Here is a 71,107-nt window from a genome sequence, read left to right as displayed (position 1 = left end):
CACACACACACACACACACACACCCACACACACACACACACACACACACACACACACACACACACACACACACACACACACACACTCACCACATACGCTGCTGCTACTGTCTATTATCTATTCTGTTGCCTAGTCAATTTACCTCTGCACACGTATCTGTACATAGCTACCTCAATTACCTCGTACCCTTGCACATCAACTCAGTACTAGTCCTCCCAGTATATAGCCATGTTACTTTACTCTTTATTGTTATCGGTTATTCACTGTGAATTTATTCTTCATGTAACTATACATTTTTTAATTTTTGTATCTTAACTCTGCGTTTTTGGAAAAGGACCCGTAAGTAAGCATTTCATCGTTAGTCGACACCTGTTGTTTCCGAAGCATGTGACAAAGTAAAATGTGCTTTGATTTGACCAACCTGTAACACACACCAAACATACAGGTAATGGACAAAATAAAGGAAACACTTGAGTAAATGAGAGATACAAAGTATATTGAAAGCAGGTCCTTCCACACAGGTGTGGTTCTTGATTTGATTAATAAGCAAATAAAACAGCCCATCAAGCTTAGGGTCATGTATAAAAATACCCAGTTGCCCATTACCTGGGCTACCATGGCTAGAAGAAGAGATCTCATTGAAAGATGGTTCTCAAAGGAGCATAGGGGTTTTAGGGTGTGTGTGATTGTGTGTGTCTCAGTCACAAGATCTCAACCCAACTGAACACTTATGGGAGATTCTGGAGTGGCGCCTGAGACAGCGTTTTCCACCACCATCAACAAACCACCAAATTATGGAATGTCTCGTGGAAGAATGGTGTCGCATCCCTCCAATAGAGTTCCAGAATCTATGCCAAGGTACATTGAAGCACCTGGCGGCGCTGGCGGCTTGCGGTGGCCCAACGCCCAATTCAGACACTTTATGCTAGTGTTTCCTTTATTTTGGCCGTTACCTGTACCACACCATCCACAGAGCCGCTCTGTTCCATACTCCGGCAAGCATACGGAACACACACACACACATCGTGACCACACTGAGTAGCAGTGATGTTAATGTGAACAGAGATTCCTACTGGTGTCTAAGTGTTCCCAACACCTGGCACATTCCAGCTGGACTAAAGAAGAGGATTAACAGACACACACACACACACACACACACACACACACACACACACACACACACACACACACACACACACACACACACACACACACACACACACACACACACACACACACACACACACACACACACAGTGTGTTGCTGTGAAGCAGAGAAACCTGAGATAGACTCACAGGAAGCATATGATGAGGCAGAGAGAGGGGTCATAAATTATGAGTGTCGGTTTGAAGACGTTTCGCCATGATGGAGTGTCATCATAATAATGAGTTAGGGCTAGTAAAACGTCACTATGTCTAAGTCTTTGTCTAAGTCTTTGTCTGGCTTCTGGAGAGCTTTTTTCAGGCTAATAACAGCTAGACCTAAATATAGCCATAAGATGATCCACAATGACTTGAAATGCCTTACTGCATCTAAACATTATCATTATTATTTTTAATAACTGAACACTGTTCCTCTCTCTCTCAATTTAAGGCACATTATTGGCATGGGAAACATATGTTTACATTGTCAAAGGAAGTGAAATAGATAATAAACAAAAGTGAAAGAAACAATAAAAAATGAGCAGTAAACATTACACTCACAAAATTTCCAAAAGAATAAAGACATTTTAAATGTCATATTATGTACATATTCAAATATTTCCTTAATTTTGGGTCAGTCACAGAGGTCAAGTATTCTGCCACTGTCACGTTCACTGTTTTCAAACTCCCTGTCATAAATGAGCCAAGGCGCAGAGTGCTTGTAATTCCACATCTTTAATGGAAGTGAAACCTTTCACAAAAACCAGGTAAACAGAAATCAAATGTGACGCAACTGTGGCGCACACAAACACTCACAGAAAATAATAATTACCCACAAACACAAGTGGGAAAACGGCTGCCTAAGTATGATCCCCAATCAGAGACAACGATAAACAGCTGCCTCTGATTGGGAACCATACTAGGCCAACAAAGAAATAGAAACATAGATATGTCCACCCAAGTCACACCCTGACCTAACCAAATAGAGAATAAAACAGACTCTCTAATGTCAGGGCGTGACAGACACTGTGTACTCTCTGTTTAGGGACAAATAGCATTCTAGTTTGCTCTGTTTTTTTGTAAATTCTTTCCAATGTGTCAAGTAATTATCTTTTTGTTTCCTCATGATTTGGTTGGGTCGAATTGTGTTTCTGTCCTGGGGCTCTGTGGGGTCTGTTTGTGTTTGTGAACAGAGCCCCAGGACCAGCTTGCTTAGGGGGCTCTTCTCCAGGTTCATTTTTCTGGTGATGGCTTTGTTATGGAAGGTTTGGGAATTGCTTCATTTTGGGTGGTTGTAGAATTTACTATTTTCTGGATTTTGATAATTAGCGGGTATCGTCCTAATTCTGCTCTGCATGCATTATTTGGAGTCTCAATTTGGTGTTTGTCCCATTTTGTGAGTTATTGGTTAGTGAGCGAACCCCAGACCTCACAACCATAAAGGGCAATTTGTTCTATAACTGATTCAAGTATTTTTTAGCCAGATCCTAATTGGTATGTCGAAATGTATGTTCCTAGGGCAGTGGTTCTCAATCTTGATCCTGGGGACCCAAAGGGGTGCACATTTTTGTTTTTGCCCTAGCACTACACACCTGATTCAAATCATCAAAGCCTTTCGATGAGTTGATCATTTGAATCAGCTGTGTAGTGCTAGGGCAAAAACGTGCACCCCTTTGGGTCCCCAGGACCAGGATTGAGAACCAGTGCTCTAGGGCAACGGTGTCTAGGTGGAATTTGTATTCTCTCTCTCGCTCTCTCTCTCTCTCTCCCCCGCGAAGCCCAAGGCTGACAGGGCGGGCGGGTCCCGCTCTCTCAGAGGCGGGTTTTCCGCAAAAGGGTTTGGTTGATTTGCTATCGATCTGAGGAAGAGAGGAGAGGGGAGGATTCTTAGGTGAGGCCTGGAGAGAAAGAGAGAGAGAGAGAGGGGGGGGCGAGAGAGAGAGAGAGAGAGAGAGAGAGAGAGAGAGAGAGAGAGAGAGAGAGCGGAGCCGAGATTTATTGCTACAACAAGACTAAACTCAACCAGGACGGAATAGCGCTGCTAGAGACAGGAAATCTGATGCAGGGGGCGAAGAAGGAGTGAAAGTGTTTGGTGGAAGGACTGCTATTTTTCAATCGCTACTGTTTTCCCCTTTTCCTCCTCCTCTCCTTTTCTTTCCATTCCTCCTCCCTGACCGATCGCATTCCGCGTAGAATCTGCACTTTAATGCCCTGCGCACCCTAGGAGTGGAAGGAGAGAAGAGCGAGGAAGGAGAAGAGAGCGAGGGAGAAGGAGAGCAGAGGCCTGACTTTAACGGAAACCCCGCCGCCGCACCTCACCCCTCTCCCCCGTGGCTGCCTGTCCCCTCTCCCCTCCTGGCCCTGCATGGACGGGGATGGGGAGAGCCGGATGTTGTTACCGCGGGGCTGAGCGCCTCGCATCCTCGCCTTCCCTGCGGCCGCTGGTGCTGCTGATCGTCGCTCTCTGTTACGGGGCGCACAGAGGTAGGCCAACTTGATAACTTCAAATGTTGTTAATTTTCCTCAGTAGCCTTATCGGAACCTAGTTCCTTGTCCGCAGAAAACTTCAGATCGAGCGCTGTGAATGTGACATAACAGTTTTAGGCTAATGATGAGTTAATAACCACTTAATAATGCCAAAACTAGGAGTTTCGGATTGGCCTTCCATGTGGTTAAGATTAGTCTATAGTGCATTTTATAGGCCTGTGTGTTGTAGCCTATTGGAGTGTATTCGAACCTGGACATCCCGTCGTCGTTGTGTTATTGTCTGATATTGCTTGTCTCTTTCTCTCTCCGGCGGACCGCGGTAGCGCAGCAGTCAGAAGGGAAAGTGTTTCCTCCCCCCATCGCTCTCTTGTTTCTCCGGAGTTTCTCCCGTGGCTCTGCCGCGGGTCGCTATGGCTGATAGAGAAAGGGAAGGGTGGCTCTACTGATGTCTTGGTGTCAGGTCCTTCACATCCAGCCAGACTAACAAAGGCTTGTTGACACAGTTTTAAAATAATGTTTGCTTATAATAATAATGGGAATGTAAATTATAATTTGGTATAATTATGTCACACATGTATACCTTTTAGCCTACTTTTACTTTTAATACACAAAAGAATATGAGTTCAGTGTAATAGGACCAAATGGAGACAATAGAATGAAAGGTAAATAACCTGAAAGAACAAAACCACATGGAAACAGTGGAATCAAGAATTTGTTCTTAATTGAATTAATATGTATCAATAAAGGTTAAATAGAAATAAAACACAGAATAGAATAGAACCATATCATCTGGAATATATTAGAAGGGAATAAAATCATACAGAAATTCTAGGATTGGTAAATAGAATAGACTAGAATACCAGAGGGTGGTAGTAGGCTAGGCTACTTGAAGTCATCCTATAGAGGCTGGGTTTGCCCTTGTGACCCGGAGGTAGCTGACTGCTGTGCCTACACAGAGAGGCCTGTTCTGGACTGGCACTGTGACAGCCCACCACCCCTCTCTGGATGTCCCCCAGCCATAACCCAGACCCCAGGCCCTGTCATTCAGCCCGCGCTCATTGACTCTGTGTGTATTGGTGTGTCTGTGCGCAGCAGTCACACCTCTGGTAATTCATTTAACACAGTCCCAGGCAGCTGGACAGGACACTGTCTGTGCACAGTTCTGTTCAGTAGGGGGATGGGGACGGTTTGAGAAGCATGAAAAGCACGTTGACGCTCCCTGCCAAAAAGACTTTACATTTGAAATCAGTTACATTTCAAATGGTCCTATTTCACTTTTCTAAGTTAGTTCAGGACACCATATAACACATTTTACAGTATAATTGCATTTAATTGATTGACACTTTTAATTTATCAGCATGTCCTGTCTCATTGTGAATGTCAGATGTTGCAACGAGGAGATATACACAACACAAACAACAACTATTTAGAGGACTTGGTGTGTGTGTGTGTGTGTGTGTGTGTGTGTGTGTGTGTGTGTGTGTGTGTGTGTGTGTGTGGTGTGTGTGTGTGTGTGTGTGTGTGTGTGTGTGTGTGGCTAGCTAGTAACAATACTTGGTGTGTGTTACTGTGTTGAGGGTGTGGTGTGTGTGTAGCTAGCTGGTCTGTGTGTTATTGTGTTGAGGGTGTGGTGTGTGTAGCTAGCTGGTCTGTGTGTTATTGTGTTGAGGGTGTGGTGTGTGTAGTTAGCTGGTCTGTGTGGTATTGTGTTGAGGGTGTGGTGTGTGTGTGTAGCTAGCTGGTCTGTGTGTTATTGTGTTGAGGGTGTGGTGTGTGTGTAGCTAGCTGGTCTGTGTGTTACTGTGTTGAGGGTGTGGTGTGTGTAGTTAGCTGGTCTGTGTGGTATTGTGTTGAGGGTGTGGTGTGTAGCTAGCTGGTCTGTGTGTTACTGTGTTGAGGGTGTGGTGTGTGTGTAGCTAGCTGGTCTGTGTGTTACTGTGTTGAGGGTGTGGTGTGTGTAGTTAGCTGGTCTGTGTGTTATTGTGTTGAGGGTGTGGTGTGTAGCTAGCTGGTCTGTGTGTTACTGTGTTGAGGGTGTGGTGTGTGTGTAGCTAGCTGGTCTGTGTGTTATTGTGTTGAGGGTGTGGTGTGTGTAGTTAGCTGGTCTGTGTGGTATTGTGTTGAGGGTGTGGTGTGTGTGTAGCTAGCTGGTCTGTGTGTTATTGTGTTGAGGGTGTGGTGTGTGTGTAGCTAGCTGGTCTGTGTGTTATTGTGTTGAGGGTGTGGTGTGTGTAGTTAGCTGGTCTGTGTGGTATTGTGTTGAGGGTGTGGTGTGTGTGTAGCTAGCTGGTCTGTGTGTTACTGTGTTGAGGGTGTGGTGTGTGTAGTTAGCTGGGCTGTGTGGTATTGTGTTGAGGGTGTGGTGTGTGTGTGTAGCTAGCTGGTCTGTGTGGTATTGTGTTGAGGGTGTGGTGTGTAGCTAGCTGGTCTGTGTGTTACTGTGTTGAGGGTGTGGTGTGTGTAGCTAGCTGGTCTGTGTGTTACTGTGTTGAGGGTGTGTGTGTAGCTAGCTGGTCTGTGTGTTATTGTGTTGAGGGTGTGGTGTGTGTGTAGCTAGCTGGTCTGTGTGTTATTGTGTTGAGGGTGTGGTGTGTGTGTAGTTAGCTGGTCTGTGTGGTATTGTGTTGAGGGTGTGGTGTGTGTGTGTAGCTAGCTGGTCTGTGTGTTATTGTGTTGAGGGTGTGGTGTGTGTGTAGCTAGCTGGTCTGTGTGTTATTGTGTTGAGGGTGTGGTGTGTGTAGTTAGCTGGTCTGTGTGGTATTGTGTTGAGGGTGTGGTGTGTGTGTAGCTAGCTGGTCTGTGTGTTACTGTGATGAGGGTGTGGTGTGTGTAGTTAGCTGGTCTGTGTGGTATTGTGTTGAGGGTGTGGTGTGTGTGTAGCTAGCTGGTCTGTGTGGTATTGTGTTGAGGGTGTGGTGTGTAGCTAGCTGGTCTATGTGTTACTGTGTTGAGGGTGTGGTGTGTGTAGCTAGCTGGTCTGTGTGTTACTGTGTTGAGGGTGTGTGTGTAGCTAGCTGGTCTGTGTGTTATTGTGTTGAGGGTGTGATGTGTGTGTAGTTAGCTGGTCTGTGTGGTATTGTGTTGAGGGTGTGGTGTGTGTGTAGCTAGCTGGTCTGTGTGTTATTGTGTTGAGGGTGTGATGTGTGTGTAGTTAGCTGGTCTGTGTGGTATTGTGTTGAGGGTGTGGTGTGTGTAGTTAGCTGGTCTGTGTGGTATTGTGTTGAGGGTGTGGTGTGTGTAGCTAGCTGGTCTGTGTGTTATTGTGTTGAGGGTATGGTGTGTGTAGCTAGCTGGTCTGTGTGGTATTGTGTTGAGGGTGTGGTGTGTGTAGCTAGCTGGTCTGTGTGGTATTGTGTTGAGGGTGTGGTGTGTGTGTAGTTAGGTGGTCTGTGTGGTATTGTGTTGAGGGTGTGGTGTGTGTAGCTAGCTGGTCTGTGTGGTATTGTGTTGAGGGTGTGGTGTGTGTGTAGCTAGCTGGTCTGTGTGGTATTGTGTTGAGGGTGTGGTGTGTGTGTAGCTAGCTGGTCTGTGTGGTATTGTGTTGAGGGTGTGGTGTGTGTAGTTAGCTGGTCTGTGTGGTATTGTGTTGAGGGTGTGGTGTGTAGCTAGCTGGTCTGTGTGGTATTGTGTTGAGGGTGTGGTGTGTAGCTAGCTGGTCTGTGTGGTATTGTGTTGAGGGTGTGGTGTGTGTAGCTAGCTGGTCTGTGTGGTATTGTGTTGAGGGTGTGGTGTGTGTGTAGTTAGCTGGTCTGTGTGGTATTGTGTTGAGGGTGTGGTGTGTGTAGCTAGCTGGTCTGTGTGGTATTGTGTTGAGGGTGTGGTGTGTGTAGTTAGCTGGTCTGTGTGTTATTGTGTTGAGGGTATGGTGTGTGTAGCTAGCTGGTCTGTGTGGTATTGTGTTGAGGGTGTGGTGTGTGTGTAGCTAGCTGGTCTGTGTGGTATTGTGTTGAGGGTGTGGTGTGTGTGTAGCTAGCTGGTCTGTGTGGTATTGTGTTGAGGGTGTGGTGTGTGTAGTTAGCTGGTCTGTGTGGTATTGTGTTGAGGGTGTGGTGTGTGTAGCTAGCTGGTCTGTGTGTTATTGTGTTGAGGGTGTGGTGTGTGTAGCTAGCTGGTCTGTGTGTTACTGTGTTGAGGGTGTGGTGTGTGTGTAGTTAGCTGGTCTGTGTGGTATTGTGTTGAGGGTGTGGTGTGTGTGTAGCTAGCTGGTCTGTGTGTTATTGTGTTGAGGGTGTGGTGTGTGTGTAGCTAGCTGGTCTGTGTGTTATTGTGTTGAGGGTGTGGTGTGTGTGTAGCTAGCTGGTCTGTGGGTTATTGTGTTGAGGGTGTGGTGTATGTGTAGTTAGCTGGTCTGTGTGGTATTGTGTTGAGGGTGTGGTGTGTGTGTAGTTAGCTGGTCTGTGTGGTATTGTGTTGAGGGTGTGGTGTGTAGCTAGCTGGTCTGTGTGGTATTGTGTTGAGGGTGTGGTGTGTGTGTAGTTAGCTGGTAACAAGGCTCCACAACTGTCTTCTCATAGTGCTCATCACCAGCGGACGCATCAGACCAGCTGGGGAATCATCAGCTATCACTCCTGATATTATATTGCAGTGTCATTACCGCCAGCCATCCCCACAATTTACCGTTATTCAGCCCTGTGTGTGTGTGTGTGTGTGTGTGCGTGCGTGCGTGCGTGCGTGCGTGTGTGTGTGCGTGCGTGCGTGCGTGTGTGTGTGTGTGTGGGACTGAAACAGAGGTGAGTGTGTCTGAAGCGGAGGCCAGAGCAGCTGTGTATTGTCCCACAGCCAGTCACAGTTATCAGTACATTCATACTAGACTCACTGCACAAAGACCAGTGTGATCAGTAAGACCTGGAGACGTACACGTTTGGTGTGGAGGTTTACTCTCAAGATTCAGCCTGAGAATATGTTTAGTTGTTCACTCATTGTAGCTGTGAGTAACTCTGTGTGTGTGTGTGTGTGTGTGTGTGTGTGTGTGTGTGTGTGTGTGTGTGTGTGTGTGTGTGTGTGTGTGTGTGTGTGTGTGTGTGTGTGTGTGTGAGAGAGAGAGAGAGCAGTGAGCTCTGGTTCCACGGTGTTTAAGTAAATACAACACTGATAAAAAAAAAAAATGTATACTTTAAAACTGGAAATCAACCAATCGTCCATCGTTAACACAATGGAAAGGCCAAATGCTTTATTATCTAAATGTTGAAAGTGTGTGGGCGACGGAGAGAAACAACATGGTGCATGTGGCCATGTGGCAGAGATTGATGTGGGTGCTGGAGATGGGGGTATGAGCAGGTGGGTCTGGGCAGGGTGAGGTCATTCATGTTTGTTTGTGTTTGTATGCTGTCATTTGTATGTGTATGTTTTGTATTGTTTAAAAAAAGATATACAACACAGATCATCGGCAGGGAGGAGAAGTGACTCCAGGACAGGGAGAGGGGTGGGCTATGTCTGGCCTCTGCCCACACACGGCTGACTGAGGCTGAGCCGGGATTTCTCACCAGGAGTCCAGTTTGAATGTGTCATTCTGTAAACACTGGGATGTAGAAAACTCATTTGTCCATGAGGGAAGCCTGGAAGGGTCAGACGATAATGTTTGCATTGTGTGGATGTGTGTGTGTGTGTGTGTGTGTGTGTGTGTGTGTGTGTGTGTGTGTGTGTGTGTGTGTGTGTGTGTGTGTGTGTGTGTGTGTGTGTGTGTGTGTGTGTGTGTGTGTGTGTGGCGTCCAGCTGTTATTAGATTTCCTTATTTCAGTAAAAATCCGTTTGAGATGGGAAAGGTGGAGATTGATCGACACAGAGATACCTACCAACTGTATGTAGACACAGTCCACATGGAGTACTAATTGAATCATCAGTCATACTGTAAAAATAGAGTTGGATCCAGTCACGATGAGGATTTGGGTTAGTTCTAAGGCTCTGGGTCTAGACTTTCAGAGGTGTGTGTGTTAGCTGAGGACTAGTGTCAGTATTTAACACACTGGAGGGACATTCTAACCCAGAGTGTGAGTGGGGTGTTATATTGTGTACCCTCCCTCTAATACCCACCACAATACTGCCCCCACCTGGTAGGATCAGGTACTGACACACACACGACCCTCTCACCACACAGCCCTGAGAGCGAGAGTGAGAGAGAGTTGGCTTTCTGCAAACATTCCTCTTCTCCTTTCTTATCCCTTCATCATATGGTTCAGTGCATTCACACCAAGAACACTATGGATGTGTTTGCTTTACCTCTGTATACACAAGGGGAACTAGGCCTATTGTTAGCATTAGTTCTGTGTGACCTGTGTGTGAATAGACCTATGCTGTGTGTGTGTTCATGTGGCTGTGTGGGTGCTGGTGTCTGTTAGTAAATCATGCCATAATCAGATGAGCTCTGACAGTGTGTGTTGTTGGCAGCGGAAGCAGAGCCAGGACCCTTTCAGAGATAGTTATTAGTGTGTGTGTAGTGTGTGTGTAGTGTGTGTGTAGTGTGTGTGTAGTGTGTGTGTGTTTGTTTCTGCATTAGAGAGCCTCTGGTCTAATCTAATAGGAGCTCACTGTGGCTGATACATTAGGCCTGCCTTCTCCTCCTCTTCTCTCCTCCTCTTCTCTCCTCCTCTTCTCTCCTTTTCTCTCCTCCTCTTCTCTCCTCCTCTTCTCTCCTTCTCTCCTTTTCTCTCCTCCTCTTCTCTCCTCCTCTTCTCTCCTCCTCTTCTCTCCTTCTCTCCTTTTCTCTCCTCCTCTTCTCTCCTCTTCTCTCCTCCTCTTCTCTCCTCCTCTTCTCTCCTCCTCTTCTCTCCTTCTCTCCTTTTCTCTCCTCCTCTTCTCTCCTCTTCTCTCCTCCTCTTCTCTCCTCCTCTTCTCTCCTTCTCTCCTTTTCTCTCCTCCTCTTCTCTCCTCCTCTTCTCTCCTTCTCTCCTTTTCTCTCCTCCTCTTCTCTCTCCTCTTCTCTCTCTCTCTTCTCTCGGTCGGGCTGACAACTGAGACCTCTGAAGAACTTCTAGATCTTTCCTCTTTTGTAGCTCAGACACACCAGGACAACCAACGGTTCAAAGCAGCGGGTGGCCGTCGTATCGCCCCTGACCAAGATATCAAACTTCTTTCAACAACAACAAGGAATGAGACCATACCATGAACACGGGGCCATGATAGTCTGGAGAAGGACAAGCTTCATCAGGCAGCGTAGAGGATCTAACAGTGTGCATGTGTGTGATCTGTTATTCTTCCACTCTGCGTCTCAGTCTTATCTCTGGCTCTGTGGGAATGTCTGCAAGTCTCTATTTGAGTCTCTCAGCACTGCTCTTTGTTCTGGTTTCTAAAAGTCATAAAGCAGTGTTACTGTACACACACACACACACACACGCACGCACGCACGCACGCGCACACACACACACACACACACACACACACACACACACACACACACACACACACACACACACACACACACACACACACACACACACACACACACACACACACACACACACACACACACACACACCAGCCTGTTCTTTCTCAGCTTTACTGGTTTAATATAAACAGGCCAGTAGCGTTGTGTTTATTTGGGCCATAGAGATCAAAGCTCCTAACCGACCTCTGTGTGTGTGTGTGTGTGTGTGTGTGTGTGTGTGTGTGTGTGTGTGTGTGTGTGTGTGTGTGTGTGTGTGACACGAATGAATGCGAGAGCTTTCCTAAAGATGTATGTCATGCCAAAGCCAAAACCACATGACTATGAGTTTCTATGATAGCCTTGGTCTGGCACACATTCCATCTGCACCACGTGTTCTCTATCGGTCTTTGGTACCATGAATGAACATTGATGTTCTATATGTATTGCGGCCCCGCCAGGGCCACTGTTACTGTATTAGTGCTGTAATAATAGAACTGTAATACTATTGTAGTTGTACCATAGTACTGACTGTTAGTATGTGTGTTTCTCCAGGTCATTGCCAGGTGGCCACCCCTCAGTGTCGTATCCAGAAGTGCACCACAGACTTTGTGTCCCTGACGTCTCACCTGACCCCAGCGCTGGATGGCTTTGACGTAGAGTTCTGTAAGGCTCTGAGGTCCTACAGCGCCTGCACCCAGAGGACAGCCAAGTCCTGCAGGGGCAACCTGGTCTTCCACTCTGCCGTCCTGGGCATCTCAGACCTCATGACCCAGAGAAACTGCTCCCGTGACGGGCCCACCTCCTCCACACACCCCGAGATACAATCCGAGCCCTGCAACTACCACAGCCGTACCCAGCACACTCACCCACACCCTCACGCTCATGCACACCCTCACTCTCACACGCACACTCCCTCCCGGCCGGGTTACCTGTTCTGCGGGCTGTTTGGGGATCCCCATCTGCGGACGTTTAAGGACAGCTTCCAGACCTGCAAGGTGGAAGGGGCGTGGCCGCTGATTGATAACGACTTCTTGTCTGTGCAGGTGACTAACGTTCCTGTGGTAACAGGATCCAGCGCCACAGCGACCAATAAGGTGAGAGGAAATCCTTACTGTATATTACTGTGTATTGAAATGAAAGCCTCGACACTTAACTAGTTAAAAAAATAAAGAATAATAACACCTTCCTACATGGTTCAGAAAAGGTGCAAGTCCACAAAGTAGAAATGTATACACTAATAAATACAGGAAGACTGTTTTGTTTCAATATAAAACAAAAATCTTTATTTGGAGCATGTTCCATCTTGTAGTGAATTAGTATATCGAGACGAGAACAGGCCCCAGTATAGAGCCCTGAGGTACTCCCTCTATAAGACGTCTGATAAATGGAGGTTCTTACCCAGCTCTCCACTGAAGCAGCAGTGTTGTAAAGATGCAGTAAACAGTACATTCTGGGATGGGAGAAAAGAGGTTGAGAGTGACGTACAGAATAAATAAGCCGTCTAGTATGAAGAGCTTTGCAGCTGCGGCCTGGCCCAGATAGCTTTTATAGCAACCCCCTTCTCTCTCTTTTTGAGACCTCTTTTTACGTGATGCGTTTTCACTTTGCAGACTGTTAGTCTTTTTTGTGTTCTAGTTTGAGTTTACTGAATGGCTGGTGTGTGTGTCTATATTCACCTCTGAGCTGCCGTGTCTCTTTGAAAGAGCTCTTATCGTCGAGAACACACACGCACGCACGCGCACACACACACACACACACACACACACACACACACACACACACACACACACACACACACACAGGTGCGAGGAGAGCGGAGCGAACAGCTGAGTCTTGTGACTAACACTTGTGACTAACACTTGTGACTAACACTTGTGACTAACACTTGTGACTAACGTGGTGTTGGAATCCTAACTTAGTTAATGGCTGCTTATAGCACGACCCCTAATACCCTGAAATGAGCAGCGCGTGAAAGGAGCCACTATGTGTGTGTCAGCTGAGGGCCCAAGACCTTTCACACACATATGGCTTTAAGCAGGTTACGGTCGAGAACGAGGGGCGCCATAGCATAAAAAGACAAAACACACACACACATGGACACACAACACAGACACAGGCTGAGAATGTCTTCAGACATCACTAAGTCAGTTCTGTGGTGGCCAAGCGGCCATGTTGCCCCCCAACCAGGGGACAGTTGTACAACTGGTGCTCTGACCCTGTGTCAGGGGTGGGGCTCGCTATTCGTTCTAATTATTAGCACACACACACCCGTGACTGTGCCTGTAGCTCCTGGCCTAATGGCTGCTCAGGCCTCATCCCTCATCGCTGACAACTGGACAAAGCAGTCATTCATGCTATCACTAATGCTAACCCTAAGACTGTGTGGCTATGGCCACAGCCTTGCAGATACAGTTGGAGGACCCGGCTAAGGCTAACACCATGCCACTGCTAGCCGTTAGCCTGGGTGTGTTTGCTTAGCTGTGTCTGCTAATCACGCCTTGTTAAAAAGTAATTGGGTCATTGCTAAAATGGATTCTGTGGCGAGTTAATGGCATGAGTGTGTGTGTGTGTGTGTGTGTGTGTGTGTGTGTGTGTGTGTGTGTGTGTGTGTGTGTGTGTGTGTGTGTGTGTGTGTGTGTGTGTGTGTGTAAGACAGAGTTGGGTTGAGCCCTCTGACAAATATGATTTCAGCTCATTTTCAGGGCGTGTATGTGTGTGTGTGTGTGTGTGTGTGTGTGTGTGTGTGTGTGTGTGTGTGTGTGTGTGTGTGTGTGTGTGTGTGTGTGTGTGTGTGTGTGTGTGTGTGTGTGTGTAACCAATAAATAACACAGTAAAAGTCATTTATAGTTTATATTGTAGTGTTGTATATTAGTTGTCAGTGTGCAGTCAGTCTTGTCTTTGCTGGAAAGAATTGGGGTTTGAACAAAACAAGTGAAGGTCAATATCCTTGCCATGTTTGTAATATAAGATATTATAAAGTGTCTGGAAAACCTGTTTTTAACCTGTTTTTAGCCTGTTTTACACAAAGATCAAAGTTATTGTGTGCCTGGTCATACGATTACCTTTTTGTGTGTCCATAGATCACCATCATATTCAAGCCCTTTGAGGAGTGTACAGACCAGCGTGTGTACCAGGCAGTAACAGACGACCTGCCCGCTGCCTTCGTAGACGGTACCGTGAGCAGCGGAGACCCCAACCATAACGTTAACGGAAATAACGGTGACTCTACCGGTAAGGTACGGGCGCTGTGGATCTCGGAGCGTAGCCCCGGTCACCATGTGGAGCTGCATGCCGGCTACATCGGCGTGACGGTTATCGTACGACAGCTGGGGCGCTACCTGACCCTGGCGGTGCGCATCCCGGAGGAGATGGCCCATGCCTACGACGCTACGCAGGACCTGCAGCTCTGCCTGAACGGATGTCCCACCTCAGAACGCATCGACCGGGGAGGTCACCTGCCACTGCCTCTCCCTCTACCACCTCCAGCCCTGGGCTTACATCTCCAGCAGCCACACGGCCAGGGCAAGCCCTCCCACACGGCTTCCTACAGCGCCCCCCAGAGGTTCAGTGTGGAGGGTGCACGGGCACGCTGCAGGGAGCAGCTGGAGTTACAGGATATTTATTTCCACTCATGTGTGTTTGACCTCCTGACCACCGGGGACGCTAACTTCACGGCAGCGGCGTTCAGTGCTCTGAAGGACATGGAGAGTCTCCACCCCCACCGTGAACGCTGGAGGATCTTCCCGCAAAGCTCCGCCGACACCTCCCAGCCTATCGCATGGCTCCTACGGCTCACTCTCTTCGCGCTCGGCTCTGCACTGGTATAGCGTTTGTGTGTGTGTGTGTGTGTGTGTGTGTGTGTGTGTGTGTGTGTGTGTGTGTGTGTGTGTGTGTGTGTGTGTGTGTGTGTGTGTGTGTGTGTGTGTGTGTGTGTGTGTGTGTGAGTATGTGTGAGTATGTGTGAGTATGTGTGAGTATGTGTGAGTATGTGTGAGTATGTGTGTGTGAGTATGTGTGTTGATATAGAGCCCTTAGCTGAGCTGTAGGATAAAGTTCCCTCTTGATGCAGATCTAAGGTCAGTTTTGTGTTTTCCCCTAATGGTTATGATTGAGGAGGGTAAACTAAGCTGACCCTGGATCTGTGTCTAAGAGAAACTTCTAACCAGAGCCCCTCTGGAGATTTCACTTCTTCTTCTTCTTGGTGAAAAGAGAATAGTTGACTGAACACCCTGAGGCATATTACTGCCAAAAAGGAGTCCACAGCTGGAATCTGAACAGATTCCATGACACTCCTGTGTTCTTCCCATCTCTGCTGTGTGGGACCTAGCAGGCTTCCTGGAGATTATGACCTGTCTATATTTGAGGATTACCAACCAACACTCCAACTTGTGTGTGTATATTGTAGAAACACACTCCAGACTGTAAATAGTGTGTGTGACGTATCCTGGAACGCTGGATGGCGTTGTTTTGGTTTTTATTTTAGCGTGATTTTGTTGTGATAGTTTTTTTTATACCTCATAGACAGAGGAAGTTGTTTTAAGAGAAGCACTTTATTTCGATTTTTTGCTAAATCCACACCAGTGTTCCTCCTCTCCCCTCTCAACCCCACCCCCTCACTCTCTTCCCCTTCCACCCCACCCCACCCCTCACTCTCTTCCCCTTCCACCCCACCCCTCACTCTCTGCCCCTTCCACCCCACCCCACCCCTCACTCTCTTCCCCTTCCACCCCACCCCACCCCCTCACTCTCTTCCCCTTCCACCCCACCCCACCCCCTCACTCTCTTCCCCTTCCACCCCACCCCTCACTCTCTTCCCCTTCCACCCCACCCCACCCCTCACTCTCTTCCCCTTCCACCCCACCCCACCCCCTCACTCTCTTCCCCTTCCACCCCACCCCACCCCTCACTCTCTTCCCCTTCCACCCCACCCCACCCCCTCACTCTCTTCCCCTTCCACCCCACCCCACCCCCTCACTCTCTTCCCCTTCCACCCCACCCCACCCCCTCACTCTAAGCTGTGGATTTCATCTGCAGTTTTGTCACTCACAGTGCAAATCTCAAATGACACCTGATTCCCTGCAGTATGCTACTTTTAGTGAACTAAACAGTGAACTATATAGGAAATAGGGAGCCATTTGAGACAGTTAACCAGCTCACTAACACAGTGAGATGGAACCTCTGTTTTAAAGCAGAGATTCCGAAGGCAGTTGAGTTGATTTAGCCTCTGTTCTATAATAACTTAATGTGAGCTATTTTCTGTTGAATGTATTCTGTATGGTACCATAGCAGCTGTTCAGAACAGTTTCAGACCCACCATTACCATTCAATGTTTGATTATCATTTACAGTATATCTGCAAATACTGTGTGTGTGTGTGTGTGTGTGTGGTGTGTGTGTGTGTGTGTGTGTGTGTGTGTGTGTGTGTGTGTGTGTGTGTGTGTGTGTGTTTTACCTGGCTTATTGTCTAAGGACCGAAAAAACAGTCCTCTTTTTATGAACGTATTCACTGTTCACTGCTCGTTCACACTGCTGTATTTAATGACATGCTCTTACTGAGTTTTTTTACTGGCGCTCAATTTCAGCTGGTGGTAACAGTTCAATCCATTTACTAAACAGCTTTGACTATGTTGTGTGTTTCTCTATGAGTGTTCAGTTTGCTTGCTGTTGCAACCAAAGACCACCACATACGGTGATTCACCATCGAAGCTCGCCTGTTTTCATATACGAACACGATGACCACACCCCCTCCGAACCCAAACCGTAACCTCTCTACCCACCTCTAAATCTTAGTAAACTTGCTACTGTAGATGGACTCTGTTTTGCTACTACTGCCAGAGCTGACGGGCTGCTCCCGGATTGGGATACACGGACCAGGCTTTAGTAAACTGTAGACCAGGGTTGCACAACTCCAGTCCTGGAGGGAAGTAGTATACGCAGGTTTTAGTTCCAGCCCAGCAGGAACACACCTGATTCAGCTAATCAAGATCTGGATGATTGGTTGATTAGTTGAACCAGAAGCCTGCATACACTGCAGACCTACATAAGTACCTGCTATAGACAGGGCACTGTTACTTCCACAGGCCGAGACGAAGTCACACGCGCTGATGGGATATATATGCCCTCATATAAAATTACAAAGCAGTGTCTGGTGGGAAATGTATGCTCAGTCTGCCTCTGGCATTGTGAACTCTTAACTTGTGTGTGAGTGTCCGTGTGGTGAAGAGTGACTGCTCAATGTTGAAATACGTAACTTATGTATAAACGTAGTGTCTGTTAGAGGAAGGTACGCTCCATATTCTGTCTGTTTCAGATGTGATTGTACTGCCACCTAGTGGCGCTCCATTGCTATGTCTGTTTTACTCTTATGGAGGCACTAATGAAAACTTGGGGAAAAAAATGTACATTTGTGCAAGTGTTTTATTTAAAAAACAATAAATGAAAAACGGACCCAATGTGACTTTTTCTGATGTATTTTGTCTTCGATTTGCCTTTTGTCGTTGTTTACAAGAAATACTTCTACACACCAAATAATATTGTTCTACAACAGATTAGCATTTTATTGACATATCTTACGTTATCTCACATTGTCTCTGGCCTTAGGGCTCGTTTCAATCCGTATTGTCGAAGTTCAGCGCTATAGCGTGATTAAAATTTAAAGGCAGTTGTTCAAGCATTCGTGGAGACTGCATTCACGGTTAACGCTGCATATATCGGCTCAATTGGAAATTACCTTTAAATTTCAAGCACGCTATAGAGCTGAACTTGGGCAAAACGGATTGAATCGAGCCCTTAGTGTTTCTAACTGACAGAGATTTAGGTCAGACTGGAAGCCAGTTGTCTCTGTATGTGCATCTGTCTGAGATGATCACATACCACAGGTTCGTGTACACACACACACACACACACACACACACACACACACACACACACACACACACACTGTATCACAGGGACACCTGCAATCTCCAACAATCTCCTCTGAGAAGCGCGCCTAAACTCATGAACACACAGCTACTCTAGGAGACGTCCTCGGCAGACCCCAGCCAATACTGGACATCCTCTCTTCTATGGTCATCATCATAGTCAAGATTTACAAGACATCCTCTCTCTGTGGACCATGGTCTCTCCTCTATAAAGAGAGTATAGAAGTGATCCTGTTTTCATCTAATTCTGACCATCTTAAAAGGTGAAATACTACTACTACAGCCAGCGATTAATGTTACAGATTACGGATGTAGGAAAAAAAGTTGGGGGTCAGAGTTAGGGGTCAGGGGTCTCACCACTTTATGATGGCGCATGCTGTGATCAGAGCATTAAAGATGGTGATCTTAAGAAGGAGGAGCCTCAAGGCCTGAAGAGTTACATGATCTGTCCACCAGCCAATGGCTGCATAGAAAGAGGAACACAGCTGTAATTGGGCAATTTTGCAAATACAGGCCTTTTCGTGTCCTAGTGGTCAGTGGTGGAAAAAGTACCGAATTGTCATACTTGAGTAAAAGTAAAGATAACTTAATAGAAAATTACTAAAGTAAAAGTGAAAGTCACCCAGTAAAATACTACTTTAGTAAAAGTCTAAATGTATTACTACTTGAGTAAAAGCTTAGAAGTATTTGGTTTTAAATATACTTAAGTATCAAAAGTAAATGTACTTGCGAGAATATACTTAATTATTGAAAGTTAAAGTATAAATCATTTAAAATTCCCTATATTAAGCAAACCAGACGGCCACATTTTCTAGTTTTTTTAATTTACTTACGGATAGCCAGGGGCACACTCCAACACTCAGACATCATTTATAAACGAGCATGTGGGTTTAGTGTGTCCACCAGATTAGAGGCAATAGGGATGACCAGGGATGTTCTCTTGATAAGTCTATGAATTTGACCGTTTTCCTGTCCTGCTAGCCATTCAAAATGTAATAAGTAGTTTTGGGTGTCAGAGTAAATGTATGGAGTAAAAAGTACATCATTCTCTTTGGGAATCTAGTGAAGTAGAAATAAAATCTGTCAAAAATATAAATAGTAAAGTAAAGTGCTCCAAAAAACTACTTAAGTAGTACTTTAAAGTATTTTTACTTAAGTTTTTATTTTACATATATTAAGTTGACACTATAATAAGCTTAAACTTTTCTTTTTCATTTTTCAAATGTTTTTTGGTCATTTTGAAAAGCATTTTATTGTCCCATACCATGACTTTTGATCTTCTGTTATATATTTCAACAAGAAAAATGTTGATAATTGGAAAATATTTAATTCATCCGGTTAGAAAAGGAATCAAATAAATTAAAGCTATATACATTTTCAATGTGCATAAGCCCTAAATATATTATTTTCTACAAAATACAGTTGTCCCACAGTTTTGCATCATTAGCATCACAATGAACAAAATGATAAATTGTAGTGTTTTTAAAAATAAAATACACATAAAGTCACACAAGAACTGGGAAGTGACAGTGGTGAACAACGACATGACCTGGAGTGTATGATAGTATATCTCCACTTTCAAGAAAAGTCACTTTGAATATGTCAAGACGAAATAATATTTGTATTCTGTGTCATTATCACAACGGCTATAACTCATCTAGATTGTCCTCCATCTGACAGAATACATCTCATTATGTTGTGGTTGGAATTTATGAAATGACCAAACATTAAGTACCAAAATGTTGAAAATTGTCATCACCAACACTATCATTACCACAACAAAATGTGTTGGTAAGGACTATTTCCAGGTTATTATCATTACAAAGTAAAAACTTTTGTATAAAATGGACATGTTCTCTGCTCTATACTGCTTATCAGATGATATTATACTGTCTTTATAGCTATCAATGACATTGTAGATATCTACAGTGGCTTGCGAAAGTATTCACCCCCTTGGCATTTTTCCTATTTTGTTGCCTTACAACCTGGAATTAACATAGATTTTTTGGGGGTTTGTATCATTGATTTACACAACATGCCTACCACTTTGAAGATGCAAAATATTTTTTATTGTGAAATAAACAAGAAATAATACAAAAAAAACCTGAAAACTTGAGCGTGCATAACTATTCACCCCCCAAAGTCAATACTTTGTAGAGCCATCTTTTGCAGCAATTACAGCTGCAAGTCTCTTGGGGTATGTCTCTATAAGCTTGGCACATCTAGCCACTGGGATTTTTGCCCATTCTTCAAGGCAAAACTGCTCCAGCTCCTTCAAGTTGGATGGGTTCCGCTGGTGTACAGCAATCTTTAAGTCATACCACAGATTCTCAATTGGATTGAGGTCTGGGCTTTGACTAGGCCATTCCAAGACATTTAAACGTTTCTGCTTAAACCACTCAAATGTTGCTTTAGCAGTATGCTTAGGGTCATTGTCCTGCTGGAAGGTTAACCTCCGTCCCAGTCTCAAATCTCTGGATGACTGAAACAGGTTTTCCTCAAGAATTTCCCTGTATTTAGTGCCATCCATCATTCCTTAAATTCTGACCAGTATCCCAGTCCCTGCCGATGAAAAACATCCCCACAGCATGATGCTGCCACCACCATGCTTCACTGTGGGGCTGGTGTTCTCGGGTGATGAGAGGTGTTGGGTTTGTGTCAGACATAGCGTTTTCCTTGATGGCCAAAAAGCTCAATTTTAGTCTCATCTGACCAGAGTACCTTCTTCCATATGTTTGGGGAGTCTTCCACATGCCTTTTGGCGAACACCAAACATGTTTGCTTGTTTTTTTCTTTAAGCAATAGCTTTTTTCTGGCCACACTTCCGTAAAGCCCAGCTCTGTGGTGTGTACGGCTTAAAGTGGTCCTATGGACAGATACTCCAGTCTCCGCTGTGGAGCTTTGTAGCTCCTTCAGGGTTATCTTTGGTCTCTTTGTTGCCTCACCGATTAATGGCCTCCTTACCTGGTCCGTGAGTTTTGGTGGGCGGCCCTCTCTTGGCAGGTTTGCTGCGGTGCCATATTTTTTCCATTTTTTAATAATGGATTTAATGGTGCTCCGTGGGATGTTCAAAGTTTCTGATATTTTTTTATAACCCAACCCTGATCTGTACTTCTACACAACTTTGTCCCTGACCTATTTGGAGAGCTCCTTGGTCTTCATGGTGCCGCTTGCTTGATGGTGCCCCTTGCTTTGTGGTGTTGCAGACTCTGGGGCCTTTCAGAACAGGTGTATATATATTGAGATCATGTGACAGATCATGTGACACTTAGATTGCACACAGGTGGACTTTATTTAACTAATTATGTGACTTGTGAAGGTAATTGGTGGTACCAGATCTTATTTAGGGGCTTCATAGCAAAGGAGGTAAATACATATGCACGCTCCACTTTTCCATTTTTTATGTTTTAGAATTTTTTTGAAACAAGTAATTATTTTCATTTCACTTCACCAATTTGGACTATTTTGTGTATTTCCATTACATGAAATAAAAATCAATTTAAATTACAGGTTGTAATGCAACAAAATAGGAAAAACACCAAGGGGGATGAATACTTTTGCCAGCCACTGTATTTCCACCCACTTATTTTTTAACAGCTAATGCAATTTACCATTACCCTGTCATTACTGCCACACAGTCATTACACCAACAATGTACACATATTTCTTGGAGTTTGTTTTATGACGTGATGGTGATCACATCTGCTGAAGGTGTTCTGGAAAAACAGAGTCAAATCTATGTATTGTTGAATAAAATGCCCGTTTATGGTTCCTGACAAAATTAGAAAAATATTTCTGTTGATAAAAGTTGTTTTCAAGAAACAGATTTCTTTATTTTTAATAAGAAATGCCAAAAGTGCGTGTAGTTGCAAAATCATTCAATTACTGTAAATGTTTGTTTGTTACAAATGAATGTTCTAACTAAATTCACCACCTCAATGGCAGTTAAGTTCTTGAGAATGCTTACACTTACCTTCAAACACACTGTCATGATGTTCATAGCAACTCTTTCCAAGGTCTTCATCTGTAGAAAAACGTTGTTCACTATCCCACTCACTCAACAACTACAGTATACCAAGTCATTTGAAAGTATGCACACGCACGCACGCACGCACACACACCGAGCCCTACCTGTGAAGGTGGCATGGTGTGTCCTGATGACTCTGGCTTGGCAGCGGTGACTGACAAAACAGCTGTGTGACGTCCACTCACTGGTCGCCACCGTTACTATCGACACGGCACTGCGGCCACTGTTCTGTTCCCCCCCGGCCACACTGTAGGGAGCACTGGCAGGACTCACTAGATGAACATGTCAGAGAGAACAGAGGTGTCAAGTCATTAGACTGTCATGTTGGAAAGGACAGAGATAACAAGATTCTCAAAAATGTTGAGCAAGTAACATCAGGTCGTGTGTGTGTCTGTCTGTGTGTAGTGTGTGTAGGCCTGCCGACCCTCCCCAGGTGACATCCAGTTAACCTCCAGGTGACCCCTACTCAGGTCAGAGATGACACACTGCAGCAGCATCCAGCCCACCCTCTCACCTGCCAGGGAGGCCAACACATCACCATGTACTAGCACTGTGGTAAGGTGGAGAGGGGATGGTAGAGGGCGGAAAAAGAGGGATAAAGAGAAAGAGAGAGTGAGCTGTAACACAGTCTGTAATAGTCTCAGGCTCAACCAGTCAGTCCTTCTGTTTTTACTCAGCATGTTCACAAACTAAAAAACAACAGACCAACAACAACAAAAATATTGAGAAGAAAATACAGTATGTGAAGATATATGTTTAACCTGTTGAGGACAGACGTTCCGCTAGCGGAACCCCTAGCCAACAGCCAATGGCATCGCACGGCGCGAAATACAAAACCAACTAAAATACCACAATTCAATTTTCTCAAACAATCATCTATTTTAAAGATAAGACTCTCGTTAATCTAACCACATTGTCCGATTTCAAAAAGGCTTTACAGCGAAAGCAAAACATTGGATTATGTTAGGAGAGTACATAGACACAAATAATCACACAGCCATTTTCCAAGCAAGCATATATGTCACATAAACCCAAACCACAGCTAAATGCAGCACTAACCTTTGATGATCTTCATCAGATGACACTCCTAGGACATTATGTTAGCATGTGATGTTCAGAACTAGCATACCCACCGAAAACTTCCGGTGAATTTACTAAATTACTCATGATAAATGTTGACAAAGTACATAACAATTATTTTAAGAATTATAGATACAGAATTCCTTTATGCAATCGCTATGTCCGATTTTAAAATAGCTTTTCGGCGAAAGCACATTTTGCAATATTCTGAGTACATAGCTCGGCCATCAAGGCTAGCTATTCAGACTCGCCAACGTCGGGGCTCTGTAAACTCAGAATTACTATTAGAAAAATTTGATTACCTTTGCTGTTCTTCGTCAGAATGCACTCCCAGGACTTCTACTTCAACAACAAATGTTGTTTTGGTTCCAAATAATCCATAGTTATATCCAAATACCTCCGTTTTGTTCATGCGTTCAGGTCACTATCCGAAGGGTAACGCGCGAGCGCATTTCGTGACAAAAAATGTCAAAATATTCCATTACCGTACTTGAAGCATGTCAAACGCTGTTTAAAATAAATGTTTATGCTATTTTTCTTGTAAAATAGCGATAATATTCCAACCGGGCAACGTTGTATTAATTCAAAGAGAGAAAGAAAAAAATGGCGAGTTCTCGTGACCGCGCATCTCCAGTCTCACTGTCCCCAGGCTGACCACTTACAAATCTATTCCTATACTTTGCCCAGAGACAGCAGACACCCCATTCCACTTTCTGGCGGCTTTAGAGAGCCAATGGAAGCCTTAGAAAGTGTCACGTAACAGCACAGATGCTGTAATTTCGATAGAGATGCAACAGAAGGACAACAAATTGTCAGACAGGGCACTTCCTGCATGGAATCTTCTCAGGTTTTGGCCTGCCATATGAGTTCTGTTATACTCACAGACACCATTCAAACAGTTTTAGAAACTTTGGAGTGTTTTCTATCCAAATCTACTAATTATATGCATATTCTAGCTTCTGGGCAGGAGTAGTAACCAGATTAAATCGGATATGTTTTTTATCCGGCCGTGAAAATACTGCCCCCTATCCCAAAGAAGTTAAGTGATTTAGTTAGTCGGTCAGTTCTTTAGTTAGCCACAGACTGTTCACTCTGTTACCATCTGGCAAGCGGTATCGAAGCATTGGGTCTTGGACCAACAGGCTCCGAGACAGCTTCTACCACCAGGCCATCAGACTGCTGAACAGCTAACCCTAGCTACAGTGGGGGGGAAAAGTATTTGATCCCCTGCTGATTTTGTATGTTTGCCCACTGACAAAGAAATGATCAGTCTATAATTTTTATGTTAGGTTTATTTGAACAGTGAGAGACAGAATAACAACAAAAATATAGAGAAAAACGCATGTCAAAAATGTTATAAATTGATTTGCATTTTAATGAGGGAAATAAGTATTTGAGCTGAATTGAATTCCTTTAAGAAAAATGTGAATCTCAATTCTGTATCCTGTTTACTACTTCAATTCAAATTCTATAATTTAATTGGAGTTTATGAGGCATTCACAATTCAATTCTGAATTGAGCCGAACCCTGACACACACACACACGCACGTGCAAATCTCATGCTCTTCAGAAGCCTGATGTTCTGGAACAAATTCCTACCAAGAGCATCACTTCAGGAACCTCCAGGTACTGTCAGAAGGCTAGTTGTGCACTATGGACGAGACACATGGAAAGTATGTGTTCTTGCAGTGTGTGTATACAGGAGAGATAGTGTGTTGGATATAGTATGTCGGTCTCCAGGATGAAATGGGTGGTGTTGTTGTGGGGGTAGTGTGGATTAACCACCTGGTTTCCCCGCCTCATCAGCTGACAGGTTAAATACAGACACAGCTATATATATATATATATACAGTCCTAACTTCAGCCTGGAAAATATGAAGAAACACTCTAATAATATCACTGCAGTCAGTAATGCATGGACAATCGTAAAGTAAACCATTCTATATGAGGGCTGGTAAAGAAAGGAAAACGTTACAGAAAAGGAAGGTCACACACACAGCTGCTGTACTCGTGGGGATAGGAAAGGGGGCGGGAGCATGAAAGAGAAAATGAAAGCTGTCAGCAGAGACAGAGAGCGAGGGAAGGATGATGCAGCTCAAATGAGGTAAAAGAATAAAAACATGGAATTAACCTCCGTCTACACCTCCATCCAACTCAGGGAACATCTGGGGTGCTGGGGCAACATGATTTCTGTTCTATGGTGATAGTGTTGGACTTGTTAACATCAAAACAAAGTTATTTAGCTGTTTAGGGGGTGAATGTGCATTTGTGTCTGTCTATCCCAGTATCAGATTACAAGTGCAGCCCTGTCCTTCTCTATTGTAGCCTGGACAGCTAGGGTAACTTACAACCAGCTATCTCTTCCACTCACCATGTTGTTTTTTGACATGTAACACACTGGGCTTGCTGCCTGGCTGTAAGCGTGTGTATCATTGCATAGAATAGACAGCAGCCTTTATCAACCCGACCAGAATTTAAATTGTTCAGCTTCTTGGCTTTATAAAATCAGACCTAATTAATTAAACACATTACCACTTCATTACTGTGTGAGATCCTAGATGAAATAGATTCACTGTAAGAAAAATATAAAATAACATAGGTCCTTCTGTCTTCCTTCAGGTTCAAGAAATAACTTCTGGACATTTCTACTAGCCTGTTGCTGTAAGGTTATACATTTCCGTCTAACCAAAGAGAGACTACGTTCCTCCTGAAGTGTAATTATCTACAGCTATCCTTCCTGATGTTTCTCTACGTTCTGAAAACAAACTGAGTGCCTGCAGACTGTTTGCTGCTCTCAAGAGTGATCCTTATCCTCATCCTTACAGTGGTCCTCCTCCAACATTTCCACCATTATGGTCAGGTTCTTGGTTCTGGCCCTCCTGTCTCTGGCTGGTGTGACCCAGACCTCCGCTAGCCCGACCCAGGCCTCTGAGCCCCCTAACCCCACTGAGGAGCAGCCTCCCTTAGGTACAGGAAGCCTCTCATTCCCTTGGAGCCACCTCCGTCTTCCGGGGTACATTGTTCCGCTCCACTACCACCTCCTGCTCCACCCTAACCTCACCATGCTCAGCTACAGCGGTACTGTCCGGATAGAGCTCCAGGTTCAGAACAATACCAACTGGGTGGTGCTGCACAGCAAGGGGCTCCGTATCACTACAGCAACCATGTTGGACCAGAACCTGGCTCACCTGTCAGACCGGGTAGGCTACTCCCTCAAAACTAAACCGTCATGCTCAGTTTCTAACGATGTCCCACTTTTGTCTCCTCTGACATGTCCATCTAATTACTACTGCATGTGTGTCTTCAGGTGCTCCCTGTGCTCCACAACCCTACCCATGAGCAGACTGCCATCTTCTCTCCCAGAGTGCTCAGCGGTGGGCAGAAGTACTTCCTGTTTCTGGAGTTTGGGGCGGAGCTAGGAGAAGGCTTCTATGGCTTCTACAGGAGCACCTACAGAACCAGCGCCGGAGAGACACGGTACGGAGCGTGTGTGAGTGTGCCTAACTCTCTCTCTCCATGTGAGGGAGAAAGGTTGCGTTGTGCATCACTCCCTAACCAAATGTTTTTTTTGTGAGACATCACATGATAAACTCCTTGTAATGTCTCTCTCTCTCTTTCTCTCTGCTCTCCACTCTCTCTCTCTCTGCCCACCATCTATCTATCTATCTATCTATCTATCTATCTATCTATCTATCTATCTATCTATCTATCTATCTATCTATCTATCTATCTATCTATCTATCTATCTATCTATCTATCTATCTATCTATCTATCTATCTATCTATCTATCTATCTCTCCAGGAACCTGGCCTCCACTCATTTTGAGCCCACCAGTGCTCGGATGGCGTTTCCTTGTTTTGATGAGCCGAGCTTCAAGGCTAACTACTCTATCAGTATCAGGAGGAGCCTGGCACACACCGCCCTGTCCAACATGCCTGTAGTGAGTAAACACACAAAAGCAACATGGTGGCAGGTGGATCATAGTATGTGAGTGTGCATTACAATGTGTGTGTGTTTCCCCTTTAGGAGCAGACAGTGGTCCTGGATGATGGTCTAATGGAGGACCGTTTTGCTGTGAGTGTGAGGATGAGCTCCTATCTGGTGGCCTTCATCGTGTGTGACTTCAGATCTGTCAGCGCAACAACTGCCTCAGGGGTCAAGGTAGGTGGGACAGGGGTGTGTGTGAATGTGTGTGTGTGTGTACAGGCGGTATGTGTGATTTCAGAACATCCCTGTCATATGTTTCAGGTATCTGTCTATGCTGCTCCTGAGAAATGGCAGCAGACCCATTATGCCCTGAAGGCTGCAGTCAAACTACTGGAGTTCTATGAGAAATACTTCAATATCAAATACCCTCTACCTAAACAAGGTAACTAAATACTTCAACATCAAATACCCACTACCTAAACAAGGTAACTAAATACTTCAACATCAAATACCCACTACCTAAACAAGGTAACTAAATACTTCAACATCAAATACCCACTACCTAAACAAGGTAACTAAATACTTCAACATCAAATACCCACTACCTAAACAAGGTAACTAAATACTTCAACATCAAATACCCACTACCTAAACAAGGTAACTTAACGGTGCTGATGACCAGGGTTCAGTAGCAGTTGTTGAAACAAGTAAGGTAATCATTGAAGTTGCTGCCTGCCTCCCCCCCTCCAGACCTGGTTGCTATCCCAGACTTTCAGGCCGGGGCGATGGAGAACTGGGGTCTGATCACCTTCAGAGAGACCAGCCTGCTCTACGACCCCGCCACCTCCTCAGCCTCCGATAGGGTCTGGGTTACCATGGTGATCGCCCACGAGCTCGCCCACCAGGTGAGAGCCGGACAGAAAGTTGTTCAGGGTGTTGAACAGGAAGTAGCAGGTCATGGCAGGAAGTGAACCTTGGTAGTGTGAAGAGGGATTAGACTTTCATGTCATAAACCTCTGCATTCTTCGGGAAGTTTATCCTCACTGGGAGACTAATGGATCTCCTCACAGTGAATGGACCTGAATGAAATGACTGCAACAGATCTCTGCCCTCCTCTTCTGCTGACATCTCTCATTGTCTGTCCTCTCCTGCCTGCCCGTTTGTCTGTCTATCAGTGGTTTGGCAACCTGGTGACCATGGAGTGGTGGAACGACATCTGGCTGAACGAGGGCTTCGCCAGATACATGGAGTACATCTCAGTCAACGCCACATACCCCAAACTCAGAGTGGTAAGATCCTGTTACTCATATGTTGTACACATTACAACTTCACAGTAGTATTAATGATTAGTATGAATGTTTCACATGTCCCTGAGGGATATTCCTGTTGAAAAGGTGCCCTTTTTATCTCTCAGGAGGATTATCTGGTGGACACCTGCTTCGCTGCGATTGGTCGAGACTCTCTTAACTCCTCCCGCCCCATCTCCAGTGCGGCTGAGAGCCCCACACAGATTGCAGAGATGTTCGACACAGTATCCTACGACAAGGTAGACAAAAAAGCAAACACGCACACACATCTTTTTCACATCACATTGCTTTTATCAACCCTGTGTTTACTTCAAGGGAGGGAGTAAGGATGAGTGTCTAAAGTATTGGATCAGGGCCACAGTGTTAATGTACTGTGGTGTTTGTTCCACCAGGGTGCATGTGTCCTGCACATGCTCAGACACTACCTGACTGACCAAGTGTTCCAGAGTGGAATCGTGCGCTACCTTCGCAGGTACAGCTACAGCAACGCTCACAACCAGGACCTGTGGGACAGCCTGGCCAATGTGCGTAGATTGATCAAATGATATATATTTTATTATAAACTGGGTTGTTCCAGCCCTGAATGCTGATTGGCTGACAGCTGTGGTATATCGGACCATATACCACGGGTTTGACAAAACATTTATTTTTACTGCTCTAATTACGTTGTTAACCAGTTTATAATAGCAATAAGGCTCCTCGTGGGTTTGTGATATATGGCCAATATACCATGGCTAAGGGCTGTATCCAGGCACTCCGCGTTGCGTCGTGCCCAAGAACAGCCCTTAGCCGTGGTATATTGCCGATAAACCACCCCCCCCGTGCCTTATTGCTTAATTGATCCCTCTGTGTAGGATGATTTAGTGTGTAAATGTAAGGTGCTGTGTTGTTGTTCTCAGACGTGTTCAGAAGAGGAGTTCACCTCTGGAGAACACTGTTACAGCAGCAGGCAGGCAGCTAAGAACGCAGTAAACACACCTCTCTTTACATAGCAATACATTACAATACCAACAGTCAAGTCTCACCACTGATTTAAGAGTGTGATGTTTACCTGTGTGTGTGTGTGTGTGTGTGTGTGTGTGTGTGTGTGTGTGTGTGTGTGTGTGTGTGTGTGTGTGTGTGTGTGTGTGTGTGTGTGTGTGTGTGTGTGTCAGTATCTGTACGCTGGGGAGCACCTGGACCTGACGACCATGATGAACACCTGGATGCTGCAGACAGGTGTGCCCTTGGTAACGGTTACTAGGCAGGGGTCTCGTCTCCTGCTGAAACAGGAGAGGTTCCTGAGGACCGCACATCCTTCTGATCCAGCATGGCCCAGCCTGCAGCAGGGGTAAACACACACACCACACACACAAACACACACACATTCTCTGTGATTCTCATGTGCAGCAAGGTCATATTCCTGCGCCTCATCCCCTCTCTGATCTCTCTGTGTTAGGTTCCTGTGGCACATCCCCTCTCTGATCTCTCTGTGTTAGGTTCCTGTGGCACATCCCCTCTCTGATCTCTCTGTGTTAGGTTCCTGTGGCACATCCCCTCTCTGATCTCTCTGTGTTAGGTTCCTGTGGCACATCCCTCTGACCTACAGGACTGACACCTCAACAAGTATCCACAGACACCTAATGACCACACTCACAGGTAAGACACCTAATGACCATACTCACAGGTAAGACACCTAATGACCACACTCACAGGTAAGACACCTAATGACCACACTCACAGGTAAGACACCTAATGACCACACTCACAGGTAAGACACCTAATAACCACACTCACAGTTAAGACACCTAATGACCACACTCACAGGTAAGACACCTAATGACCACACTCACAGGTAAGACACCTAATGACCACACTCACAGGTAAGACACCTATTGACCACACTCACAGGTAAGACACCTAATGACCACACTCACAGGTAAGACACCTAATGACCACACTCACAGGTAAGACACCTAATGACCACACTCACAGGTAAGACACCTAATGACCACACTCACAGGTAAGACACCTAATGACCACACTCACAGGTAAGACACCTAATGACCACACTCACAGGTAAGACACCTAATGACCACACTCACAGGTAAGACACCTAATGACCACACTCACAGGTAAGACACCTAATGACCACACTCACAGGTAAGACACCTAATGACCACACTCACAGGTAAGACACCTAATGACCACACTCACAGGTAAGACACCTAATGACCACACTCACAGGTAAGACACCTAATGACCACACTCACAGGTAAGACACCTAATGACCACACTCACAGGTAAGACACCTAATGACCACACTCACAGGTAAGACACCTAATGACCACACTCACAGGTAAGACACCTAATGACCACACTCACAGGTAAGACACCTAATGACCACACTCACAGGTAAGACACCTAATGACCACACTCACAGGTAAGACACCTAATGACCACACTCACAGGTAAGATAGTTGTGGTCTCGCTCGTCAGTATGGAGGTTAGTGAGGAGTTGATTGATTGACTGGTTGTTTCACTAATTTATTGATTGCCTAGTCTCTTCTCTCCTCAGACAGTGTGGATGTGGGGGAGGAGGTGGGCTGGGTGAAGGTGAATGTGGACATGGCTGGTTATTACCTGGTCCACTATGATGGTTCAGGCTGGGACAACTTGATACAACTACTGAAGGACAACCACACAGCTCTCAGCTTCATGGACAGAACACACCTCATACACAACGCCTTCCAACTCACCACGTAAGAAACCTACCTGTGTGTGTTAATATATAAATAGACAACACAAACAGACTTTTATTTCTGACGTCATCTCTCTATACTACTTCTATAGGGCAGGTCGGTTGTCACTCGATAAAGCCTTGGACCTTATTGGCTACCTGCGATCAGAAAGTCACACCGTGCCCTTACTCGAGGGGTTGGGCTACCTGGAAGCTTTCTACAGGATGGTGGAGAGAAGAGACATACCTGATGTCACACAAAACCTCAGGGTAGGGCACATACACATACATCACACAAACACATAAAACAATTCTAAAAACATTCTGGTTCAGTTGCGGAGTTTGAGTGCGTGTGTGGTCTGATGTCCTCTCTGTGTGTGGTCTGATGTCCTCTCTGTGTGTGGTCTGATGTCCTCTCTGTGTCGGGTCTGATGTCCTCTCTGTGTCGGGTCTGATGTCCTCTCTGTGTGTGGTCTGATGTCCTCTCTGTGTGTGGTCTGATGTCCTCTCTGTGTGTGGTCTGATGTCCACTCTGTGTCGGGTCTGATGTCCTCTCTGTGTGTGGTCTGATGTCCTCTCTGTGTGTGGTCTGATGTCCTCTCTGTGTCGGGTCTGATGTCCTCTCTATGACGGGTCTGATGTCCTCTCTGTGTGTGGTCTGATGTCCACTCTGTGTCGGGTCTGATGTCCTCTCTGTGTCGGGTCTGATGTCCTCTCTGTGTGGTCTGATGTCCTCTCTGTGTGTGGTCTGATGTCCTCTCCGTGTGTGGTCTGATGTCCTCTCTGTGTCGGGTCTGATGTCCTCTCTGTGTGTGGTCTGATGTCCTCTCTGTGTGGGGTCTGATGTCCTCTCTGTGTGTGGTCTGATGTCCTCTCTGTGTGTGGTCTGATGTCCTCTCTGTGTGTGGTCTGATGTCCTCTCCGTGTGTGGTCTGATGTCCTCTCTGTGTGTGGTCTGATGTCCTCTCTGTGTGTGGTCTGATGTCCTCTCTGTGTGTGGTCTGATGTCCTCTCCGTGTGTGGTCTGATGTCCTCTCTGTGTGTGGTCTGATGTCCTCTCTGTGTCGGGTCTGATGTCCTCTCTGTGTGGTCTGATGTCCTCTCTGTGTGTGGTCTGATGTCCTCTCTGTGTGTGGTCTGATGTCCTCTCTGTGTCGGGTCTGATGTCCTCTCTGTGTGGTCTGATGTCCTCTCCGTGTGTGGTCTGATGTCCTCTCTGTGTCGGGTCTGATGTCCTCTCTGTGTGGTCTGATGTCCTCTCTGTGTGTTGTCTGATGTCCTCTCTGTGTGTGGTCTGATGTCCACTCTGTGTGTGGTCTGATGTCCTCTCTGTGTGTGTTTTCCGCAGACGTACATCCTGTGGTATTTCCGTGATGTGATTGACCGTCAGACGTGGAGCGACAAGGGCTCTGTGTCTGAGAGGCGACTGAGGTCGGAGCTCCTTTCCCTGGCCTGCCATCTAGGAGACCTCCCCTGCTTGAAGCAGGCCCAGCGCAGCTTCACACACTGGCTGGACTCCAACAGCACACTTAAGTATGTCTGTCTGCCTGCCTGCCGATCTGTCTGTCTGTCAGCTATTTGAGAGTGTGGTTACATCCCTTTGACAGTAACATACCTCCTCAAATCTATGACCAATCAAAGGTGCAAACTTTGCCTGACTGCAGAAGTAAACCATGTCCTGTCTGTGCCTCTCCATCCACCAGCCTGCCTGCAGACGTGGCAGAGACAGTGTATTCAGTAGGGGCCCAGGAGGACACGGGCTGGGCGTCTCTCCTCCAGACATACACCCACTCCCTCTCAGAGACACACAAACGCAAGATCCTCTCTGCCCTGGCCAGCAGCCGAGACACTAACAAACTAACCAGGTATGTACAGTCTTCTATACTCTGTCAATTCAATTCAATATTTGACATCATTACATTCAGTTTGTGTGTGTGTTTCTACCACAGGTTGTTGGAGCTGGGTGTAGAGGGAGAGGTGATCCGTACCCAGGACCTGGACTCCCTCATCGTCATGGTAGCCAGGAACCCCAGGGGACATCATCTGGCCTGGAGCTACGTCCAGAAATACTGGAGCACCCTGGTGGACAAGTAGGTGGTCGAGAGGGAGGGGATAGAGGGAGGGGGGAGAGAGCTAGAGAAGGAGACTAACACTAAGGATAAATAGGTGGAGCCTATCCGTGTGGTGGAGAATGAGAGAGGGAAAGGGAGAAAGATGAACTGAGAGACTAACACTGATGACAAAGTAGGTAGTAGTAGGCCAGCAATCCCATAGCCTGGGGGCTTTAGCCAACCTGTGGTGTTTTGCTCTTGTTTCTACACTGCAGGTTCCAGTTGGGATCGTTCTCTATTAGAAACATCATCATTGGTACCACAGCCCAGTTCTCCTCCACAGAGGAACTCACTGAGGTGAGATTACTGATCTTTCTGTGGCAATATCATTTGTTGTCAGAAGCAAAGTTCTGTTTGAGCGAGGGAGAGGGTGTGTCCCATAACCCACGGCCATGCTTACCAGGTGTGTGTGTTCCCCAGGTGCGTGTATTCTTTGAGTCGATCCATGAGCAGGCATCTCAGCTGAGAGTGACTGAGGTTGCCATGGATAACGTCCAGAAGAACATCCTCTGGCTGCAAAGAAACCTGGGAACTCTGAGGAGCTGGCTGGACCAACAGATAGACTGAAGAGAAAGAGAGGCAGAGGGAGGGGAGGATAGCGAGAGAGAGAGAGAGAGAGAGAGAGGGAGGGGGGATAGGGAGAGAGAGAGAGACAGAGGGAGGGGGAGATAGGGAGAGAGAGAGACAGAGGGAGGGGGGATAGGGAGGGAGAGAGAGACAGAGGGAGGGGGAGATAGGGAGGGGAGAGAGACAGAGGGAGGGGGAGATAGGGAGAGAGAGAGAGAGAGAGAGAGACAGAGGGAGGGGGAGATGGGGAGAGAGACAGAGGGAGGGGAGATAGGGAGAGAGAGAGAGACAGAGGGAAGGGAGAGAGAGAGAGACAGAGGGAAGGGAGAGAGAGAGACAGAGGGAAGGGAGAGAGAGAGAGAGGGAAGGGAGAGAGAGAGAGAGAGAGAGAGGGAGGGGAGATAGAGAGAGGGAGGGGAGATAGAGAGAGAGAGGGAGGGGGAGATAGGGAGAGAGAGACAGAGGGAGAGAAAGAGAGAGACAGAGGGAGGGGGAGATAGGGAGAGAGAGACAGAGGGAGGGGGAGATAGGGAGAGAGAGAGAGGGGAGAGAGAGAGAGACAGAGGGAGGGGGAGATAGGGAGAGAGAGAGAGACAGAGGGAGGGGAGAGAGAGAGAGGCAGAGGGAGGGGAGGATAGCGAGAGAGAGAGAGAGAGAGAGAGAGAGAGGGAGGGGGGATAGGGAGAGAGAGAGAGAGAGACAGAGGGAGGGGGAGATAGGGAGAGAGAGAGACAGAGGGAGGGGGGATAGGGAGGGAGAGAGAGACAGAGGGAGGGGGAGATAGGGAGGGGAGAGAGACAGAGGGAGATAGGGAGAGAGAGAGAGAGACAGAGGGAGGGGGAGATGGGGAGAGAGACAGAGGGAGGGGAGATAGGGAGAGAGAGAGAGACAGAGGGAAGGGAGAGAGAGAGAGACAGAGGGAAGGGAGAGAGAGAGACAGAGGGAAGGGAGAGAGAGAGACAGAGGGAAGGGAGAGAGAGAGAGAGGGAAGGGAGAGAGAGAGAGAGAGAGGGAGGGGAGATAGAGAGAGAGAGGGAGGGGAGATAGAGAGAGAGAGGGAGGGGGAGATAGGGAGAGAGAGACAGAGGGAGAGAAAGAGAGAGACAGAGGGAGGGGGAGATAGGGAGAGAGAGACAGAGGGAGGGGGAGATAGGGAGAGAGAGAGAGACAGAGGGAGGGGAGAGAGAGAGAGACAGAGGGAGGGGAGAGACAGAGGGAGGGGGAGATAGGGAGAGAGACAGAGGGAGGGGGAGATAGGGAGAGAGACAGAGGGAGGGGGAGATAGGGAGAGAGACAGAGGGAGGGGGAGATAGGGAGAGAGACAGAGGGAGGGGGAGATAGGGAGAGAGACAGAGGGAGGGGGGATAGGGAGAGAGAGACAGAGGGAGGGGGAGATGCAGTGGTAGAAAATGCTTGACTAGAGCTTTGTTTTTTTATGGATAGTTGTGTGTGTATATAGTTTGGTCATGATTTTCAGTTTACATCAGGGACTTGGAATTGTTTTTGTTGAATTTGATTAAAATGTTTAATAATAAAGTGTTGTCAAAGTACTCTTTGAAGAGCAGTAAGAAGACCAAGATCATGTGGAATTACACAGAGTAAGAGCAAATTAAATACAAACAGAAAACCAATTTGTAGGTGTCTATAGTGAATGTAGGAGTGGCCTGAAAAGGCAAAAAAAGCAGTCTGTATGTGAGACAGAATGAAGCTTGGCCTCACACACTACAACCTCACAGCCACTAGAGGGAGGGAACTGCTGAAAATTCAGTAGGAAACATACAGTTGAAGTCGGAAGTTTACATACACTTAGGTTGGAGTCATTAAAACTCCTTTTTCAACCACTTCACAAATTTCTTGTTAACAAGCTATAGTTTTGGCAAGTCGGTCAGGACATCTTCTTCGCGCATGACACAAGTAATTTTTCCAACAATTGTTTACAGACAGATTATTTCACTTATAATTCACTGTATCACAATTCCAGTGGGTCAGAAGTTTACATACACTAAGTTGACTGTGCGTTTAAACAGCTTGGAAAATTCCAGAAAATGATGCCATGACTTTAGAAGCTTCTGATAGACTAATTGACATCATGTGAGTCAATTGGAGGTGTACCTGTGGATGTATTTGTAACGGCCGTCGTCAAAATGAGACCAAGGTGCAGCGGAGGATGTGTTCATCTTGAAAGACTTTAATGGACTAAATGAACACTTACAAAATAAACCAAAAACAACCAGCAACAGTTCTGTCAGGTAGTAAAACTAAACAGAAAAATATTCACCCACAAAACCCAAAGGAAAAACAGGCTGCCTAAGTATGACTCCCAATCAGCAACAACCATGTACAGCTGTTCCTGATTGGGAGCCATAGCTGGCCGAAACAAAGCAATCCCAAACATAGAAAAACCAACATAGAATGCCCACCCAAATCACACCCTGACCAAACCTAAATAGAGACATAAAAAGGATCTCTCAGGTCAGGGCGTGACAGTATTTCAAGGCCTACCTTCAAACTCAGTGTCTCTTTGCTTGACATCATGGGAAAATCAAAAGAAATCAGCCAAGACCTCATAAAAACAATTGTAGACCTCCACAAGTCTGGTTCATCCTTGGGAGCAATTTCCAAATGCCTGAAGGTACCACGTTAATCTGTACAAACAATAGTATGCAAGTATAAACACCATGGGACCACGCAGCCGTCATACCGCTCAGGAAGGAGACACATTCTGTCTCCTAGAGATAAACGTACTTTGGTGTGAAAAGTGCAAATCAATCCCAGAACAACATCAAAGGACCTTGTGAAGATGCTGGAGGAACAGGTACAAAAGTATCTATATCCACAGTAAAACGAGTCCTATATCGACATAACCTGAAAGGCTGCTCAGCAAGGAAGAAGCCACTGCTCCAAAACCGACATAAAAAAGCCAGACTATGGTTTGTAACTGCACATGGGGACAAAGATCGTACTTTTTGGAGAAATGTCCTCTGGTCTGATGAAACAAAAATATAACTGTTTGGCCATAATGACCATTGTTATGTTTGGAGGAAAAAGGGGGAGGCTTGCAAGCCAAAGAACACCATCCCAACCGTGAACCACAGGGGTAGTAGCATCATGTTGTGGGGGTGCTTTGCTGCAGGAGGGACTGGTGCACTTCACAAAATAGAAGGCATCATGAGGTAGCAAAATTATGTGGATTTATTGAAGCAACATCTCAAGACATCAGTCAGGAAGTTAAAGCTTGGTCGCAAATGGGTCTTCCAAATGGACAATGACCCCAAGCATACTTCCAAAGTTGTGGCTTAAGACAACAAAGTCAAGGTATTGGAGTGGCCATCACAAAGCCCTGACCTCAATCCTATAGAACATTTGTGCAAGCAAGGAGGCCTACAAACCTGACTCAGTTACACCAGCTCTGTCAGGAGGAATGGGCCAAAATTCACCCAACTTATTGTGGGAAGTTTGTGGAAGGGTACCCGCAACGTTTGACCCAAGTTAAACAATTTAAAGGCAATACTACCAAATACTAATTGAGTGTATGTAAACTTCTGACCCACTGGGAATGTGGTGAAATAAATCATTCTCTCTACTATTCTTCTGACATTTCGCATTCTTAAAATAAAATGGTGATCCTAACTGACCTAAGACAGTGAATTTTTACTAGGAAAACTGAGTTTAAATGTATTTGGTTAAGGTGTATGTACACTTCCGACTTCAACTGTATATGTGTAAACATGTTGTACACATATCTATGTTTTTCATTTTGCTGAATTTCTGCGTGTTGGTTTAGTCAAAAAACAGACCCATCGTGCATGCACATTGCTTGAATCATGTATGGAGGGATGGATGGAGAGGCAACGAGAACCTCAGAATCTCTCCTGTTGTCTTGGAAATAGCCTGGAAACAAGTATTTGGCGCTGACCTGATACTTGTTCTGGAAAAAAACTGAAAAATCTGTTGGAGTAGTACAGTGCCTTCAGAAAGTATTCATACCCCTTGACATATTCCACATTCTGTTGTGTTACAGCCTAAATTAAAAATGGATTTAATATATCTTTTTTCTCACAATACACACAATACTCCATAATGACAAAGTGAAAACATGTTTTTAGAAATGTTTGTACATTTATTGAAAATGAAATACAGAAATATTGTTAGAATCACCTTTGGCAGCAACTACAGTCTTTCTGTGTAAGTCTAAGAACTCTGCACACCTGGATTGTACAATATATATGTATTAAATGTTTAGGGGGTAGATCAGCTTTAATATTACAGATTGTGTGTTCTATCAATGTAATTATTTGCATCATTTCCTATTCCCCATATTTTTTTTGCTTATTTATTTGATATATTTTCTGTTATTATTTTCCTCTAACCCTAACTCCCATCCTCTAATTGGAGTAAACTAATGGACAACAATACTTCGGCTTATACTTCCAGTTAATACATACTATATACAGTGGGGGGAAAAAGTATTTGATCCCCTGCTGATTTTGTATGTTTGCCCACTAACAAAGAAATGATCAGTCTATAATTTTAATGGTAGGTTTATATGAACAGTGAGAGACAGAATAACAACAACAAAATCCAGAAAAACGCATGTCAAAAATGTTATAGAATTATTTGCATTTTAATGAGGGAAATAAGTATTTGACCCCTCTACAAAACATGACTTAGTACTTGGTGGCAAAACCCTTGTTGGCAATCACAGAGGTCAGATGTTTCTTGTAGTTGGCCACCAGGTTTGCACACATCTCAGGAGGGATTTTGTCCCACTCCCCTTTGCAGATCTTCTCCAAGTCATTAAGGTTTCGAAGCTGACGTTTGGCAACTCGAACCTTCAGCTCCCTCCACAGATTTTCTATGGGATTAAGGTCTGGAGACTGGCTAGGCCACTCCAGGACCTTAATGTGCTTCTTCTTGAGCTACTCCTTTGTTGCCTTGGCCATGTGTTTTGGGTCATTGTCATGCTGGAATACCCATCCACGATCCATTTTCAATGCCCTGGCTGAGGGAAGGAGGTTCTCACCCAAGATTTGACTGTACATGGCCCCGTCAAATGATGCGGTAAAGTTGTCCTGTCCCCTTAGCAGAAAAACAGCCCCAAAGCATAATGTTTCCACCTCCATGTTTGACGGTGGAGATGGTGTTCTTGGGGTCATAGGCAGCATTCCTCCTCCTCCAAACACGGCGAGTTGAGTTGATGCCAAAGAGCTCCATTTTGGTCTCATCTAACCACAACACTTTCACCAGTTGTCCTCTGAATCATTCAGATGTTCATTGGCAAACTTCAGACGGGCATGTATATGTATTCTTGAGCAGCGGGACCTTGCGGGCGCTGCAGGATTTCAGTCCTTCACGGCATAGTGTGCTACCAATTGTTTTCTTGGTGACAATGGTCCCAGCTGCCTTGAGATCATTGACAAGATCCTCCCGTGTAGTTCTGGGCTGATTCCTCACCGTTCTTATGATCATTGCAACCCCACGAGGTGAGATCTTGCATGGAGCCCCAGGCCGAGGGATATTGACAGTTCTTTTGTGTTTCTTCCATTTGCGAATAATCGCACCAAATGTTGTCACCTTCTCACCAAGCTGCTTGGCGATGGTCTTGTAGCCCATTCCAGCCTTGTGTAGGTCTACAATCTTGTCCCTGACATCCTTGGAGAGCTCTTTGGTCTTGGCCATGGTGGAGAGTTTGGAATCTGATTGATTGATTGCTTCTGTGGACAAGTGTCTTTTTTACAGGTAACAAGCTGCGGTTAGGAGCACTCCCTTTAAGAGTGTGCTCCTAATCTCAGCTCGTTACCTGTATAAAAGACACCTGGGAGCCAGAAATCTTTCTGATTGAGAGGGGGTGAAATAACTATGTCCCTCATTAAAATGCAAATCAATTTATAACATTTTTGAGATGCGTTTTTCTGGATATTTTTGTTGTTATTCTGTCTCTCACTGTTCAAATAAACCTACCATTAAAATTATAGACTGATCCTTTCTTTATCAGTGGGCAAACGTACAAAATCAGCAGGGGATCAAATACTTTTTCCCCCCACTGTACATTTTACGGAAATGGTACACGGACACGGTACATTTTACATTCGTTTTTTTTTTACCCTTCAGCTACCGTCAACCCCTCCAATCTATCTCTAAACACCATCCAGTATTGACTTCAATTTGACAAATATTTTACTGTGCTGTGCTGTGATGTTTCACAAAAGTTCTGAACCTTTTTATTCTCATTGTTTCCACAGATTCTAAATGAAAGATGAACACCTTTACTAAAAGTAAAATTATATTATTGATCGACTGGCCATGACTTTTTAAGTCACCCAGCAGTGCTATTTGCACATTATTCTTTTTTTATTCTTCAAGCTCTGTCAAGTTGGTTGTTGATCATTGCTAGACAGCCAATTTCCAGTATTGCCATAGATTTTCAAGATGATTTAAGTAAAATCTGTTACTAGGCCACTCAGGAACATTCAATGTTGTCTTGGTAAGATACTCCAGTGTATATTTGACTTTGTGTTTTAAGTTATTGTCCTGCTGAAATGTACATTTGTTTCCCAGTGTCTGGTGGAAAGCAGACTGAACCCGGTTTTCCTGTAGGATTTTTCCTGTGCTTGGCTCTATTCCATTATTTTTATCCCCAAAAACTCCCTAGTCCTTGCCGATGACAAGCATGCCTATAACATGACGCAGCCACCACCATGCTTGAAAATATGAAGAGTGGTACACAGTGATGTGTTGGATTAGCCCCAAACATAACGCTTTGTATTCAGGACATAAAGTTAATTTCTTTGCCACATTTTTGGGAGTTTTACTTTTGTGCCTTATTGCAAACAGGATGCATGTTTTGGAATATTTGTATTCTGTACAAGCTTCCTTCTTTTCACTCTGTCATTTAGGTTAGTATTGTGGAGTCACTACAATGTTGATCCATCTTCAATTTTCTTCGATCACAGCCATTAAACTCTGAAAATGTTTTAAAGTCACCATTGGCCTCATGGTGAAATCCCTGAGCGGTTTCCTTCCTCTCTGGAAACTGAATTAGGAAGGACGCCTGTATCTTTGTCTTTTTTAATTTATTTAACTAGGCAAGTCAATTAAGAACAAATTCTTATTTACAATGACAGCCTACCTGGCCAAACCCTAACCCGGATGACGCTGGACCAATTGGACAACACTGGCGCCGCGCTATGGGACTCCCAATCACGGCCGGTTGTGATACAGCCTGGAATCAAACTAGGGTCTGTAGTTATGCCTCTAGCACTGAGATGCAGTGCCTTAGACCGCTGCGCCACTTGGGAGCCCGAGTGTATGTAGTGACTGGGTGTATTGATACACCATCCAAAGTGTAATTAATAACTTCACCATGCTCAAAGGTATGTGTGGGGTGCAGATATGAGGTAGTCATCAAAAAATCATGTTAAACAATACTATTGCACACAGAGTGAGTCCGTTCAATTTATTATGTGACTTGTTAAGCACATTTTTACTCCTGAACTTATTTAGGCTTGCCATAACAAAGGGGTTGAATACTCAAGACATTTTAGCTTTTCATTTTTTATTAACTTGTAAAAAATTCTAAAAACATAATTCCACTTTGATTGTGTGTAGGTGAGTGACACAAAATCTAATTTTAATTTATTTTAAATTCAAGCTGTAAACAATAAAATGTGGAGGTGTTAATACTGATGGCACTGTACAGCTTTCTCACACTGCTGAAACAACCACTTCCTGAAATCACACACACACACACACACACACACACACACACACACACACACACACACACACACACACACACACACACACACACACACACACACACACACACACACACACAAACACAAACAACGATTCCGTTTCCTTGGCTCCTTTGACCCATAATGAGCTTCTTAGCTATTGAACATTTACAGATGCATACCCACACTGAACTGCTGTCAAGCATCCACCTCTACATTGAATAGCTGTCTGTGGTGACTGACTGTCTATTGATAAAGACAGGGACATAAGTAGCCAAAGCTCACTCACATGCTGATTGTGGGCCATGGGGACATCGTCTTACTGCATGTGACTCCTGACTTCCTGAACAGTGTGTGTGTGTGTGTGTGTGTGTGTGTGTGTGTGTGTGTGTGTGTGTGTGTGTGTGTGTGTGTGTGTGTATGTGTGTGTGTGTTTATATATGTATGTATGTATGTATGTGTGTGTGTGTGTGTGTGTGTGTGTGTGTGTGTGTGTGTGTGTGTGTGTGTGTGTGTGTGAAAGAGAGAGAGAGAGAGAGAGAGAGAGCGAGAGAGACACAGACAGGCCAGTGTAATAACTCTGTCCTCGGGACCCCAAAGGGTGCACGTTTTGCTTTTTGCCCCTAGCTCTACACAGCTAATTCAAATAATCAACAAATGATCAAGCTTTGATCATTTGAATCAGCTGTGTACTGTTACAGCAAAAATCAAAAAGAGCACCCTTTAGGGAACCGAGGACCGAGTTTGGAAAACGCTGGGCTATTTTGTAAAATTCATGAAAACTAAAATGAGCTTTTTGGTCTTAATTTAAGGTTAGGGTTAGACATAACGTTAGCAGTGTGGTTAAGGTTAGGTTCAAAATCACATTTTAATAAGATAAATTGGAGAAATAGGCGGGGTGACGACCCACAGGGAAGGTCAAACACAGAGGTCTAAGTGTCTTTTAATCACAGGTGGCCGGTGGCACCTTAATTGGGGAGGATGGGCTCATATTTTTTTGTATTGACCACCAGAGTGTGTGTGTGTGTGTGTGTGTGTGTGTGTGTGTGTGTGTGTGTGTGTGTGTGTGTGTTTTAATCTGAACAGACAGAAGCCCTTTATTTGTGTTAATAAAGTTGTAGAGCCATAAAGCAGACAGCTTCAGCAGAGGGGGTAGTGCTACTGAACCTACAGCAAGAACCTGCTGGTCCTTATCAGATTGAGCACACACCCCACATAAGGAGTCCTATCAAAAGCACAGGCTTGACCAAGCAAACAGTTGAGTAAGTTAAAAGGAAATGTAAAAAAAAGGCACATAGGGTTGAGTTGTGGGATAAACTCAACTGACTCACATAATGTAGGCCAACTGGAGTGTCACCTGCAGTTGCTCGTGTGAATATTGCACAGAGCAAGGTTAATCTCCAACAGCTCACAGTGCCTTTAGAACAGATAAACAAACTACTGACAGCCTATCCCGGACAACGCTGGGCCAATTGTGCACCGCCCTATGGGACTCCAGATCACCGCCGGTTGTCATACAGCCCGGGATCAAACCAGGGTCTGTAGTGACACCTCTAGCACTGAGATGCCGTCCCTTAGACACACTCGGGAGCCAATAGTAATGACTGGAATGGAATAAATTGAATGGTATTTAACACATCAAACACATGGTTTCCATGTGCTTGATACCATTCCATTTACTCCGAGAATTGTGAAACATGTAGCCTACCGATAACAATATGTGTATGATGAGGATGTTCCCAACATTTAATAAGGGATGAACAAAAAAGTACATGGAAAATCCAGTACAATAAGATATAGTTGACACGCACACGAACTTCCCAAATTGTAGTTTGTTTTCACAGCAAGCGGTAGGGATTTGTCTTTTTACTTACGAGCCACCACTCTTAGCCCCGACCAATAGAATGCCGGTAAATACATGACAGAAATCTGTCAATAACTGCCCGGAGAGAAAGGGAATGGGAAGCTATCATTGAAATGCATGGCGAACAGTTTGTTGACAGACTATCGTTTGGACGATTGACCATATTAATTATTTTATTCCGTAAGGTACTAACTTCACCGATTGTGACTCGTATTTATAATTCAAAAACGTTAAAGCATGGAGAGGAAAGTTGTGGCCGCTCTCTAGTGTCAGAAGTTAGCTAGCAGCCAAGCTAGCTAGCCCACTGAGCCTGGCTGTACAGTCACCTGATCTGACTAGCGACTGATAGCTAGTAGCATCAGTCTTTTTGGTGGCGGAGTTTGGTCAGCAGTGGTTCCCTCGTCCTCCAGCGGGGTGTTGTTATTGGTGAAGTGAGGACAGTTCGGCTCGTCCAGATATCTTGTCATGGAGGACCCATTTGACAGTGGTAAGGAATGACGACGCTCGCGTATCTAGCGAACTGCTACCCAGACTTTCTAGCCAGCCACATTCTCCGTAGTAACTAGCAGTCGAGCTTGTAGTAAGGTTAGCTAGATAGCCGAATGTTTCAAGTCAACAAATGTCAGGCTCTTGATTGCCAAAACTGCTCCCTGGCTAACGGACTAATCAGCAGTATATGCACTTATAATGATGGGTGTGTTATCTGATATACGCCTGCCTTGAGTATAGTAACTACATTCGGGTTCGTCTGAATAAACTGGGAGTCTCTTAGCTAATGTGTCTATGTCAGTGTGACATTCACTTGGGGACACAAACACATTCCCCAGTCGGGCTGAGGTCAGGGTTGACTTTTGACTCTTGTCACCAGAGGGGTTATTTATTTAGCCAGCCCATTAAAGGCTAGCTAGCTACATATTAGCCATCTAAAGAGCAGGAAATTGAAATCTTATGGCAGCCCAGTTGCAGCTGCAGCCCAGTTCCTACTGTTATCTGAGGGGAAAATCAGAGCAAACCTGTTGGATTGAAAAACTCAATTGCACTGACACCCCATCCTCTCTTTATGTTTATTGGGACATTATTCTTATTGATCAGCCTTGGCCTACACTTTGCCCTACCAAGGAAGGTGAGGAAATCCAACTCAGATTGGTTTACATTTTCTGCTGCTCGAAAATGCTATATCCTCTTGTTTTAGAGGCTAGGCCAAGCTGTGTTAGTGTTATTTACAGTCTTGACTGGAGGCTGCATTAGTTAAGTAGTTTGTTTATGTTCTAGAGGCACATAAAATGTCCTTTTAACTTACTCAACTGTTTGCTTGGTCAAGCCTTTTGCTTTTGAAAGGACTCCTTATGTGGGGTGTGTGCTCAATCTGATAAGGACCAACAGGTTCTTGCTGTAGGTTTAGTAGCACTACCCCCTCTGCTGAAGCTGTCTGCTTTATGGCTCTACAGCTTTATTACTGCAAATAATAAATAAAGGGCTCATGTTTGTTCAGATTGGAACACACACACACACACATACTGGTGGTCAATACAATCCATAATAGTCAATGGAAACACTGCTGCTCAATAGACATAGACACTGCTATATTTCTCTCGGAGTGCTTTTGCCTAATTGAAACGTTCCATGTACAGTGGAAGTCGGAAGTTTACATACACCTTAGCCAAATATATTTAAACTCAGTTTTTCACAATTCCTGACAATTAATCTGACTAAAATGTCCATGTCTTAGGTCAGTTAGGATCACCACTTTATTTTAAGAATGTGAATTGTCAGAATAATAGTCGAGAGAATGATTTATTTCAGCTTTTATTTCTTTCATCACATTTCCAGTGGGTCATTAGTTTACATACACTCAATTAGTATTTGGTAGCATTGCCTCTAAATTGTTGAACTTGGGTCAAATGTTTCAGGGAGCCTTCCACAAGCTTCCCACAATAAGTTGGGTGAATTTTGGCCCATTCCTACTGACAGAGCTGGTGTAACTGAGTCAGGTTTGTAGGCCTCCTTGCTTGCACACGCTTTTTCAGTTCTGCCCACAAATGTTCTATAGGTTTGAGGTCAGGGCTTTGTGATGGCCACTCCAATACCTTGACTTTGTTGTCCTTAAGCCATTTTGCCACAACTTTGAAAGTATGCTTGGGGTCATTATCCATTTGGAAGACCCATTTGCGACCAAGCTTTAACTTCCTGACTGATGTCTTGAGATGTTGCTTCAATATATCCACATAATTTTCCTGCCTCATGATGCCATCTATTTTGTGAAGTGCACCAGTCCCTCCTGCAGCAAAGCACCCCCACAACATGATGCTGCCTCCCCCGTGGTTCACTGTGTGCTTTGGCTTGCAAGCATAACGATGGGCATTATGGCCAAACAGTTCTATTTTTGTTTCATCAGACCAGAGGACATTTCTCCAAAAAGTATGATCTTTGTTCCCATGTGCAGTTGCAAACCGTAGTCTGGCTTTTTTATGGCGGTTTTGGAGCAGTGGCTTCTTCCTTGCTGAGCGGCCTTTCAGGTTATGTCGATATGGGACTCGTTTTACTGTGGATATTGATACTTTTGTACCTGTTTCCTCCAGCATCTTCACAAGGTCCTTTGCTGCTGTTCTGGGATTGATTTGCACTTTTCGCAGCAAAGTACGTTAATCTCTAGGAGACAGAACGTGTCTCCTTCCTGAGCGGTATGACGGCTGTGTGGTCCCATGGTGTTTAAACTTGCGTACTATTGTTTGTACAGATGAGCGTGGTACCTTCAGGTGTTTGGAAATTGCTCCCAAGGATGAACCAGACTTGTGGAGGTCTACAATTTTTTTTATGAGGTACACCTCCAATTGCCTCAGACTAATTGACATAATTTATCAGAAGCATCTAAAGTCATGACATCATTTTCTGGAATTTTCCAAGCTGTTTAAATACACAGTCAACTTAGTGTATGTAAACTTCTGACCCACTGGAATTGTGGTACAGGGAATTATAAGTGAAATAATCTGTCTGTAAACAATTGTTGGATAAATGACTTGTGGCATGCACAAAGTAGATGTCCTAACCGACTTGCCAAAAATATAGTTTGTTTACAAGAAATTTGTGGAGTGGTTGAAAACAAGTTTTAATGACTCCAACCTAAGTGTATGTAAACTTCTGACTTCAACTGTATGTTATTTCGTTAGCCTACTTCAATTCAGAATGCACAGGGCCTACATGTAAAGCCTAACTGATAGGTGAATCCTGTCCTGGACACTGACTGCAGTAGTATGTAAATGAAATGCCCAGAGATTATTCCTTATTCAGCAGACACAGGTTGTTTTCACTAACACACAGCCCAAAGGAAAGGCCTCTTGCCTGGCCTTATCTGCCCTGAGGCACCAAGTATACCTGGTCTGGGCTCTGCCTGGGGTGAGTGTAGTCCCAGTACCACTATGGTCTTGAACTTCAGGTCTGTGTGGCCCTAGCTTAGTCATATTGGGTAAACGTATACGTCTGTAGACTGTCTGTGGGTCTGTTTGTTTGAAAACAGGAAGAGTCTGGTGAGATGCTGCAGACACTTTCAGTTTCATTGCTGCTTCAGCTATAACGTTAGACCTTGCTGCGTCAGTTTGAGGTGCACTAATTTTGGTCTTAGTAACAGCTACCACATTTTTCGAATGGCCTCATTTGACAATACAAGTTCTAACATGGAATGAAAGGTTGCTATGGTTCTTATTTTGATCTGGGTATTATTAAATATGTGCCAGCAGCATACCACCCTGCATTCCACTACTGGCTAGCCTCTGAAGCTGATCAGGGTTGGTCCTGGTCAGTCCCTGGATGGGAGACCAGATGCTGCTGGAAGTGGTGTTGGAGAGCCAGTAGGAGGCACTCTTTCCTCTGGTCTAAAAACAATATCCCAGTGCCCCAGGGCAGTGATTGGGGACATTTGCCCTATGTATGGTTCCGTCTTTCGGATGGGACGTTAAACGGGTGTCCTGGCTCTCTGTGGTCACTTAAGATCCCATGGCACTTATCGTAGGAGTAGGAGTGTTAACCCCGGTGTCCTGGCTAAATTCCCAATCTGACCCTCATACCATCACGGCCACCTAATCATCCCCAGTTTCCAATTGGATCATTGATCCCCTCCCACCTGTAACTATTCCCCAGGTTGTTGCTGTAAATGAGGAAGTGTTTTCAGTCAACTTACCTGGTAAAATAAATAAATATTCAGCTCCATATCAAGGCCTATTAATAGGAGCAGAACTCTCTGCAGACCACAGGACTTCTGAGTCAGGACAAGATCTGCTGCACGGAGGGATAGGATGAACTCTGATGGCTTCAGTTAGCCTTCTCTGAGTCACTCAGTCTAGGCAGCTGGGCCCTACCAACACGCATGCATGTTCTCACACAATGGAACACGCGCAATAGAACGTACTAGGTGTATGAGATGGCTTTTTTTATAGTGTCATCGGTTATGATGATACTGGCTCTCTGTTCACTTACACGCAACACCCACTATTCACTGACTGGGACTTCAGGGTGTGTGTGTGAGAGCTTTGTTTGGGCCCAGCCCTGCATTCACCCACCATTGAATCAGAACACACATAGGGGCTCAGTCCCTCTGCACGGTTTTATTACAGGAGAAAAATGGGACCCTTTATAAAGAGGCACAACGGGAATTTTTTTTTACAGTTTGACTACTGTTTTAATTATTATTATTTTATGAAATAGTTGACCATTTCTCTGTTTTTCTGAGGAGATACTGGGGAGAATCAAAAGAATGGGAGCTCCATGCACGTTTTATTGAACGTGTGTGTGTGTGTGTGTGTGTGTGTGTGTGTGTGTGTGTGTGTGTGTGTTAACCGTTTGTTTGTTTGTATGTGTAACCAGAGCGAACGTCCCTGCCCAGGAACATGATAGAGAACAGTATGTTTGAGGAGGAACCTGACGTAGTGGACCTGGCCAAAGACTCTACAGCCTTCCCGGTAATTACATACTATACCACACTGACATTAACCCGTACCCTCATTACTATTCCCTTTTCTTCCAACTGTTTGTTTTTCCAGATTTTCATATCTTGCCTTGTCTTTTTATTTTCTCGCTCTTCTTTCTCTTTTTTTACACCTCCCCCCTCCAGGAGTTCCCGGCGTTGGACCCAGATGAGGTGGTGTATGAGCCCCGTAGCTCCCGTCTGCTGGTGCGAGGTCTGGGAGAAAACGACCTGGACGATGAGGAGGAGGACTATGAGTCGTCAGCCCGCCTACTGGGCATGTCCTTCATGAACAGAAGCTCCGCCCGCAGTCCTAGCGCCTCCCCTTACATCAGACATGCTCCACCCAGGTTACTTTTCAAATCGAAATAAACTTGTTTTAAAGAAGTGCATTTAAATATGACAGACACTTTACAGTAAAATAGAAACAATGAAATAAACAAAACTAAAGATAGATATTATTAAATAGTTTAATTTGTTGTTTTTTGGCCAGGTCATGTTCCCGTCCCTCAGCTCGTATGCTGGTGGTGGGCGTGTTCATCTTGGTACTGGTCACGTCCATGGCGATGGTTCTCTATTTCCTGCCTGGCTGTACCTTCACTAAGGTAGGTGTTTGTGTGAGTGAAGAGTGTGCGGTTACTGCATCGGCCTCCACAGCTACGGGGGTGTGTCTGTGTTCACCATGTTGATCCTCTCTCCCCAGGCTGGCTGTCCTAAGGCGAACTCCTCCACTCCTATGGAGCTGGTCTATCCTAAAAGCACCAATGGGGAGCTGTTTCCTTGGAATGAGCTCCGCCTCCCAGCCAGTGTACGACCTGTAAACTACGACCTCTCCCTGACCCCTAACCTGACTTCCATGACCTTCACCGGCCGCACCATCATCAACATGATTATACAACACGACACCAAGCGCATCGTTTTGCACAGCTCCGAGATCAATATCATCAAGGCAACCTTTCAGGTAGCAATGCTACGAACATTGACTATTTAATCGGAAATGGTAATATTATTGAAAACCTAACTGTTATTGTTCTTATGTAACTTCCTTACTTGCAATGTGAAGAGGGTAAGAGTTGCTTTCCCTGTGGAGATAAATTATGTTTTACTTAGCTTAACTATGTTTCCCTTGCTAAATAATGTTTTTACCTAGTTAGATTGTTTCACCTTGTTAAATACTGTTTTTACTTTAACCCTTCCAGGTTGGAGAGGGTAAGAGTGTTGAGGTCAAGGTGTTGGAGTATAAACCATGGCAGCAGATAGCTGTCAGCTTCCCAGAGGATCTGAAGGAAGGCCAGGTGTGTGTGTTAACATTGGACTACACAGCCAGCCTTTCACACACCTACGACGGCTTCTATAACAGCTCCTACAATGACAAGACTGGAGCCAAGAGGTATGCAAAACACTCTAAAGACTATTTACTAAAGTTTGTCCTAAAAATAACAACCTAACTCGGTGTGAATGCAGTGAGACACATTCTTTAAGTGTGAAAATTTGAGTGTATGTTGACCTTTAGTAAACTTCCAGCCTAGTCCTTGCTCTCTGTGACAGTGATTCTATTCAACCCTCAGGGTCCTAGCTGCCACACAGTTTGAGCCCCAGGCAGCCAGGAAGGCCTTCCCCTGTTTTGACGAGCCTGCCTTTAAAGCCACCTTCCTGGTCAGGATCACCAGAGAACCTGAATACATCGCTCTGTCCAACATGCCCAAGGTACACTGTGTGTGTGTGTGTATGCACTTGTGAGTTTGCGTGCAGCTGTGTATTTTTAAGTTGTAAATATACATTACAAAATGTGTTGACATGAAATGATTATTGGAGACGCTTCACATGAACAATACCAGTGTGTAAACCATCTGTTAATGAAGCTATGCACTAACTACTGTAATTCGATCTGGATAAGAGCCTTTGCTAAAATATAAATGTAATCTGTGTTGTGTTTCCCAGGCTAAGACGACTACGTTACCCAGCGGCATGCTGGAGGATGAGTTTGAGCAGACTAGTGTTAATATGAGCACCTACCTGGTGGCCTTCATCGTAGCCAACTTCACCAGCATCACTAGAAATGTATCCAGTACACTGGTACGTACAGAGTCCCTGCCTCAATCTATTCACACTAGTTATATGGCCTGCAACACACTAGAATGCGACTCTGTCTACTCTGTGCCTATCCCCCCCCAACTTTGGTACTATTGTATTTATTCAATTTGTACGGTGTGTGTTGCAGGTGTCAGTGTACTCTGTGCCAGAGAAGAAGGAACACACACAGTATGCTCTGGACACCGCGTCCAGGTTGCTGCAGTTCTACAACACCTTATTTGACACCGAATATCCTCTGAGGAAACTGGGTGAGAGGAGAGACAGAAACACACAGACACTCAGCCCTCACACAATTAGCTCAACCGATGAACACCTTTTACATGTAGTAGTTAAAGGTTAAATAAAAAAAATATTAAAAAATGAAGGCCAAAAGATGAATAAAAAAAAATCTGAGGGAAAAGTCTGTTTTCAATAATGTGACACAAAATACGCATTGGTATTGACCCCTCCACGTTTCTGTATCTCTCTCTCGCTCTACCCTTCCTCCCTTCTCTCTCCCCCTCCTCCAGACCTGGTTGCTATCCCAGACTTCCTGGCGGGAGCGATGGAGAACTGGGGTCTGATCACCTTCAGAGAGACCAGCCTTTTGGTACAAAACCAGTCCTCTCCTCTCGACAAACAACTAATCGCTAACGTCGTAGCCCACGAACTCGCTCACCAGGTGTGTAGACGATTACGCGGCGATGGAACACGTGTGTATGCATGTCAGCAGTCTTAATGCTGTCTTGACGTGGTTAAGAAGCGCTGCTGTTCTTTTTGCAGTTGCTTTAACAGTGTCTAATGCTCCTATGATACTGTTATAAAGCTGCCGTAACACTGTTCTAATGCCGCCATGTGTCAGTGGTTTGGGAACCTGGTGACAATGCGCTGGTGGAATGACCTGTGGCTCAGCGAGGGCTTCGCCACCTACTGGCAGTACGCATCTCTAATGACAGAGTTCCCACAGCTGTACCTAGTAAGTAGTACCACGTCACACGTGCGTGTAAGTGCTGTGCAAGGGGTCAATGTAGATTAAGATGGCCGCGGTAGAATGACCTCTCTTCGGTCTCCAGGGCAATGTGTTCCTGGAGGAGCGGTTCAAGGCGATGGCCAAAGATTCTCTGAACTCCTCCCACCCAGTCTCAGTGTCGGCCCAGGTGACCACACCTGAACAGGTGTCTGAGATGTTTGACTCGATCACCTATGAGAAGGTACTTCAATTACATTATTTGCCTTTACTTACATTATTCGCCTTTACTTACAACTTAATTGATTAGTGTAGTGAATGATATCGAGTCCTATGGTCACAGCAGTGATGTGTGTTTGTCTCTAGGGTGCGTCCCTCCTGCTGATGTTGAACTCCACTCTGCCAGAAGGTCAGTTCAGGAAAGGACTCATCGAGTACCTGCATCAATACAGTGGATCTAACACTGTTACTGACGACCTCTGGAACAGCATCACACAGGTAGCAGTGGTCTGTCTGAGAAACCCCGTCTCTTACATTCATCTCTGTTTCCTGATTTTACTTATTTTCACAGGTTCCTTATTTTGCGTCTGCAAAATCTGGTGTCGTACCCTTCCCCTTTTCACAACCATCACGCTGTATGCGTATTGTGTGTGGAGATGTCTTGTCTATTCTGTTAGTACTAGTGATGGTGATGACACTCCATCTCTCTCTGGCCCAATGTGATGAGTAGTAATATTATTAGTAGGGCTGTCCCTGACAAAAAAAAAAGATTGGTCGACCGAGGAAAAAATGAACCGTGTATTTTTCCATATGTTTGAATACAATCTACTGTATCTAGGCTACTGAGCTTGTCTGATGCTTTAAACACTGCGATTAAAAATGAAGAGACACAAATCACTAAAGAGGGAGCCAGAGATCAATATAGCCTCCTCCCGCTGCTGTTGGCCTTTGCAGATTCTGCCGTTACGCTCCTGAAGTTGCCGGTAACGGGCAACACCAGCCGTCGGCAACCTTTTCCGTTTGGAGTGCTAAGTTATCGTACCATTTCAACTGATCTTGCGTGCAAGTTATAATTTTCATATACTAATGTAAAAGTAACGTCTATTGCCATTGCCAATATATAAAAATACCCTACATAAAGCCAACAAATAAAAAAATTGCAGCCCGCAGGTAGAAAATATCCTGATAAATATCTATGAATCACATTGGCTACGTATGGCCTGTCTACAAGTAACTTGAAACATTGTCAGCTATTAACTTGGTCTGGCCCCGATGCTCGTGCTAGCAAACTTCCGACATTGTATAAAATCTCACCATATCCTCCTGATTCCTGCTTACAAGCAAAAACTAAAGCAGGAAGTAGTAGTGACTCACTCAATGCGGAAGTGGTCAGATGACGCAAATACTAAGCTACAGGACTGTTTTGCTAGCACAGGCTGGAATATGTTCCGGGATTCTTCCGATGGCATTGAGGAGTACACCACATCAATCTCTGGCTTCATCAATAAGTGCATTGATGATGTCGTCTCCACAGTGACCGTACGTACATATCTGAAGCCATGGAATACAGGCAACATCCGTACTGAGCTAATGAGTAGAGCTGCCGCTTTCAAGGAGCGGGACTCTAACCCGGACGCTTATAAGAAATCCCGCTATGCCCTCCGACGAACCATCAAACAGGCAAAGCATCAATACAAGACTAAGATTGAATCCCACTACACCGGCTCCGACGCTCGTCGAATGTGGCAGGGCTTGCAAACTATTATGGACTACAAAGGGAAGCACAGCTGTGAGCTGCCCAGTGACACGAACCTACCAGACGAGCTGGTAAGGCAAGCAACACTGAAGCATGCATGAGAGCACCAGCTGTTCTGGACGACTGTGATCACGCTCTCCGTAGCCGATGTGAGTAAGACCTTTAACCTCTCTGGGACATGTGGGACGCTAGCGTCATTCAAATTTAATTAAAATGTAAATTTCTCTAACATACAACTATTATATTCCATTTTAAAGATACACTTCTCGTTAATCCAACCACATTGTCCGATTTCAAAAAGGCTTTACGGCGAAAGCATAACATTTAGATTATGTTAGGACAGCGCCGAGACAAGAGAAACCACACAGCCATTTTCCAAGCAAGGAGAGGCGTCACAAAAACCAGAAATACAGCTAAAATTAATCACTAACCTTTGACGATCTTCATCAGATGACACTCCCAGGACTCAATGTTACACAATACATGTATGTTTTGTTCGATAAAGTTCATATTTATATCCAAAAACCCCATTTTACATTGGCACGTGATGTTCAGAAAATGTTTTGCCTCCCAAAACTTTCGGTGAATGAGCACATCAATTTACAAAAATACTCATCATAAACGTTGATAAAATTTACTTAAATTTATTTAAATTCACAGTTATTGAAAGAATTATAGATACACTTCTCCTTAATGCAACCGCTGTGTCAGATTTCAAAATAGCTTTACGGCGAAAGCACATTGCTCAATATTCTGAGTACAGAGCTCAGCCATCAAAGCAAGCTATACAGTTACCCACCAAGTTCTGGAGTCAACAAAACTCAGAAATAGTATTATAAATCTTCACTTACCTTTGCTGATCTTCGTCGGAATGCACTCCCAGGACTCCCACTTCCACAAGAAATGTTGTTTTTGTTCGATAAACTCCATATTTATGTCCAAATACCTCCGTTTTGTTCGCGCGTTCAGATCACTATTCCAAAGGCATAATTCGTGAGCGCAAAACCCGAGATGAAAAGTCAAAACGTTCCATTACCGTTCGTAGAAACATGTCAAACGATGTTTACAATCAATCCTTAGGGTCTTTTTATCATAAATATTAGATAATATTCCAACCGGACGATAGCGTATTCATTACAGAGGAAAAAGAAGGAACAGCGCGCCTGCGTGACTGCGCAGTAAACAACTCATTGGTCTCAGGCAGTCCACTTGTTGAGTCAGCTCTTATTCTCTCCCCAGTAACAGTAGAAGCATGAAACAAGGTTCTAAAGACTGTTGACATCTAGTGGAAGCCTTAGGAAGTGCAAAATGACCCCACAGACACTGTAGTTTGGATAGGCAATCACTTGAAAAACTACAAACCACTTCCTGGTTGGATTTTTTTCTCAGGTTTTTGCCTGCCACATGAGTTCTGTTATACTCACAGACATCATTCAAACAGTTTTAGAAATTTCAGAGTGTTTTCTATCCAAATCTACTAATAATATGCATATCCTACCTTCTGGGCCCGTGTAGCAGGCAGTTTAATTTGGGCACATTCATCTGAATTTCCGAATACTGCCCCCTGTCACCAAGAAGTTAAACGGGTCAACATTCACAAGGCCGCAAGGCCAGACGCATTACCAGGGCGTGTACTCGGAGCATGAGCTGACCAACTGGCAAGTGTCTTCACTGACATTTTCAACCTCTCCCTGACCGAGTCTGTAATACCAACATGTTTCAAGCAGACCACCATAGTCCCTGTGCCAAGAACACCAAGGTAACCTGCCTAAATGACTACAGACAAGTAGCACTACAGTTGACCGGTGCAGCTCTAGCAGGGCAGAAATTTGATGAATTGACTTGTTGGAAAGGTGGCATTCTGTGACGGTGCCACGTTGAAAGTCACTAAGCTCTTCAGTAAGGCCATTCTACTGCCAATGTTTGTCTATGGAGATTGCATGGCTGTGTGCTCGATTTAATCACCTGTCAGCAACAGGTTTGGCTGAAATAGCCAAATCCACTAATTTGAAGGGGTGTCCACATACTCTTGTATGTGTAGTGTATTTGCCACTACTTGACTAAAACATTTTCTTCAACCAACAGCCTATCGATCAAACAATCGACCAGTTGATTAAATTGTGTTAGCCCTAATTATTAGTAGACATATATATTTTTATATCATTGGTTATTACAAGATTCAAAAGGCACTCGCACATCTGAGCAATCTTGTTACAGGTGCATGGCAACAGTTGAAACAGGATGAAGGAAAAAAAGGAAACCGCACACTGATCTTGATAGTATCACTGATATTTAATAAGCTTACGTATCGGCCTAACGGCCTTCGTCAGAGCTTTTGTGAATTTTCTGAAAACAGCACCTCTATGTAGACCTAGCCCCACCCACATCCGTTCCACGTATGGAAAGGGGTTGGAGGCAAAGGAAAATAAATAAATAAGTGCTACCAAACATAACAATATGCATTTCACAAATATTACAAAAGTGTATAGACAAGACGCACCGAACACGTCCATAAAATCACAACGAGGACATAGCAAGTTTTCATTAATCATTGGGTACATCATACGAAAAAACAAAGTAATCTTGAATAGGAACATATTTTAAATTCACAACATAACATACATAGGCATTTCATCATTAAGTCCTTTAGGAAATAATGTCTGGAGGGTGAAAATCCAAAAACATTCTCTTTTGCTCAGAGTATTATTAATATCACCTCCCCTGTCTGATATCTTGACTTTCTCTATACCACAAAATCTAAAGGTAGAAATGTCATGTTTTAAGTCATTAAAATGTACTGCGACTGGATAATCCCTGTCGTTTCGCCTGATTGAACTTTTATGTTCACTAATTCTCTGTTTGAGAGAGTGGGAGGTCTTACCAACATAGCAGAGCCCACATGGACATTTAATAATGTTAATAACATGGGTGGTGGTACACGTGATGATATCGTTAATTTGAAACCGTTTTCCTGTGTGTGGGTGGCAGAAATATTCACACTTCATCATATTGTTGCACTGTGCGCATCCTCTACATTTATAGCTACCATTTGGTAGAGGGCGTAAAAGAGCCTGGCTGATTTTCTTTCGTGGCTGGCAGTTGGCATGAACCAATTTATCGCGCAAATTGCGACCTCTCCTATATACAATGAGTGGTGGATTCTTGAATTCAGCCGGCAAAGCTGGGTCCGATGATAAAATATGCCAATATCATTGGTTATTGTTTCTGAATGTGCCAGGTCCAAGTGCTTCCCCAGCAGGAGAGTGTGTCAGACATGATGAGAACATGGACGCTGCAGAAAGGCTTCCCATTGGTTACCGTCAGCCGCAAGGGTGGTGATGTGATCCTCACACAGGAACACTTCCTGCTCTCCACAGACAACACCACACACACCTCCAGGTGAGATGCACGCGCGTAAGCATATTCGTGCGCGCGCACGCACACACACCAACCTGATTCTTTTTGTGTCCTCCTCAGCCTGTGGCACATCCCTGTGACATACGTGAATGACAGCTGTAGCTCCGCCCCTTCCTGCAGACAGATGTTCACTCTGAAGAATAAGACAGGTATAACACAGACAACTTCTGTACATTGAGCTGGGTAGCTGTCATTTAGTTTGACTTAATGTTATGCATTGTCTAGTTCGTGTGTCAGGCTTGTATAGTACTTAGTGATGTTTGGCCTGCTGGTTGTATGCTCTGAGGTAAGAGCATGTTCATGTATCTGAGTGTAGTGTTCTGTTTTCTCCTCTTAGCGACTCTAAAGGTGTCAGAGAGTGTTAAGTGGCTGAAGTTGAACTACATGAACACGGGCTTCTATATAGTTCACTATGGAGACGAGGGCTGGGCAGCTCTCATAGACGCTCTAAAGACTGACGTCAGCACACTCACACCCCACGACCGCGCTTCGCTCATACACAACATCTTCTCCCTGTCCAGGTCAGTGTGTGTGTGTGTGTGTTTGTACTGTGGCATGGTACACTCAATGGAGGGTAATACTCACTCGGTGATATCTCTCAGAAAGACAGGATTTCATTTTTTTTAGACGTTGGTCGTTGCTGTAAAAAAATGTGTTCTCAGTCAACCTACCTGGTAAATAATGAAGAAATGGATGAATTGGAGGCCTGTCTTAATACTCTGCCTGGACTTGTATGATTACTTGAACATGTCTATATGTTAGATGTTTTGGATGCTCAACTGAACAGACAACGGGCACAAATAGACTAAATTGATTCATATCTATTCATTTTTTTCTCTCCCTCTCATCAGGCTGGGTCGTGTGTCCTTCCGTCAGGTTCTCAGTCTGTTGGACTATACTACCAATGAGACTGAGACTGCTCCTCTGACAGAGGCCCTATCACAGCTCAGCTCTATCTACAGACTACTGGACAAGAGACAGGAGCGAAGACTGGTGGCCCGCATGAAGGTGCACACACTAGATTGTCAGGTACCTTGTTCTGGGGCCTAGTCCCACCATTTGGGACAAACTGACTGTACTAACGTTCTCTTTGTAATGTGTGTTCCAGGCGTACATCTTGGGTCATTTTGGCCCTCTGATGGACAGTCAGGACTGGGGAGTGAAGGAGAGTGTCTCCAGTCAGAAGCTGAGGTCAGCCCTGCTAGAGTTGGCATGTAGTCTTGGACGGCAGAACTGTACTGACCAGGCCACAGCCCTCTACGAACAGTGGACCAACTCGAACCAAACCAATCGGTACACACATGGACTGACTGAAAATTGTTCAAACGATGTAGTAAAACAAGATTATATTTTGGGTTCTGATGGGGTACAACAGTTGAACTAAGCTCATGAGACATTTATATTCTTCAATAATCAATGACTATATATCATGAATATAAAAAAGGTCAAAAATGTATGTATTTATCGTATATTGCCCCTTTATGAATATAAACAATGAAGACAGGCTTGCTCGTTTAAAAATATATATATATACAGTGGGGCAAAAAAGTATTTAGTCAGCCACCAATTGTGCAAATTCTCCCACTTAAAAAGATGAGAGAGACCTGTAATTTTCATCATAGGTACACGTCAACTATGACAGACAAAATGAGGGAAAAAAAATCCAGAAAATCACATTGTAGGATTTTTAATGAATTTATTTGCAAATTATGGTGGAAAATAAGTATTTAGTCACCTACAAACAAGCAAGATTTCTGGCTCACACAGACCTGTAACTTCTTCTTTAAGAGGCTCCTCTGTCCTCCACTCGTTACCTGTATTAATGGCACCTGTTTGAACTTGTTATCAGTATAAAAGACACCTGTCCACAACTTCAAACAGTCACACTCCAAACTCCACTATGGCCAAGACCAAAGAGCTGTCAAAGGACACCAGAAACAAAATTGTAGACCTACACCAGGCTGGGAAGACTGAATCTGCAATAGGTAAGCAGCTTGGTTTGAAGAAATCAACTGTGGGAGCAATTATTAGGAAATGGAAGACATACAAGACCACTGATAATCTCCCTCGATCTGGGGCTCCACGCAAGATCTCACCCCGTGGGGTCAAAATGATCACAAGAACGGTGAGCAAAAATCCCAGAACCACACGGGGGGACCTAGTGAATGACCTGCAGAGAGCTGGGACCAAAGTAACAAAGCCTACCATCAGTAACACACTACGCCGCCAGGGACTCAAATCCTGCAGTGCCAGACGTGTCCCCCTGCTTAAGCCAGTACATGTCCAGGCCCGTCTGAAGTTTGCTAGAGAGCATTTGGATGATCCAGAAGAGGATTGGAAGAATGTCATATGGTCAGATGAAACCAAAATATAACCTTTTGGTAAAAACTCAACTCGTTGTGTTTGGAGGACAAAGAATGCTGAGTTGCATCCAAATAACACCATACCTACTGTGAAGCATGGGGGTGGAAACATCATGCTTTGGGGCTGTTTTTCTGCAAAGGGACCAGGACGACTGATCCGTGTAAAGGAAAGAATGAATGGGGCCATGTATTGTGAGATTTTGAGTGAAAACATCCTTCCATCAGCAAGGGCATTGAAGATGAAATGTGGCTGGGTCTTTCAGCATGACAATGATCCCAAACACACCGCCCGGGCAACGAAGGAGTGGCTTCGTAAGAAGCATTTCAAGGTCCTGGAGTGGCCTAGCCAGTCTCCAGATCTCAACCCCATAGAAAATCTTTGGAGGGAGTTGAAAGTCCGTGTTGCCCAGCGACAGCCCCAAAACATCACTGCTCTAGAGGAGATCTGCATGGAGGAATGGGCCAAAATACCAGCAACAGTGCGTGAAAACCTTGTGAAGACTTACAGAAAACGTTTGACCTGTGTCATTGCCAACAAAGGGTATATAACAAAGTATTGAGAAACTTTTGTTATTGACCAAATACTTATTTTCCACCATAATTTGCAAATAAATTCATTAAAAATCCTACAATGTGATTTTCTGGAGAAAAAAAATCTCATTTTGTCTGTCATAGTTGAAGTGTACCTATGATGAAAATTACAGGCCTCTCATCTTTTTAAGTGGGAGAACTTGCACAATTGGTGGCTGACTAAATACTTTTTTGCCCCACTGTACTTTTAGATATTTTGGCTGCCTTTGTCTTCATCAGAAATGAGTAAAGCTAGTGACCTGTTCTATGGTGACCTGTTCTATGGTGATCTTGTGGTAATGTAATGATGTGTTGTCTCTTCCAGCATCCCAGGTGATCTTCAGCGAGTGGTGTTTTCTGTAGCAGCCCAGTCTGACCCTGGTTGGCTGTCTCTGCTGGACACCTACAGACTCACCACTTACGACTCGGAGAAACGCAAGATACTGCAGGCCCTCGCCTCCACACAGGACCCACGACGCATCGTATGGTGAGGGAGACCGTGTGTGTGGGGGGCGGCGGGGGGGGGGGGGGGGGGGAGACATGGTAGAGGTCTTCACGGATCCACCTGTACTCGAATACCCGAGACCAGAATTCAAAATGGCTTCAATGGTCTGAGTCGGATCTGATATGATTGTCTCAGGTATGTGTAATTTTAACTGACTTGTCCAGAAGAACCCATACAGATCCGAACGCAACTGCTGCAGTGGAGGGAGAGGGAGAAATCGTATAATTTATGCTGCTGGTCTTTGCTTTTCACAAGAGTGGTGCTGGTTGGAAGCAATAGGCTACAGTCAGCCTTCGTGTGGGGAACAAGTTAGGAGATATCTTATCAATGATGGAATGGAAAGTTAAAGGCGAAGGATGAGCTACAACAACCAAGAGCCAACAGATAGGCTGCTACTTTATATTCTGAATGGTGTTGTTGTTGTTTGTAACTGTAGGATGAGAAAGCGCATGCAGCTTCAATTAGCCTAGATGGTTAGTTAACCAGGTTCTCCTGGTTTGATGCAGTCAAGACAGGTACAACGTAGTCATATTGGATGATAAATAACCTAGCTACAGTATGGCAGCTATTAGTCTACTATAGTGCGAGTCAGCTTGTTTGGTTGCGGTCTCTCCCTCCCTGTACCCTGTGTCACCCGCACAGCACGGCCCCTGCTAGATCGTCACTTCTCTCTACCTCCTCGCCAATGTGCTTAATCAGCTCTGGGTTAGTAAAGTAGCTTAAAAATGGACTTTTCTGCTGCTTCCCTCACTCGGATCGGGTCTGGATCTGACGAGGTCTAAACGGAACAGATCTAGTTGTCCTCGGGTCCGTATGGAACGGGTCTGTATATTTAAAAAATGTATTCGTGCATATTGGGTCCGGATTGGAATTCCCCAGGTCCATTTCAGAACGGATCCAGCTTTTTGGACCAGTGAAGGCCTCTAGTCCATGGTACTTAATCAATATACAGACAATTAACTGGCCAAATTAACCTCTACCCAGAGGTTATGCGGAGAGTCACACAGTTGTAATTAAGCTGTGCCCAGATATATTTGTAGCGCCCTGTGGTGTGTGTCTCTGCAACACTCTAAACACATCTTCCTTCAGGATTCTGAGTGAGGTGCTCGAGGGAGGGAATATCCACACCCAGGAGCTGCCATTGGTCATCAGCACTGTGAGCGACCGCTTCGCTGGCCACTTGTTCGTCTGGGACTTTGTCAAAGAGAGCTGGGACAGGATCATAGAGAAGTGAGTGCCCCTAAAGAATAAGATCAATTATACGTTTAGATACTTACACCGTCAACATACAGAAATGGACGCAAAAACAATACAGTTTCCCAATCAGAATCAATGGCCCTGTTTTGATTGCATGATGTGGAGATGTGGCCTGTTTTAATTGGCTGTGTGTGTGTGTAGGTTTCCAGTGGGGTCTTATCCCATCCAGAGCATCATCAAGTCCACCACCTCCCAGTTCTCTACTCAGACACACCTGGAGGAAGTGAGCTTACACCTCAGAACCATGCTGACTGTATATCATGTCTGTGTATCAGATGCGTAGAGCGTGTGAGTCCTCTTCTCTCATGTCAACTCTTGTCTGTGTAGGTCCAGGGTTTCTTCTCCAGTCTGAAGGAGCGGGGCTCTCAGATGCGTAGCGTCCAGGAGGCTTTAGAGACCATCAGACTGAATCAGCACTGGATGGACAGGAACCTCGCAACACTTAGAGACTGGCTCTAACATGGCCGCTTGGCAACTGTAGCCCCCGACAACCCGCTCTGGGGACCGTGTTGGCATGGCAACAGCAGCTTTTGCACTGTCGTAGGGCTTGTCTCAAATGATCTCATATTCCCCTTTTTGTTACTACTTTTTTAAACTACTTTTCGCTAGGGATGGGCACCGTTAATCGAATATCCGGATATACGGACAGACATTAGTATTCGATTACTTGAGTGTTCATTTTTGGAAGAATCAAAATTGGAAGCTTATTTTTTTTTTATCAATGGAAAAAGCTTTGTCTAAATTAAATTAAGCAAGGCAACAGTAAACATGATGTCCCCCACAAATGATGCAGAAATCTAAATGGCAGAAAATCCATCATGGCGGACCTTATTGTGTTTGTGAGGAGAGGAACCTCTGTACCGAATGTCATGACATTAGGTCAAATGGGTGAGAGGCGTGACCTTTCAGTTTGCATTTTCATTTTCAATTTCGTTATAGCACCACCATCTGGCCATAGCTGTAATTTTGTAAATGCCGTATCTCTATGGCAATACGCATTATTCACCCAAGTTTCGTCAATCGGGCCAGTGCTATCTGAAATATTGCGCGTAAAGACAGATCGGGGAGGACAATTATACTTGGGACATTTTTACCTACAAGGATATACAGATAACTGCCAAAATAAAGGACACACCAACATAGTGTCTTAATGGGGCGTTGGGCCACCACGAGCTGCCAGAACGGCTTCAATGCGCTTTGGCGGAGATTCTACAAGTGTCTGGAACTCTATTGGAGGGAAGCGACACCATTCTTCCGTGAGAAATTCCATAATTTGGGGTTTTGTTGATGGTGGTGGAAAACACTGTCTCATGCAACGCTCCAGAATCTCCCATAAGTGTTCAAGAATGGGTGACTGACCCACCCACCCACACTCTTTAAACCCCCTATGCTCCTTTGATACCCCTCTTTCAAAGTAACAGATCTCTTCTAGCCATGGTAGCCAAAATAATGGCCACTGGGCATTTTTAGACATGACCCTAAGCATGATGGGATGTTAAATGCTTAGTTAACTCAGGAACCACACCTGTGTGGAAGCACCTGCTTTTTAATTTACTTTGAACCCCTCATTTACTTAAGTGTTTCCTTTGTGTTGGCAGTTACCTATACCGTGACATTTGAAATTCTTAATTTAATAAAACAACATTTTGAATGTAGCTAGTTTTTATAACAGTGTGTTGCGCTACTGCTGCACATTTAGGCCTACAGGCTGCCCTGACATCGGCATGCTATTTTTCCCACTTCCAATAGCGATTTACAGGCACTCATCTTACTGAGTTTCCACAATACCTGACAGATCATTGAAAAACACTCACCAGAAAACCTTTTTGTAACAGAATCAGTTCCATCTTGGTGAAAATCAGACTTCTCTTTCGCTGTTGCTGTTAGCCAACCTGGAGGAAAGCAGCATGTCCGCTGTTTACCTCTGCCATGTGCACTTTCGTCATTCTGATTGGTCGGCGGTCAATATCCGGATATCCGAAAAAGTATCATGATATATTATTTGAATAGGAAAATAATTTCAAAGGCCCATCCCTACTTTTCGCAATGATCAGAAGTAGTGCACTTTACTGTATAGGGAACATGGTGTTATTTTTAGGCTTGTCCTATGAGTTTATTTAGTAGTATTTAGCTCAGGGTGACCTCAAATTCCTCTCTCTATGCTGTTGAGCAAACTTCATCTACAGCTTTCACCACAACACCATGCCTGGATACAGCAGCCCGTCTCTCTTTCTTTCAAACTCGACGTGCTTCACATTGTATGGAGGTAACTCGCCCTTCCGCCACCATATAGTGTATGTGTAGCAGCCACCTGAGAAATAAGGAAAGGGAATACAGGAAGAGAACATGCTGTGTGTCATCAACGCTGGCCACGTGTCATCAGTATGCGTCACCTGTGAAACTCATGGTGCAGTGACTAACTGCTCTCTCAGGCCCTGGCACCAACCTCCTCATGACTGTCCTACTGACGGTGAGCAGTGGGGGAGATGGGAGAATGTCTGTTGAAGCCCAGAGTTGGGCTATAGAGCTGATACACAATGCAAAGGGGTTAGGTGACAGTGTAGACAGCATGCTACCCAGGCTTCAGCTAGAACATGTACAGCTACCAGTTACATGTTGAAGGAACATGAAAATACCTTCTCACTGTTTTAGATGCTCCCAAAGTTCCACTGTACCACATTTCCACCTCTAGGTCTTTTATTTAGACCTCAAGAAGTATTGGTCGGATAGTGGAAACGTTGCTGAAACGTTGTTTGATGAATCTTGAAGCATCTAACCCCCCCCCCCCCAGCACTCCCTGTGAGCACTTCTTCTGTTGATGTAACTTTATTTGTTACATTTTGACAGTTAAAGGAAAACTCCACCAAAAAAGGATCTTTTGGTATTTATTTCATTAGTCCATTGTTGATATAGTCCCAAAACCGCTTTTCTAATTTCCTTTGCATATGAGGCAATCTTTGTACAGAATATTTCACTCTCACAATGCTTGTAAAGATGTAATTATTATTACTCCTATCTCTACCTTGCTTTTTGCTTGTCATATTTTGTGTGAGCAAATCTGTCACTTGTTTTTTAAGTTTGGTTTCTGTTGTGTGTGTGTGTGTGGTGTGTGTGTGTGTGTGTGTGTGTGTGTACAGTGTGATACCACGTAGACATAAGAGTCCCGGTCAAATGCTTTTAATGGTTTTGTTTTTTCTAAACAATGACGTATACTGATTTTTAATGTTGGCTCACTTCAATGCCCCATGTTCGTATATGGCAGGGTTTCCCAAGCTCTGCCCCCTCCACAAGGGGAAATGTTTTGGTTAAAATACAGGGTTGCCTGATTATGTCTCTCTTTTCCATTAAAGGACTTGACAGTGAGTGACCCAGTGTTGCGTCTGTAGAGCTGGGTAGAGTCGTTTTCTATGCCGCGTCTGTAGTCCCAACAGTGTGGATAATCAGAAAGTAATTTCACCAGTTTTTCTCTGTGATTGGTTAACCTGGCTCAGTCAGGGCTAGGTTACGTTGTCTCACTGTGTGTGAGGTTTATGGTATTCAGTTCTTTATGGTAGCCTTGTTGTTGACGTAATTGTTTCAGCCTCCCGGCTGGCTATGTTAGAAGTTCCCTATAAGAACAGATCTAGGGCCAGTTACCCCCACCAATGCCAATGAAGACCTTAACCAAACATGGAGCTGACCTTGGATCAGTGTTTAGGGGCATCTTCATGCTACCGCCTCTCTGCTACAGCAGCACTAGCTCCAGTGGTCAACCACTGAATGTCCTGAAGGAACTCTTCTATTACAGAACAGCATGACCAATGACTGAGTGTCTAGCTAGCTCCTCTTCTAATCTAATGCCTCAGATGTCTGTATGTCTCCTGTTGGTACTGGCTCATTCTGAAGGAGGATTTTACTTCACTGTCTCACTCTGAATGTTATGTCATGTTGAAAACATTGGAAAAGCCAGGTCATATTGGTGGTTATGATATTTATTTTTTATTTAACCCTTATTTCACCAGGTAAGTTGACTGAGAACACGTTCTCATTTACAGCAATGACCTGGGGAATAGTTACAGGGGAGAGGAGGGGGATGAATGAGCCCAATTGATAGCGCTATGAAATCAAATATGTTAGCTTTGGGGCAGAATTGTTGATTTTAGATAATCATTCCCTCACTCACCAGAAAACAACAGCCTGTACTGTACCTCAGAGCTCAGGGAGATATGTTAGTAACTGTTAACTCTTCACTGAACCTACTGCCATAAAGCCTACCTAACACTGCCACAAAGATGGCATAACATGTTATAACCAGTCATCATTACAGCTGATGCAATCTCATGAAAATGGCCTTTTCCACCACCATAACTCAAACTATTATTTAGGTTTGATTTTATATCAAGTTAATTAGCCAAAGCCTACATAATGACTGCGTGTTTCCTATGTCATTCTTACGACAGTGTTATAATACCTTTTGACAGACGGTTTAGGTGAAGTGTTAGTGTATGAAGACCCAGATGGAGGTGGCATGTCGCCAGGCTTGTAGCCTGTCTCTAGATTATGATTCTATGTTAGTGTATTCCTATGCCAAGCCCACCTTGATTGTTGCTCATCATTTTAAACTTTTTTTGCACTGGGGTTGAATGATGCTGAAAAATGTCAGGCTCTTCATGTGATGAAAGATAAATAAATATGAATAAAAATGTTTTCTGGACTTTCATTGCTTTGTGTTTTGTGTTCAGCAGGTCAAGTGTTAGTTTGGGATATATCCAAATGTGCTACAGATAGGAATGTAATGTAGACTATACACAGAGCTAGAGTTGTTAGGACTGTATGGTTAATTAGACAACTAGACCACCTGCCCTGGGGACCACCTGCCCTGGGGAGGCTGCTCTTTCCCCCCTCTCCAAGTGACGTCTCACTGTCTTCAGTCTTGCTCGTCATATTTCTGTGGTGGAGGGCTCATTTTAATACACCATAGATCGTTTGTCTTATTCCTTTTCCCCAACACGAAAACACAATGTTTAAGATGATTTCTGTCATGTTTGTGCTCCAGACATACACAACTGCACCACCTATCGCACCTTCACAAAAAACATGAAGACATGGCTAAAGGCCAATCAGACTTGAACATAATCTCTAGCTGTGTATTTCCTCTTTCCATGTGTATAGTTTGTGAGGTGTAGAAACACTGTTGCTTTTATGTGTTTTGTGCTATTGCTGTCAGCATGCTACGTGTTGCTTGTCCTATGTTGCTCTGCATGTGCTCACTACTCATTGTTTGTATTGTAATTGTTTTTAATAACCTTCCCAGGGACTGCAGTTGAAAATTAGCCGGCTAGCTAAAACCGGCACATTTACTGAGATGTTGATTAATGTGCCCTGTAAAAATAAACCCAATAAATTCCTGTCATACACTGGCAATGGGGCTGTGTAAAAAATAATTCACCACCCCGTTCACGAAATGGTTCGCTCATACAGAGCGGTGGTTTGCTATATAAAGCAGGCATCGAGGCATTGTTACTGTTCATTTGAACGTTAGGTCACTCGTTTTGCCCATTCTACGCGGCTTTGAGCGTGGCATTATCATTGGTGCCAGGCGCGGCGTTCACAGAAACGGCCAGCCTCCTTTTCACGCACGATAGTGTCTAGGGTTTACAGAGAATGGTGCGACAAACAAAACATCCAGTCAGCGGCAGTCCTGTGGGTGAAAACAGCTCGATGAGGGGTCGAAGGAGAATGGCAAGACTTTTGCAAGCTGACAGGCCACAAACAGGAAAATAACTGCGCAAAACGGCATTTCGGAACGCACAACTCATCGATTCTTGTCACGGATGGGCTATTGCAGCAGGATACCACACTGGGTTCCACTCCTATCAGCTAAGAACAAGCAGCTCCAGTTGGTACACGATCACCAACACTAAACAATTGAGTGGAAAAACATTGCCTGGTCCAACAAAACCTGGTTCCTGATATGTCATGCTGATGGCAGAGTCAGGATTTGACGAAGCAGTATGAGTTCATGGCCCCATTCTGCCTGGTGTCAACAGTACAGGCTGGTGGTGTAATGGTGTGGGGAATGTATTCCTGGCACACGTTAGGCCCCCTTATACCAATTGAATAACGTTTCCATGCCCCAAAGAATTCAGGCTGTTCTGGAGGAAAAGGTGGGTCTGACCTGCTACTAGATGGGTGTATATCCACAGAAAGTAAAAACACTACTTAAAGTTGGCCCCAAAGTAACATTACTCTACATCTGCAAACCAGAATGTTATTACTCGGCTGTACGTGGTAACTACATAATTGTATTTGTAATGATATAAATGGGTGGCATTTAGATTTCATTGAATTAAAGTTACATGTAACGACAGACATTTGTACACTGCTCAAAAAAATAAAGGGAACACTTAAACAACACAATGTAACTCCATGTCAATCACACTTCTGTGAAATCAAACTGTCCACTTAGGAAGCAACACTGATTGACAATAAATTTCACATGCTGTTGTGCAAATGAAATTGACAACAGGTGGAAATTATAGGCAATTAGCAAGACACCCCCAATAAAGGAGTGGTTCTGCAGGTGGGGACCACAGACCACTTCTCAGTTCCTATGCTTCCTGGCTGATGTTTTGGTCACTTTTGAATGCTGGCGGTGCTTTCACTCTAGTGGTAGCATGAGACGGAGTCTACAACCCACACAAGTGGCTCAGGTAGTGCAGCTCATCCAGGATGGCACATCAATGCGAGCTGTGGCAAGAAGGTTTGCTGTGTCTGTCAGCATAGTGTCCAGAGCATGGAGGCGCTACCAGGAGACAGGCCATTACATCAGGAGACGTGGAGGAGGCCGTAGGAGGGCAACAACCCAGCAGCAGGACCGCTACCTCTGCCTTTGTGCAAGGAGGAGCAGGAGGAGCACTGCCAGAGCACTGCAAAATGACCTCCAGCAGGCCACAAATGTGCATGTGTCTGCTCAAACGGTCAGAAACAGACTCCATGAGGGTGGTATGAGGGCCCGACGTCCACAGGTGGGGGTTGTGCTTACAGCCCAACACCGTGCAGGACGTTTGGCATTTGCCAGAGAACACCAAGATTGGCAAATTCGCCACTGGCGCCCTGTGCTCTTCACAGATGAAAGCAGGTTCACACTGAGCACGTGATAGACGTGACAGAGTCTGGAGACGCCGTGGAGAATGTTCTGCTGCCTGCAACATCCTCCAGCATGACCGGTTTGGCGGTGGGTCAGTCATGGTGTGGGGTGGCATTTCTTTGGGGGGCCACACAGCCCTCCATGTGCTCGCCAGAGGTAGCCTGACTGCCATTAGGTACCGAGATGAGATCCTCAGACCCCTTGTGAGACCATATGCTGGTGCAGTTGGCCCTGGGTTCCTCCTAATGCCAGACAATGCTAGACTTCATGTGGCTGGAGTGTGTCAGCAGTTCCTGCAAGAGGAAGGCATTGATGCTATGGACTGGCCCGCCCGTTCCCCAGACCTGAATCCAATTGAGCACATCTGGGACATCATGTCTCGCTCCATCCACCAACGCCACGTTGCACCACAGACTGTCCAGGAGTTGGCGGATGCTTTAGTCCAGGTCTGGGAGGAGATCCCTCAGGAGACCATCCGCCACCTCATCAGGAGCATGCCCAGGCGTTGTAGGGAGGTCATACAGGCACGTGGAGGCCACACACACTACTGAGCCTCATTTTGACTTGTTTTAAGGACATTACATCAAAGTTGGATCAGCCTGCAGTGTGGTTTTCCACTTTAATTTTGAGTGTGACTCCAAATCCAGACCTCCATGGGTTGATAAATTGGATTTCCATTGATTATTTTTGTGTGATTTTGTTGTCAGCACAATCAACTATGTAAAGAAAAATGTATTTAATAAGATTATTTCTTTCATTCAGATCTAGGATGTGTTGTTTAAGTGTTCCCTTTATATTTTTGAGCAGTATATTTACAGTGCCTTTGGAAAGTATTCAGACACCTTGACTTTTTCCACATTTTATTAGGTTACAGCCATACTCAAATGTATTTATGTAGTCTTTTTCCCTCTCAATCTACACACAATACTCCATAATGACAAAGTAAAAACTGTTTTTTACATTTTTGCCAATTCATTAGAAATAACATATCACGTTTACATAAATATTCAGATCCTTTACTCAGTACTTTGTTGAAGCACCTTTGGCAGCAATTATAGCCTTGCGTGTTCTTGGTATGACGCTACAAGCTTGGCACACCTGTATATGGGTAGGTTCTCCCATTCTTCTCTGCAGATCCTCTCAAGCTCTGTCAGGTTGGATGGGGAGCGTTGCTGCACAGCTATTTTCAGGTCTCTCCAGAGATGCTCAATCGGGTTCAAGTCCGAGCTCTGGCTGGGTCACTCAAGGACATTCAGAGACTTGTCCCGAAGTCACTCCTGCGTTGTCTTGGCTGTGTGCTTAGGGTCATTGTCCTGTTGGAAGGTGAACCTTCACCACAGTCTGAGGTCCTGAACACTCTGGATCAGGTTTTCATCAAGGATCTCTCTGTACTTTGCTCCGTTCATCTTTGCCTCGATCCTGACTAGTCTCCCAGTCCCTGCCGCTGATGCTGCCACCACCATGCTTCACCGTAGGGTTGGTGCCAGGTTTCCTCCAGATGTGACGCTTGGCATTCAGGCCAAATAGTTTAATCTTGGTTTCATCAGACCAGATAATCTTGTTTCTCATGGTCTGAGAGTCTTCAGGTGCCTTCTGGCAAACTCCAAGCAAGCTGTCAGGTGCCTTTTACTGAAGAGGGGCTTCTGTCATGCCACTCTACCATAAAGGCCTGATTGGTGGAGTGCTGCAGAGGTAGTTGTCCTTCTGCAAGGTTCTCCCATCTCCACAGAGAAACTCTAGAGCTCTGTCAGAGTGACCATTGGGTTCTTGGTCACCTCTCTGACCAATGCCCTTCTCCCCGATTGGTCAGTTTGGCCGGGCAGCCAGCTCTAGGAAGAGTTGTGGTGGTTTCAAACTTCTTCCATTTAAGAATGATGGAGGCCTCTGTGTCCTTGGGGACCTTCAATGCGGCAGAAATATTTTGGTACCCTTCCCCAGACTTATGCCTCGACACAATCCTGTCTCGGAGCTCTATGGACAATTCCTTCAACCTCAGGGTTTGGTTTTTGCTCTGACATGCACTGTCAACTGTGGGACCTTATATATCCTCTATATAGACAGGTGTGTGCCTTTCCAAATCATGTCCAATCAATGGAATTTAGGTGTACTCCAATTAAGTTGTATAAACATCTCGAAGATGATCAATGGAAACAGGATGCACCTGAGCTCAATTTCGAGTCTCATAGCAAAGGTTCTGAATATTTCTGCTTTTTGTTTTTAAACATTTCTAAAAACCTGTTTTTCACTTTGTCATTATGGGGTATTGTGTGTAGATTGCTGAGGATTTGTATTTAATCAATTTTAGAATAAGGCTGTAGCGTAACAAAATGTGCAAAAGGTCAAGGGGTCTGAATACTGTCCGAAGACACTGTATTTATTTATAGGGACAGTGAACATTAATCAACATCTGTCACGAATCCCACCGAAGGTGGCTCCCCTGCCTGCTCGGGCGGCGGTCGTCGTCACCGACCTACTAGCCGCCGCTGATCCTTTTTTCCTTTTCGTTTGGTTTGTCTTATTGTTTGCACCTGTTCCTCATTTGTCTTTTGATTTTGGTTATTTAAGCCTGGTTAGCCCGCCCAGTGTTGTGCGGGATTATCTTAGCGTCAGGTTGTGTTTTTGTCGTTGGATGTGCTGGCAATTTACGACTGTGATATTGTATGCTGGCTGTGCACCTGATTTGGACACTTGGCATTTTTTCCACGCCGTTTGTGTTGGCGTTGTTCGTGTTGTGTTTTTTTAATTTAAATAAACACAAAGTTCCGTACCTCTGCTCTCTGCGCCTGACTCCTACCACCACTCCTAGCAATCGTCTGACAGAATCCCGCACCAACTATGGAGTCAGCAGGAGCAGCCTCCCCT

General features: G+C 44.8%; 3 protein-coding genes across 4 annotated transcripts; all 3 read left to right on the top strand.

The window, feature by feature from the left end:
- Window positions 1-3,079: 3,079 nt before the first annotated feature.
- On the top strand, window positions 3,080-15,668 carry rgmb (repulsive guidance molecule BMP co-receptor b). Its single transcript, XM_014170751.3, has 3 exons — window positions 3,080-3,627; window positions 11,543-12,084; window positions 14,071-15,668. The coding sequence occupies exons 1-3, from the start codon at window positions 3,519-3,521 to the stop codon at window positions 14,815-14,817; spliced, it is 1,398 nt and encodes a 465-aa protein (XP_014026226.1). The 5' UTR covers window positions 3,080-3,518; the 3' UTR covers window positions 14,818-15,668.
- A 9,317-nt stretch (window positions 15,669-24,985) lies between these two features.
- On the top strand, window positions 24,986-33,747 carry erap2 (endoplasmic reticulum aminopeptidase 2). Its single transcript, XM_045706975.2, has 21 exons — window positions 24,986-25,123; window positions 25,639-25,733; window positions 25,845-26,219; window positions 26,327-26,496; window positions 26,822-26,960; window positions 27,047-27,181; window positions 27,269-27,389; window positions 27,698-27,852; window positions 28,123-28,236; window positions 28,362-28,493; window positions 28,647-28,778; window positions 29,154-29,222; window positions 29,409-29,584; window positions 29,813-29,892; window positions 30,812-30,995; window positions 31,087-31,243; window positions 32,322-32,506; window positions 32,677-32,838; window positions 32,923-33,063; window positions 33,300-33,381; window positions 33,505-33,747. The coding sequence occupies exons 3-21, from the start codon at window positions 25,872-25,874 to the stop codon at window positions 33,649-33,651; spliced, it is 2,829 nt and encodes a 942-aa protein (XP_045562931.2). The 5' UTR covers window positions 24,986-25,123; window positions 25,639-25,733; window positions 25,845-25,871; the 3' UTR covers window positions 33,652-33,747.
- Window positions 33,748-43,308: 9,561 nt separating this feature from the next.
- On the top strand, window positions 43,309-65,815 carry LOC106585016 (leucyl-cystinyl aminopeptidase-like). 2 transcript variants are annotated; one of them, XM_014170752.3, is made up of 22 exons: window positions 43,309-43,738; window positions 48,109-48,203; window positions 48,356-48,558; window positions 48,702-48,813; window positions 48,912-49,169; window positions 49,408-49,598; window positions 49,777-49,915; window positions 50,150-50,284; window positions 50,430-50,550; window positions 50,812-50,963; window positions 51,144-51,257; window positions 51,355-51,492; window positions 51,615-51,746; window positions 56,243-56,403; window positions 56,482-56,570; window positions 56,759-56,942; window positions 57,273-57,429; window positions 57,530-57,714; window positions 59,680-59,841; window positions 60,949-61,089; window positions 61,258-61,339; window positions 61,444-65,815. In XM_014170752.3, the coding sequence occupies exons 1-22, from the start codon at window positions 43,717-43,719 to the stop codon at window positions 61,573-61,575; spliced, it is 3,105 nt and encodes a 1,034-aa protein (XP_014026227.1). In that variant the 5' UTR covers window positions 43,309-43,716; the 3' UTR covers window positions 61,576-65,815. The 2 variants fall into 2 exon arrangements, with proteins under 2 accessions (XP_014026227.1, XP_045562929.1); XM_045706973.2 differs by lacking the exon at window positions 43,309-43,738 and adding an exon at window positions 44,240-44,374.
- Window positions 65,816-71,107: the final 5,292 nt, after the last annotated feature.

The sequence above is a fragment of the Salmo salar genome, chromosome 24, assembly GCF_965601325.2.
Source record: "Salmo salar chromosome 24, fSalSal1, whole genome shotgun sequence".
In the NCBI taxonomy this organism is placed as follows: domain Eukaryota; kingdom Metazoa; phylum Chordata; class Actinopteri; order Salmoniformes; family Salmonidae; genus Salmo; species Salmo salar.
This window is presented reverse-complemented; position numbering and strand designations above follow the sequence as displayed.

Bases quoted from the DNA above. Each gene is read 5' to 3' on its own strand.
- rgmb (XM_014170751.3), top strand. From the start codon at position 3,519: ATGGGGAGAGCCGGATGTTGTTACCGCGGGGCTGAGCGCCTCGCATCC. The intron at 3,628-11,542 runs GTAGGCCAACTT...GTGTTTCTCCAG, and splicing joins CTGTTACGGGGCGCACAGAG to GTCATTGCCAGGTGGCCACC. The intron at 12,085-14,070 runs GTGAGAGGAAAT...GTGTGTCCATAG, and splicing joins GCGCCACAGCGACCAATAAG to ATCACCATCATATTCAAGCC.
- erap2 (XM_045706975.2), top strand. From the start codon at position 25,872: ATGGTCAGGTTCTTGGTTCTGGCCCTCCTGTCTCTGGCTGGTGTGACC. The intron at 29,585-29,812 runs GTAAACACACAC...TCTCTGTGTTAG, and splicing joins TGGCCCAGCCTGCAGCAGGG to GTTCCTGTGGCACATCCCTC. The intron at 33,382-33,504 runs GTGAGATTACTG...TGTGTTCCCCAG, and splicing joins CCACAGAGGAACTCACTGAG to GTGCGTGTATTCTTTGAGTC.
- LOC106585016 (XM_014170752.3), top strand. From the start codon at position 43,717: ATGGAGGACCCATTTGACAGTG. The intron at 56,943-57,272 runs GTCAGTGTGTGT...CCCTCTCATCAG, and splicing joins AACATCTTCTCCCTGTCCAG to GCTGGGTCGTGTGTCCTTCC. The intron at 61,340-61,443 runs GTGAGCTTACAC...TTGTCTGTGTAG, and splicing joins CTCAGACACACCTGGAGGAA to GTCCAGGGTTTCTTCTCCAG.